This window comes from Lepisma saccharinum, chromosome 7, assembly GCF_977018435.1.
Source record: "Lepisma saccharinum chromosome 7, izLepSacc3.1, whole genome shotgun sequence".
NCBI classification, from domain to species: domain Eukaryota; kingdom Metazoa; phylum Arthropoda; class Insecta; order Zygentoma; family Lepismatidae; genus Lepisma; species Lepisma saccharinum.
The window spans coordinates 29,636,825-29,708,913 of record NC_139235.1 but is presented as its reverse complement, the minus strand read 5'-3'; the positions used below and the strand labels follow the sequence as shown (position 1 = coordinate 29,708,913).

The 72,089-nt window shown below is 37.3% G+C and overlaps 1 protein-coding gene across 2 annotated transcripts; it reads right to left on the bottom strand.

The window, feature by feature from the left end:
• Positions 1-25,299: 25,299 nt before the first annotated feature.
• LOC145989793 (kelch domain-containing protein 3-like) lies at positions 25,300-71,861 on the bottom strand. Of its 2 annotated transcripts, none has more exons than XM_083125133.1 (10): positions 71,458-71,861; positions 69,175-69,339; positions 60,555-60,725; positions 55,240-55,427; positions 53,040-53,253; positions 40,932-41,018; positions 39,925-40,033; positions 32,335-32,441; positions 29,290-29,368; positions 25,300-26,482 (listed from the first exon to the last, which is right to left on the bottom strand). In XM_083125133.1, exons 2-10 carry the CDS (start codon positions 69,323-69,325, stop codon positions 26,419-26,421), a joined length of 1,170 nt encoding a protein of 389 aa, XP_082981259.1. In that variant the 5' UTR covers positions 69,326-69,339; positions 71,458-71,861; the 3' UTR covers positions 25,300-26,418. The 2 variants fall into 2 exon arrangements, with proteins under 2 accessions (XP_082981259.1, XP_082981260.1); XM_083125134.1 differs by lacking the exon at positions 71,458-71,861 and adding an exon at positions 71,100-71,389.
• Between the last annotated feature and the right edge of the window lie 228 nt (positions 71,862-72,089).

Genomic DNA, 72,089 nt, shown 5'->3' with positions numbered 1-72,089 from the left:
TGTTGGCGTTCATTAATATACGAGCGGAACCAAGCTACGGTTGGGTCAGAGAAGTTGTACAGGAAGGATAGCTTGGATAGCAGGATGTCGTGGTCAATAGTCTGAAAAGCTTTACTAAAGTCCAGAAGTACAAGAATAGTTACTTCTTTAATGTCCATGGCGTGTCTTATGTCGTCCGTCACGTTGGTGAGCGCCGTGCAGGTGCTATGGTTGCGCCGGAATCCCGATTGGAGGGGATTCATTAGATTGTTTCGTGATAAGAAATTACGCGTTTGGTTACCGACAACGTGTTCGAGAGCTTTGGACAGAGCCGGAAGAATACTTATCGGCCGGTGGTCGCCGAGGCTGAGAACTTTGTTTGTTTTCGGCAGAGGGCGAACCTTAGCCAGTTTCCAAATCGACGGGAATATGCCGAAGGACAGGGAGAAATTAAAAATGCCTGTTATAGGAACGAGAACGTACGGGAGAATTTTTTTAATCATTAGAACAGAGATTTCGTCTATTCCCACAGCAGTGGATTTTATTTTATTGAGAGCTGACTGAACGTGTTCTGGCCGAATGGGCGAGAAGAAAAATTTTTGTGCGGTGCCGTGAACGGTGGTCGAAATCGTTCGTATTGTTTCTTCCCTTACATTATTGTCCAGTGTTTGAACTTCGCTGAAATATTCGTTCAACATTTCTATGGAGAAGTTTAATTGATCGTTCCTTTTTTGTTTACCAACCCCTAAAGTTTTCAGTTTTTTCCAAATAACATCCGACTTTTTCTCATAATTCAGAAGATCGTTCGCGAATCGACGCTTTGCTTTCCTGACCTCTTGGTTACAAGGATTTCGTAATATTCTGAAACTTTCGAAACTGCCACTTGGCGACTGACCGCGCTTTACGTCCCTCCGATGTTTGCCGTAGGCGCGATCCCTGGCTGCCATGAGCTGCCGCAGGTCGTCCGTCAACCACGGACAAGGGGGGCGAGAGACGCGTTTCTTTTTCACCGGGGCGTGCTTGTCGTACAGCTGGAGAATGAAAGTGTTAAGGAGATTCACCTGTTGGTCGAGAGTGGGCAACGTGCTGATTACGTGCCATGGGAGAAGGGCGGCGTCGGCAGATAATTGCGCATCGTTTATGTTTTTAATGTCTCTGTAACATACAAGTTTGGCTTTGTACTTGGGAACGCGCAGCTCATAACATAAAAATATCATGTCATGGTAAGAGATTCCGGGTACTGGGGTTTGTCCGTGACTTACTACGCGTGATGGGCTGGAAACAAGAATTAAGTCGATCCACGATTCAGAGGTTGGAGTGTAGTGAGTTGGGTCGAGAGGACAGATGGAAAGGTTCAGAGCAGACACCGTGTCCCGGAACGACGTGACTTCTTTCTTTGTGCTGCAGAGATCGATATTAAAGTCCCCCAAAATTATCGAATGTTCATAGTTGGGCAAGAAATTCCCGATTTCATTTTCGAAGTTGACGAGGGAAGTTCAAGGAGGTCGGTACACTACGGACAAAAGAACCTTTTGTTGTCTTACGGTGACTTCGAGTATGAGGAATTCGGAAGAATAGTTATATTCTCCGCGAGATTCTCCTATTACTTTTGCGTTAATGTCTTCCCTTAGATATATTGCTACTCCCCCGCCTCTTTTTCCGATCCTGTCTCTCCTAAAGAGTTTAAATCCCGCCACATGCACCAGATCGCTCGAGAGGGACTCTTGCAGCCACGTTTCGGAGATTAAAAGAGCATCGATATGTTTGAGCGTGGAAAATATATTTTGAATCTCGAGGAAATGTTTGAGGGCGCTCTGGGCATTTATGTGCGCTACATTGAGGTTGCCGGCGGCGAAAGTTGACCTGGGTTTGGGAAAAAAGTTTACAATCGTCTGCCTTGAAGGGGGTGGGGAGGGGTCGGTCACACTTCCTGGGGAGAGGGACAAGTCTCCGAGTTCCGCAAATGGGCTGGATGGGGGCGTTGCCAAATTTACAGTGACCAAATTTCCGGTTCCAGCCATCGCAGAGAGTTGAATTTCAATTTATTGGATGATCCGGAAAGGCATGCTATGTAAGGAATTATAAGTCTACTTACCAAGGCGGCAGAAGAGATGATGTTTGCAGAACACTGAAAACCCTTTGCAACACACTTAAGCACACACACACGCAGATAAACATATACACTAACACGGAAACACAAAAAACAATAACAAATATATGTAGAAAAGAAACTTGCACAATGTATGTACAACACAGTTTTAAAATGGACGCTGAGCTTTTTTATGTCCATGTCTCAGGGTGTCCTTTCCCCTCCACGTTCACTCGATGATAATGATGTAGATAAATTATGTATAAGAAAACTGTATATATTCAAAATTTGTAATTTGTGTAACAGTGTCATGCATGACATATTTTTAGGACACTTGGTGTAGAGCTGGTATAACAGCTAAAACCAATAAAGTATGAATGAATGAAGACAGATCTTAACTATATATAGTGCGTTCATTTTGGCTTTGGGCTGAGATAGAGCGTGACTGCAGAAGGTGCGGTACCTTGTAAATTGAATTAACGCATGTATGTTCACAGAAAACAATAAGTTAACGAATTTATAAATCATATTATTGTAGAAAAAAATATTGATTTGTGTAAATGTTTAATCGCAAAAGGATTGAAGATGTATATGTGGAAAGAATCCTCCACATTAAGTTACAAAAGGTACTCTCATGTCTCTACCAAGAAGATGTAAAGCAGATTCCCTACAATAGAGTGGTCAGTATAAAATATATACTGTATCTTCGAGTAGCCTTTCCTTGTTCAGATGTCTTCAGTGTACAGAGTGATCACAAAGTCCCATTACTCCCTATCGCGTGTCCACATCGTCATAGATGGTTGCATTGTATCAATGTGATATCATGGCAGAGGACAACTCGGAGGTAGTGTGACTATTCGTTATGATTTAGTCCAGAGTGTGTGTGTGTGTACACCATCGTTTTCATAACAGAGTATGATTCTCCGCCATGTACGATGGGGAATTCTCCTCAACATTGCTGGCGTGATGGCAGTAAATGCACGTTGAACAGCATCCTTAAGTTCGTCAACTGTCTCGTAACGTGTGGCAGCAACCTTCTGTTTAAAGAACCCCCATAATGCATTGTCGCAAGATGACAGACAGATCAGGACTTCGGGGTGGCCACCCCAAAGGCGCAGGCAAATGGACAGAACCACGTCCAATCCATGTATCAGGAAATACCTCATTGAGATATTCCCTCACGGCAATAGCATAATGGGCTGGCGCTCCATCTTGCTGGAACCATACACGACCCAGCAGTCCCTGTTCTTGCAGATGTGGAATAAACCAATCACGTAACATGGTGAGATAGGCTACGAAATTTGTTTCACAGCACCGTCAAAGAAATATGGACCCACCAAGTGGGTTGCAGACATTGCAGCCCAGATCATGACATGTGGTGGGTTGTGTTCAAGTTCTTCATAAAAATGTAGGTTTTCTTTACTCCAGAAATAAATGTTTCTCATTTTTGCACTGCGATATATCGCACACTCGTCCGAGAAAAACACTTTACCCCTTGAAGGAAGAGTTGTAAAGACATCGAGAATTCGCCCACAAGCCTGATGACGTTTTTGCATGTCATTATCACTCAATTTGTTTACAAACGAAGGTTTAAATGCCTTTAACTTCAAATCCTTCTTCATATGTTTTTGTAATGTCGAGTATGGAACTCCCAATTCCTGTGACCGCTTACGAATGGACTTTTTTTGGCGAACGTTCGACAGACGCTACAGCCTCCACACACGTTTCCAGTCGTGTTGATGGTCGTCCTGGGCGGGGCTTATCTTTTATGCAACCAGTTGCAAAGAGCTTTTTCTCCCACCGTAAAATTGTTGGTTTTGGTGGGGAAGGTTTCTGAAACCTAACAGTTATATCATGCTGAATATCTCTCTTTGATTTTTCTTTATGGGGTCGTTCGTGAGCCCACGTGCTCATGACGATCCTTTCCTCCATGGTGTAAGTGGACTCATCAGCCATGATTTAGATGTAAATCCTGCAACAATAAGAAACAACAATTCATTAACTTCTATGTAATACATAGGGGGTAATGGGACTTTGTGCTCACTAACATCTATGTAATACATAGGTGGTAATGGGACTTTGTGATCAAACCTACTTTTCTGTTATACCATAAAAGAGCATTTATTTCTCGCATATATTGAAGAGTATTTGTCATCAGGAACTTCCGAAGGGGGGGGGGGCGACTTAATCCCCCACTTATCATCGATGGGGGCAAGATAGTATTTTTGCCCCTCCGGTCGCGTGCTAAAAATGAGACTGTCTTTTCCAACTTATGTTTCGTTTTGAGAAAATGGAAAAATATTTTTACACATGTTAAATAACCACGGACTCAAGTTTTAGCTACCAGCAAGAAATATGTGACAGAAAAATCTACGTGCCGTGCAGATAAGAATCACAGCCACCTCTCCGCAAATCAAGCATAAGGTAGAATTATCCCCCTAGGCGAATTTGCATCTTCGGTTTCCAGTTTTCCTTTGTATCTGTACAGGTGCGGTCGGTGTGAAACAATAAACCCAGCGTACCCCGATGGGAAGGAAGGGGTGGGGCAGAGAACAGCTTAATTTTAAATCTATTCTCTTCCATCTACAACTACATTGCATGGATGCAAGAACTCCGAACGGGGGCAGATGAAGCTTGAGCCTTCTAGCTTAAAAGTTCAAGGTGGGGAAAAAAATCGAGACGAATGCGAGAGGACGTGGAGGACTATAAGGTAGGGCGTCTGACTGTCACGCGGAGAGCCGGGTTCAATTCCCGGGGTGGGTGACCGAAGGTCGGAATTTTTCCAGACTTTTCCCAGCATAAAGCGGCTCCGGGGCTCATCCAGCCTCAAATGAATAGGTACCTGGGAGCAACCTTGGGGAGTAAAGGCAGCTGGAGCGTGGTGCTGATCAAATCACCTCCAAAATGTCAGAGATCGAGAATGTGTGGGCCTTACCCCTACTTCGTAAATGTGTCTTAATGGCACAGTGCTATATGCACAGGTAAAGAAAAACTCACACGTGAACATAAGAATGAACGATGTTACCTCTCTCTGAGGTCTAAAACTAAGCCATCAGCCCTGAACATGACGTTTAAAACAAACAGTAAACTTTTAATAAATCTAAATGGCCAAGAAACAAACGTTCCTTCCTTGGTTGTTCCTAGTGTTGCCCACGAGACGAGACTTTGGCCTGTCTCGTCTCGTGGAAATGCTGTGAAATGCTGTCTCGTCTCGAAAATATTCGTTTGTCTCGGGACACATGATGAATCTCGTCTCGTCTCGAATTTTTAAAAGCCTGTCTCGTCTCGTCCCGTGGGCAACACTATAGTGCGCGTCAAATCTCCTGCATATGGCGATAGCCAATAGCAGCGCACTGCAGCGGTGCCATGTCGAAATCTCACACGGAAAAGAGACAGCGTGGTTGAGCGAAACGCCTTGTCACGGAGAGCACGGAACATTAGATAATATAACATATAATAAACTTAATGGGAGAAAAGAACATACCTGATTATGCCAGAGAGACTGCATAATTGTTTCAATATTCTCAAGGTGGAAGTTGTACAGCCTTTGTAAGATATTTTGTCCCGTAAAGAGTACGTTATCTTTTTGGCAGTAGAAAATTCGCCACAATCGTAAATTTCAAAGACGGTTCTACGAACTACGTCTTTTTCAAAGTTATCTGAGTTTGTCGTTCTTTTTTGGTACCTTAATGTGCTTTCTAGGTGATTGAAACATTGGAGCAGGCTCCGATCCACATTGTTTTGCCCCCGAACATATCCGAGAAACGGTAGCTTGATTCACACCACACGCTTGAGCTGTTAGGGCCTGGCAGTTCTTAAAGTCAATTTTACTGCTCTCTTCTTCACTCGAACATTTTTTTTAAAAAAATTGTACACCTCAAAAATCACCTGTCGTGCCTGGCTTCGTACAACACTGTATTGTTCTCTCTTCTCTCGCTATCACTACCAGTTGGTTTACTCAACGACATGCTGCACACACACACACACACACACACACACTAAAAACGTGGAAAAAACGAACAGTGACGGTATCCTCTTCGTCAATTTCTCCTTCTACCATCACTGGGAACGAACCTGCCCTGTTCCCTTCGCTAATCGGAAAGTTTCGGAATGCAACAGGAACGAAGGGAGAAGAAAAACGATACAATGCAAATACGTTTATAATAACATTGCTTCTACAGAGGGAACGGTATAAGCTACAATCACGCTTGTTTTTCGTACATACTCGCAAATTAATTATCTTTCCATCTGTTGAACTACTGACACTTGAAATAATATATTTATATCCGAGCGCCAGGTACACGATTTAGTAGCGAGGTGAAACAGGTTCTGAACTAGGCAACGCCGCACGTCTGTGATTCGCTGGTGCTGTTCAGCAGTTCAAGGCCATATGCAGGAGATTTGACGCGCACTCTAGTCCCCCTCTACCCACAAATGCTTTTGTTATTGCATGATGTGAAGAAACCACAGAGGAGGGGCAAGATTGTATTTTTGCTCCCCTTCCCACCACACCCGCCACCCCTGTCACTCCCTAAAAATGAGACTACATTTATTTCAACTTACTTGGTTTTGAAGAATATTTGGGAAAAAAAAAAATTAGTACTAGATTTGTGAACGTGCTCTCAGGTTTCCGTTAACAGCAAGAAGCACGTGACATCGCAGTCAGGTCTCTGCAAAGAAGATCACTGCCAGTGGCGTGTCCAAGAGGTTATTGATGAGGGTTATCGCGCTCTGCCATCATATTTCGGGCAAAGCGATCAGCAGATCCTGCATTAAAAAAAATGCCACGTAAGCACTACGTTTGTGATCTTTCCTGAAGTGATTCAAGGGATGATTACCATGATCAAATAAGGAATGTGTACGTTTAAAATATTGCAAATTTCTTGCTGTAAGAAGGCTTTTCATACGCTTTCCTTAACATATATGAATCTGTTTCTTCCCAAAGAGCACTGCGTGATGATGTCAAGTTGAATATCATCCATTAAGATGAGATGGTGTAATTGTATTCCCAGAAGAATGTTTAAAGTGTGATCCAAGTTAATGGCTTGAATAAACTACAAGATATAACCGAACTATTACTATTTACTAATCTTTAATATCAAGGGTACATGCTTGTACTCATTTACAAGAAAAATTATTGAGATTGTGGCATCGGTAAGGTAAGGTAAGGTTCCCCGTGACATATCCGTGACAAAAATATTGAGCCCTATGTTTATGTGCTTGTAAAATTGTATTCCGTAGGTGGAAAAAAGTCAAATATACCTCATTGGAAAGCTTCAAGTGTCTATTTTTTAATAAGCGTCATCTGAAAATTATTCTTCATTGCATTTTCTTATTATTATGAAAAATTTACTAAAAAGTGGTTTTTTCTTCCATTTTGCAAGAACGGGGAACTTAACATCATACAGTTCATAATCAATTATTGATATAAAATTGAGATTTTTTGTACTTAAAGACTGATTATTTTTGCACCTCTGTCAAATGTCAAATGAAGATCTTCACTAGATTCTTCAAAAATGGAAATTTTAGGCAAACGTGCAATCTTGAAATGCATAATTGCAAATTCAATGAAATTGTAAAAAGCCGTTCATATGACATATTTGATCCAAATCCAGAAGTTTAATGTATGTATCTCAAGTATGACCACAGATATAAATTATTATTGACTACTCCTAATACTATGGGAGTAGATAGTAAATGTACCTTTGAGATCAACCCTGATTTTTTGACCCCTAAGAAACCCGCACCAAAACCTCAAAAACTCACTTTCTCTCCACGTTCCGCGTCTCATTTATTGCGCTGACGATGTTTCACAGCGAAGAAAAGCAGGTACGAGAGAATACACTTCTCGTACTTCAAGTACGAATGCACCTTATCGTAATTTTCTAAGTCCGGCCATGTTTATATATCGTGATCTTTGTAAACCTCAAAATGCTCGGAACGATGTGATCTCTGCCACACACACGCGCGCCTCTCATTATTTCTGTATTGTGACGTGTTTTATTTCAAGCAAACAAAACAAATAATAATAATAATAATTGTTTTTTTTTTTTAGGATTCCTGGCCCCTAACCCCGCCAGGGTGCGTGGTGCCCAACCAAAAAAGGTTCTAACGGCTGCGGTTAGATAACCACACCTCTGTAGTGTTTCACGTGTTTTTTTTTCTCAAACTTCCATGAAACTCTACAGAGGACCTCCGTAATGCATGCAAAGTGTACTAACGACTCTAGTGTTATTTGATGTTGTATTTTTTATTTTGATATAGAGTTTATTGTGAGATAGATAAAAATTATGTTTATTATAATATTTTCTTGATGAAGATGGAGAATGTGTGTTACAAATAAAGTTGCATGCTTTTTTTCTAGTGTGTGTGTGTGTGCTCGTTTTCCAAAAAAACTTCTTATCTAAAACTTGTTAAAACTGCTCCGTGACCCTCTCGTTCTTCACGTCATGGATGAAGGACTTCTCGGCGACCAGGATGACGCTGCACACGGTGTCCTCGGGCAGCGCGTCGTGGAACTCGCAAACGATCTTGATGTTGGTTCGATCGTTGACCACGACCTGCTTCCGCTTCGTCGTGTTGATGACGAACATGGATCTGTGAATTTTGAATTCGCTGGGCGTGTAGTACATGTCGACGTTTCCCTCGGTCACGCGCTTGTAAGCGGAGTACGCTTCGTAAAGTTTTAGATAATCATCTTTGGTCATGTCGACCTCTGTTTGTCAAAAATTCGAGATATTTGCAATTTAACGCAGGACTTGGAAAAAAATTTCGGAAAATTTTTGGTTCCATGACGACCTATGTTCATTTTGGTATGGGAGGAAAGAGGACACCGAGACTCGACCAACGCACTAAACCCGACCTTTCTACGACTATTCGTTCAAAAGTTACGAGTGATCAAAATTTTGGGGGGTGGGTTAACTTCTTACCCCTTGACCCGAGGACCACCAAAACTTGGTATACGTATTCTACACCTCCAAAATCAACCGGGGGTAAAGATACCGGATGAGGGGTGTTTTTCGATATATTTTTTCGATAACTCTTACCATTTTCGAGATATTTGCAATTTAAGATTTTTTTAACGCTGGACTTAGAAAATTTTCGATTGATGAAAAATTGGTTCCATGACGACCTATGTTTATTTTGGTATGGGAGGACAGAGGACACCGAGACTCGACCGACACACTAAACCCGACCTTTCTACGCGTACTCTACGTCACCAAAAAAAAAATCGACAAGGGGAGATTTTTCGATAACTCTCACTGTTTCCAAGGTACTTAGGTTTTTGATAGACGACAACGACGGCACAGACGACGGAGTCATCAATGAGTAAACATCTGAACTCGGTGATAGAACCATGTAACTATCTACCATCTGTTAGATGTTTTGTGAACTATGTGGTGCTTTGTTTGTGTGTAAAAAAAATGCAATGCTTTTTGCACTTGGTTATCATCACCTAACATGTTATTAATTGTTTTTTTAAAATTAATTACAACTGAAAACTAATAATTAATATTATCTAAAGTTACTGATTAATAGTATACATGTAATTGATATAATTTTTTTGTTCTTGTTGCTAGTGTTGGGTAATTATAGTTGTTGCAAAATATAGCTCTCGCGTATGACAGTTTCTGAGTTTTGTTGGGTATATATAGACGAATCGAAATTTTACTTGTTATGTTAAATTGTATGTTAGGGTACATGGTAGGAGAAATCATTGTATATTAGAGCGCTCTTTTAATGATTTGCCTATAACTGCATACAGGCAGCCGTAATTTAGCATAAAATATCCTGATCCTGTTTCTTCTAGCATGTGCGACGTTTGTTGTGGTGGGATCATTGGGGGAAATGTGATTCTCCCAGTATGTCATCTGACTTACTAGCATATGCGATACGAAGAACAGGTGTGTATTTGCCTTACTAGGATTAGGCTCATGGTAATGAGGTCCTAGTAGCTGAAACGTTGTCGGGGTATTTTGCATTTTTTTTTATTACGTGCTAAACTACACGAGAGCCTCTACGTGCTTTGACCTACTTTAGAGTAGAAGGGTAATTGGAGCGTTTCTAAACAGAAAAGTATGAGCCCTTAGTGAGCGTGTGTGTATATGTGACGTCGACCTGTTAAGAATGTCACGTTAATAATACTAGCTTGGATATGTCATGACCTTTTTTTTCTCTATAAAAAAAGAGAGAGAGAGGGTTATGTAACTGGTGATTTGCTTGGCTAAGGGGAATTTTCTGAGAATTTTTTCCATTCCAAATATTCCTGTATATGTGTGTATGTGGTTGTGTAGAGATTGATGTGCTTATGTATGTGTGTAAACATTAAGGCATTGACCTGTTAAGAATGTTACATCGATAATACTGTCTTGGGAATGTTATGCCCTTCCCTTTTTTCTATAAAAAAGAGAGATTTGTGTTGATTGCTTGGTTAAAAAGAATTTCCCAATTACTTGTTTTGTCCCAAGAATTGTTTGCATTCCAAACATTCCTAAGTGTTTGCGTAAAGATTGATGCATTAACCTGTTAAGAATGTCACATCAATAATACCGGCTCGGAAATGTCATGTCCTCTTCCTCTATAGAAGGTCATATAAATGTGCTAATTGGTTGGCTAAGAGGGATTTCCTCATTAGTAAATTGACGTTATAAATACGTACGTATAAAGGTTTTGCTAATATGGAATGCTAAAGCTCAGTACTTGGCTCTCTCAGGGATTCGAATTCTATTAGGTTAAACAGCATAGAAATTTCACAGCAAGAATTCTCATATTTACTGACGATATTCTTAACAACCTAATAATAAGTTATAATCTGTGTTGTGATTCCACTATAAACTGTATACAAAATATGCAGTCCCTGGAATGAGATGGACGAGGCTTATGAACCTCGACCTATACAAGTGTACAATCTGGCAATGAATGGATGTTTTTTTTTTTTATTAAGCATAGCAGTGTGTTTTCGCTTATTTTAATATCAGGCAACAATGTTAGAAACAGCGGCGTATACTCTGGGTCACCTAGGTAATCGGAGATGACCCGGCTATAATTTTTTAAAAAGTTGTTTTTTATTTCTTCGCAATATTCTTCCGAACCAATCTTTGAATCACATATTTCTTTGCTTCCAGCGCGCGAATGTTTTCAACCGTTTGCCGCGGAATGTCTGTGAGGCTTTTTCTCCAGCTGGTGGAATCTGGTGACGTCAGGGTGAGATTCCACCGGCTCCCTTTAAAACCCTTGACGGGAGGGGAAGGAAACACTGCTTCTCAGGCGCGGTTATTCCGTGGCAAGGGTAAGCTCCTTCTGGAAAGAGTCCATCGGTCGCACTCTCCACCCCAGAGCCTTTGCCGTTCCCTCTTCTGCCATTCTTCCCCGATGGCCTTTGTGTCGTAGGAGCTGTGTTGTTTACGACAGGGAAATTTATCAGGAAACAGGTTTTGGGTTCACAAATTACGTACTGAAAAGGAAAGAAGAGAAAATACATCTGAAAATGCGCGAGAAACAGAGAAATCTGAACAACATTTGCGAACCAATTCTATGAAAATTCTCATTTTACGTTTGCTTCTGTCTTCCTGATCTCTGCTATTTCAACAGATATTCTCAAAGGAAAAAAAAAAAACTATTACACCGACCTCCATTGCGGAGTGTTAGCACAGCTCCCTACGACACCAGAGCTCCAGGGTTCGAATACCGGTCTAGGCATGGGTGTTCTTTGTAAATGTCCCTTCATCAATGTCATATCATCACTCGTAGTGATTAGCCAAAAGTGGCAGAAAAGCGACGTCAAATAACAGTTTAATCAATCGATTAATGAAGTAATTAAACTATTTATATGCTTACTTTTTTCATTTTTGTATTTTAAAATGCGTGATTACTTTCTTTGTAGCCTTCAAAACCAGTGAGAGTACTTCTTTCACAGAAATGAATAATTTTTAAAAGGGAAAGCTAAAAAAAAAAGGTAAAGTGTTCCCCTGTGCTTAGCACCACGCCATGAAGGCGTATAGGGGGTGTGGGGGTAACGCCCCACACTTTCTTGATCCGGTCATGAGTGGGAGTGATGTGATCAGCATCACGCCCCTGACCGCCTTTACCCCCCAGGGTTTCCCCCAGGTACCCATGTTATTCGACGCTGGGTGGCTATCAGAAATAAATTATATATATATGTACACATATATTAGGTAATTTAAGTTGCTTTTCCCCCCCTCTTTAGATTAACAATGATCATAATGATAAAAGATGTTTGAATGTAAAATATATAAACAAAAAACGCAATGATTCCAACTTATAGAACCTCGCGCATCGCAGGGAATATAAAGCTGGGAAAGGGAATTTTTCAACATCCATAGGGAATTTAATTCTGTGTCAAGCAGGAAGGAACCACAATAGAAGATTGGCGCAGGGAATTGAATGCGTGTTGTAGCGATTCGAGAATTTAATATTTGTTTAGCTGTTAGTGGTTTAGTATTTGTGCTAGTGCTGTGTTCACTGAAGTTAAAGGCAATGAATGGATATAATACAATATTTGCGTGCGAAAATATTTGGAACGGGATCTTTTCCGGAGAAATTTCAAATAGTTAATGTAGGTAGGTCAGTAGCATCTCTTGTACCATAGATCTTGAACTTAAACTTCCGTGTATAAAAACAAAAATCGGGAATGCACGAGTGACTGGGTACTGGGGTAACTTGAATTTTACACTTAAATTAATATTGAGGGTTTTTATTTCACTACCGCATTCCTTTCATATTCTTTGTTACAGGTTTTTTCTTATAGATTTATTATATTCTCTTGTTTTATCATTTGAAATTCTAAACGTAGATTAACTGCAAGTGCAATCACAACATTTATTCGACAGTGGTCGCAACAATAAGGTAAAATTTTTCACACATATATTCATAAATCCTGTATGGATGTTAAGGTAAATTTGCAGGGAGACTTCAGGAGTGGGTGGATGACTCAAGTGTCGGAGATTACCCACTAGTTAAAACCAGCATACGCCACTGGTTAGAAAGTGGCCCCCAAGAATACAATTTAAAATCACTAATGTGATATGAACCTTTTTACTTGAGTGTATTTGAATATGAAAGTGAGGTACTTTGAATAATTGAGGAGAACAATCACAAATAAGCTTGCAACGGTATTGGGAGGGGTCACGAGTTCAAACTTCAGACGATTTCTGTTAATCTGCTAAGGCGATATCAGTACGAAAATTTGTAAAAAGGAAGAGGCAATTTTGGCTAATAGCAACAATGAGGATGAATAATGATAATTATGATGAAATTGATGTGTGGCACTTAGAAAACAAAACTTCAAAGTGTATTGCACCAACAGCAGTGACGTGCACTGAGGAGTAGCTAGTCTAGCAGAGATAGATCAATCAATCTCACATCTCGAATTATATTCAAATCACAATATTTATTGTCTTGTTAAAGCCACCACAGCTCATATGCAACACCTTTTTTCCCACGCTCTTCTCGTCCATCGGTGTTCTCCGCGGGCAAAGCAGGCTGGATACCCTATCTCGCTCTTCTTCAGCCAGGCCAGTTTCCAGGTAGAAACGGCCGGCCCAAGGAAAAGGAAGATTTCTACCTCTAGTTCCCTTGCCCCCACGCCCCCCGCTGCAATGGTTGAAAGCCCAGGCTTTCAGGTCCCCCAGTCTATCTCCTATAGGACAGATAGGGGATTGGTTTCTCATAATTTTTTTGTAAATCCTCTAAAGAACACAGGGTAAAATTTTCTGCAGTACTTATGTTCTCTGTATTTACACAACCTTTTACACGTTGTACAATATGTGTGTATGTATAATATGGGATGTAGTTTTATTATTTATAAAATAGGAACGTGTTATGTGCAGACAATAATGTTATGCTTTCTTTCTTTTTTTCTTTTTCAAATATGGAATATATAATGATTAAATTACAAATATGTGCTCAGGCTCTCTCTGACTCTCGTTTTAGTAGTGTTTTATTTAAATATACTAATATATTGGCCTGTAACAGTCATAAATACGGATGTATTTATTTGGGCAAGAGAACGCGTGTTCATATTGTTGTTGGTTTGGTTTATTTTACTTCGCTTTTCTGCCACATTTGGTTATCGCGAAAATGAGGATTGAGTGATGATATGATGAAATTGGTGAAGGGACCTCATATGAACAATCCAGGCCAGGATTCGAACCCGTGATGAGTGCGCATTCTTGTCCTATGTGTTGCAGTGAATAATGAAATAATTTGGAATGAAAAATGTATCTCAGAACTCAAAAAGTCAAATGAATATCATTGAAGAAACTACAAAAAAGTGTGTTGTGTTTTGTTTCCTGTCACCAAATCAACCAAGCGCGGGGGAGTGGTTATCACAGCGCGCTAAGACACCAGGCGTTCCGGGTTCGAACCCCGACCCTGGCATGGGTGTTCCCTGTGCTCGTCCCTTAATCAGTTTCATCGTATCATCTTCACAATTAACCAAATGTGACAAAAAAGCGACGCTAAGTAACAAAAATGAAATCAAATCATTGATTGATTGCTCAAATTGGTTTATTTTACTTCGCTTTTCCGCCACCTTTGGTACAACAAAATAGATGAAGGAACACACACAAAGAACACAAATGGCCAATCCGAGATTCGAACCCAGGATCTCTGGCTTAGAGTCAAATCAAATAGTTTTTTTATTTTCGAATGTGGGTGGGGGTTACGTGTACTTTTTTCTAGTAATCATTCATAATTTTGCAATCTTTTCCTGTTATTGTCATTCTTCTTTTTTGAAGGAATACTGGCCCTAAAGGGAGGAGGGGTGTGACTCACACGAACCCCCCCTTGAGCACGCCACTGACTGCTACCCCAAGTGTCGACGTCACCGCACGTCACTGACCAACAGCTACCCCCTACCCCCATACAAGGCAGTTAACAGAGGTGTATTTTTGTTGGTTTACGACTCTGAGGGCTTAAGTTAAAGTTACTATGTTTACCTATAGCTGTACATATTAAAAAAAGAAATGACCTGAGCAATAAAATATAACAATAGCGATTCTGGCTTTTTGTCGGATGACATAGTGGTAACGTTGTTGCAATCCCAGACCCTGATGGCGTATAGACTTAAATGTTTCCATAACATGAAATACTGTTAATGGGAATGTGTTGTTTCTAATGTTCAATATAGAAAGCAGATAACAAGAAAAAGAAGAAAAGAAATGTTGCAGGTAGATACGGAGCCTCAACCCAAACACATATATGATCAGACAGGATGTCAACAATGCATTCATAACTAACATGTGATTATTCAAAAATTGAAATAGTACAGTGGGAAACAATCAACTAACTAACTCTCTAGGCTTTTTAAACCCGAAGAGAGCAAATACAAGCACAAGCGTAAATAATTAAATAAGTTACAAGGGGGTGAGACATGGTTCGAATTTTTTGATCTAGGTATGGATGCAGACAGGTACTAAGTTTTGTTTGTGGACACAATTGATAACGGAAAAATCCTCTTCAACACAATAACATAGTGGTAATGTTGGTTTTGCCTTGTTCCCATCGATAACATAGTGGTTACAAGAAAGAAAGAAAGAAAAAAAATTAAAACACACACACTGTCCCCTATTTGGAAATACTTCTCGAAATTATTCAACCACTTTTTTGCTCTTCCTATCTTCGTAACTAAAAAAATGTTTTGTCAAACGTTTGGATGCGTATGAAAATATTGAAACATATGACGTAATAATAAAATGTTGTTGCATTGTAATCAAATGAATTCGTTGAATATGATAGGATATATTTTAAAATGTTAGAAGCTATTTGTTATGGTATTCTTTCTCTTTCTCTCTACTCTTTCTTAAATTTTCATCATCATAGTTAAAATTAATCCAAGAGAAAATATATATTTTGTGTTGACATGGGAAACATGCAATAAAAATGCATGATCAATAGTTAAGGTCAAGAGCTGAATAAACAGTGAGGGTGATACACGCAAGTTTCCAGCTGTGTGATTAGTACAAAATTGAGAGATGGAAGACTTTTGTTGCTAAACCTTCGGGTTTAAGAAGGCAAAAGAATTAGTTGGTTAATACGGAGCTAATTAGGAACTGACATCATCGAAGCTTCATGCTGCAAGCCTCGTTCTTTACAAGTTTATTTCCGACATGATCCTCATGTTGTTTTTTTTACAGATAACATCAAAAGCCGTGACATGGCTATTCTATTCACAACACAAATACTTATGTTTTTGTTTTTTTTATATATTGCAAAGATGAAGATAATTAGTACTATATGGGGGTTCGGTGAATCTCAGACTTCCAAGAAAAATAAAACTCCTGTAGGATTTTCCGTGTAGCAGTGAGACACACTAACTAACTATCTAACTAACTCCCTAGCCTTCTTAAACCCGAAGGTTCATGGCTGCAATACGTATACCAAGTTTTGGTGGTCCTCGGGTCAAGGGGTAAGAAGTTAACCCACCCCCCAAAATTTTGATCACTCGTAACTTTTGAACGAATAGTCGTAGAAAGGTCGGGTTTAGTGCGTTGGTCGATTCTCGGTGTCCTCTGTCCTCCCATACCAAAATGAACATAGGTCGTCATGGAACCAAAAATTTTCCGAAAATTTTTTCCAAGTCCTGCGTTAAATTGCAAATATCTCGAATTTTTGACAAACAGAGGTCGACATGACCAAAGATGATTATCTAAAACTTTACGAAGCGTACTCCGTGAGAAACGCAAAATTCCACCATTATGACCGGGTTCTCAATGAAAAAGTTAAAAACGCTGGAGCATTTTGGCAGACATTAAAACGAGAGGGAGTTGTTACTAATAAGTTTAACCAAAAATTACCCTCAAGTGTACTCAATGCGGATGCAATAAATGACTTTTTTGTAAATTCTGCTTGTCAGCAAACAAACACGACCGAGGTTGAGAAATTAATCGAGTCATATAAAACACGGCAGACAAGCGGAACCTTCAAACTGAAGAAGGTTAATGAGGCTACCGTGTTGAAGGAGGTCAAAAAACTACACTCCAATGCCAAGGGTCATGATGGCATCACTCTAAAAATGTTGAGACTCTGCATCCCGCATTGCCTAAAGAGCCTAACTCACATCATAAACTGCTCTCTTTCTCAAGGGGTATTTCCCGAAGATTGGAAAAAGGCTGTAGTGACGCCCGTACCGAAAACCACTGTTTCCCTTGATGTTAAAGATCTAAGACCAATAAGCATACTGCCAATTATGTCTAAAGTTATAGAACGCATAGTAAAAGAACGATTAGTAGACCATCTGATGTTGCATGACCACTATTCTCCACATCAATCAGGCTTCAGGAAACAGCACAGCACGGTAACTACTTTAGTTAGCGTTGTTGATGACATAGCCAAGGGGATGGATAATGGTAAAATTTCGTTTCTGGTACTCCTTGATTACACCAAGGCATTTGACTCCATAAACCACAACCTTTTGGCAGAGAAATTGAAATCTATCGGCATAAGAAATAAGGAATTGTTATGGTTTCGGTCTTATCTAACGAACAGGCAACAATGTGTAAAATTAGTACATGAGAATAAATCGTGCATGTCTAAATGGCTTGATATCAAACAAGGAGTACCACAAGGAAGTATTCTAGGACCTATCCTATTTTCGCTATACATCAAAGATTTTAATGATTCATTAAAACACTGCAAATACCACCAGTATGCGGATGACACACAAATATATATACAAACACCATTAAGAAACAGTGCAATGGCCCTAGAAGCATTGCAACAGGACCTAAATTCAATATCTAAATGGTCTGAATGTAATGCACTCAAATTGAATTCATCCAAGTCTTACATTTTAACTTTAGGCACAACGAGTAACCTCAAAAAGTTAGAACAATTACAACTCCCCCTCCCTACACTGAATAATTCTAAAATAAAGAAAGTAGAAACAGCACGCAACCTTGGCATAATATTGGACGGAATCTACAATGGGGTTCTCATGTCACACATATAATTAAAAACTCAATAGCCAAACTGAAATCACTTTTTCCATTAAAACATATGCTAAGCAAAGAAACGAAAACTCACCTAGTCAACACACTTGTAATGCCAAAAATTGATTATGCTTCCCCAGTTTTTATAAACATCCACAGTGCTCTAAATTACAAGATACAAAAACTTCAAAACAGTTGCATAAGATTTATACTGAATGTCAAAAGAAGAGAACACATATCCCCGTACTTACAGGAACTTAATTGGTTAAACGTTAAGAATAGGAGAACATTTTTGGCATTGTCTTTATTGTACAGGATCCTGAACAATAAGGAACCAAGATATTTAATTGATCAAATTGCTCCGTACAGGAAGAAAGGAAAACAAATTAACCTTCGTCAAAAAACACACTTCACGATTCCTGTACACAGAACAACATTGTATGGGAATTCTTTCATAGCCACCGCAATAAAAGAATGGAATGACCTCCCCCCACCACTGACCTCAGGGGAGCTTAACCCTGCAACATACAAAATAAATCTAAAGAAACATCTGCTGTCCAAACAATAGTGCCTGGCTTTGTCTTTTCTGCAATGAATGGGAATGGGGTATTGGTTGTAGTTTTAGCTGTAATAATTGTATTTTAATTGTGGTATTTAACTCTGTACCTTCAGTACATTAATTGTTTACATTATAAGTAGGAACGTTTTTTTTTAATTTCTCTTTTTTTTGTATTTTTATTCTTTTATTCTTTCTACTGCAACAAAGATTTTCAAGTGGAAAGTGTCAATTGTAATATGTTTTTTTTAAAGGGTTTGTTGTAAGGCCGAAACACGCCCTCTCAATAAAGACGATATTATTATTATTATTATTATTATTATTATTATTATTATTACAAGCGCGTGACCGAGGGAAACGTCGACATGTACTACACGCCCAGCGAATTCAAAATCCACAGATCCATGTTCGTCATCAACACGACGAAGCGGAAGCAGGTCGTGGTCAACGATCGAACCAACATCAAGATCGTTTGCGAGTTCCACGACGCGCTGCCCGAGGACACCGTGTGCAGCGTCTTCCTGGTCGCCGAGAAGTCCTTCATCCATGACGTGAAGAACGAGAGGGTCACGGAGCAGTTTTAACAAGTTTTAGATAAGAAGTTTTTTTGGAAAACGAGCACACACACACACACTAGAAAAAAAGCATGCAACTTTATTTGTAACACACATTCTCCATCTTCATCAAGAAAATATTATAATAAACATAATTTTTATCTATCTCACAATAAACTCTATATCAAAATAAAAAATACAACATCAAATAACACTAGAGTCGTTAGTACACTTTGCATGCATTACGGAGGTCCTCTGTAGAGTTTCATGGAAGTTTGAGAAAAAAAAAACACGTGAAACACTACAGAGGTGTGGTTATCTAACCGCAGCCGTTAGAACCTTTTTTGGTTGGGCACCACGCACCCTGGCGGGGTTAGGGGCCAGGAATCCTAAAAAAAAAAAAACAATTATTATTATTATTATTTGTTTTGTTTGCTTGAAATAAAACACGTCACAATACAGAAATAATGAGAGGCGCGCGTGTGTGTGGCAGAGATCACATCGTTCCGAGCATTTTGAGGTTTACAAAGATCACGATATATAAACATGGCCGGACTTAGAAAATTACGATAAGGTGCATTCGTACTTGAAGTACGAGAAGTGTATTCTCTCGTACCGGCTTTTCTTCGCTGTGAAACATCGTCAGGGCAATAAATGAGACGCGGAACGTGGAGAGAAAGAGAGTTTTTGAGGTTTTGGTGCGGTTTTGTTAGGGGTCAAAAAATCAGGGTTGATCTCAAAGGTACATTTACTATCTACTTATGGGAAAAGCGCAGATGACGTATGGCGAGATGCGGCCAATCTCAGATTCCGCGGGCTGCAGGTGATTTGCACAGCGTTGCCGCGTCGCTACACGGCCTGCGGGAATATTGGAAGTGCGCTCCGTTGGTCCGATCCAAAGCATTGTAGCAGTGTTAAATAATGAATAAACAATTTGTCATTTCGTGTCATCTCCACCCAGCATCTCCACCACGTGTCATTCTATAGAATGAAGGGATCTGAACCAGTTAATTGATGGGGTGATGTAAACTACTCATCATTCATCCTCTTGATGAGACCACTCGTCATTGACATGACGAGTTATCGCTTGGCATGCGAAAGGTACAAATTACACAAAGGAATTAAACTACTGAAAAGACAATGGACACTCGTTGTGTTTTGTGAACAGTTGAACCTGTATCATGGCTGGGTGTAGGATAATTATACCTGTCTAACTGAAGTCTCTTAGCTGAATGAAAATAGCAAAGTCCTCTGTAAGCTTGTCTCCTATTTGTTGACCAGAGCGTTGTAGTACTCCTCACCTACTGACTTGCTGACCACCTTCACTCTCTCCACTCAATCTCCAAAGTCAGTCACCTCCCAGCTTGTCTCACCTCTATATCCCCTGGCCATCGAGCTCTTCCTCGATGCCGAATCGTGTTTTTAATATAATTGCTACCATGCAAACCGCTGACACCATAACCAGAAGTATTACCTGTTCCTGAATGCTCAGGAGGTTTGCATGGCACAACACAATGCATTGTAAACATGCCTAAGAGGCTTGAGACAGCTGAGAAAAACAAGTGAATGCCCTGGTCAACATGAAGCGTTCAGAGAGACTTAATAAAATAAACATACAATCCTATGGATTGATACGATTTCATTGTCATTGTCAAGACATTTTCATTGTATACTTTAGTTTTTGTTACATTTTCTAGCTTTTTTCCAATCTTTCAGTGGCGTGCATACAAGGTAAGCTACCAAAGCATTGCTTCAGAATACAATATGCAATAACGTGACAATATATTATGTCATTATAATCACACGATTATTCAATAATATCTAGATAAAACCGTCACATTTCTTCGCTACAAATAGAACAAATACCAGTCCCTGCAGGGCTGCACTAAGGTTGAGCCGAAGCAATCTCCTCTCGCATTGGTTAAGCAGTGGCAGACAGTTGCGCACGCACCTCAAGGTCAAGGGCCGTGTGCGTGAATTTCTTCTGCAACCGAAGCTAGCATCGGACAGGGAGTTTGAGAGTGTATCGGAGTGTTTCAACTCGTATTGTTTTCGGTTTTCTTCAGTTTACGGGTTTAGTTTGCCGAATGTATATGAAAATATGTGAAGGTACCAGTTAGTATCTAGTAATATAGAACAATGTGTAGCCTACTATAGAAGAGCTTTTGTCCAAGCTGTTTTCTGCCCGTTCTTTCTCAGAGAAAAATGAGATAATTAAAAATGGACGGCCAACACCAGAACTACCGAACTTGGTTCAAAAGACCAGTAAATTCACTAAAGTGCGCGTCAAATATCCTGCATATGGCCTTGAACGGCTGAACAAAGCGTTTCACTGAACCACGCTGTCTCTTTTCCGTGTGAGATTTCGACATGGCACCGCTGCAGTGCGCTGCTATTGGCTATCGCCATATGCAGGAGATTTGACGCGCACTCTAGACATTTTCAGTGTAATATGTATACCAAATGTGACTGGTTAGGTGATAGCGCTGAGCTAAATGCGGTGTTTTGCTGGTATTGTCTGTTGTTTGGAAAGGATAGAAATACTTCTTGGACCAAAACTGGGTACATGCATTTGGGAAATTTAGTGAAGTCAATAGCCGAGCACTTACTGTCTGTTAACCATCTACGATCGTCTGTAGCTATAGCTGCTTTTGGGCAAAACAATTGAAACTGCGCTTGATGACCAGCTTAAAAATGAAATGAATTATTACCAGCTGTGATTTTTATCAAGGCAAGCTTGCCCCTTGATTTGTTATTGTTTACTTAAAAATTATATATTCAGTGCTTCGGCTATCTAAATGGTCACCGCACGCCACTGCAATATTTATACGAACGTCATTTTCTCCGTATCTGTATCTTACGTCGCTCATTTCAACAGAGTAAGTGCAACAAAGAGCACGATTTGATGAAGGCGGTAAAAGATCTTAAATATTCGAACCCATGACTTCTGTCTTCGCATTCTCCTCTGTATAAAAAAAAAACAACGTGCCTGCGATGTATAGTAACTTCATAACAAAGGAAAACAGGAAAGGAAAAGTGCATGTAATGGATCTTATGTATGTGTGCGAGTTCAGGCAATAATTCATGGTAGGAACACAAGAGTAATAAAAGAAAATGTGCATTCGTCAATTACAGTATCTGAACAATGCTTCCCTGTGCACAACAATTCGCTTTGTAAACGCAGAGTTTAGAGGGCTGCCGACGGCGTGTGGCAACAAAGCGCACTTCGTCGTAGCAACGAGAAGGAAAACGCGCGAGCCGGTTGCAAAGAAAAACAATTCTGTCTGTCGTTTTCAATTCGCAGAATATGAAAAGATAAGCCATGGAAATTTGATTTTTATTCCATGCTCATCATTTGAATATCCTTTGCATCGCAATTGGATTAACTGTTATCGAGATTGTAATACTGTTATTAAACATTAATTGTGGCTGTTCCACAAATGATAGCAACATTATATATGACTGAGATATTTCCACATAAACAAGCTTCAATCACAAGAAATGTCACATTTCTACGACTGGTTTACAAGAAGCTGCACACAATTCTCATAAAAATACCAGTCACATCATAAAAAGTCGGTTACTACCGCAACATTGCTTTTGTCTAAAAGCAGACACTTCTGGCTTTCCAATGAGATATATTTGACTTCTTTCCTCTCACGGAGTACAATTTTACAAACACGTAAACAGAGGGCGCGATATTTATGTCACGGATAGACCACTGTGGTTTCTCGTGGGATAGATTTTAAAAAATACCAGGCCGTGGTCTGTGGGAATCACTGATGTAGATATCTATCTTATAAAGTCGTTGCATTAGATTCATTAATTTCGTACTCAGCAGCGATTCCTCCATCTAGGAAGTGAAGAACTTCCTACAGTTCATTTGTACTTATTTCCAGTTCTCAACTTCCTAGGAGTTTAACGCGTGTTATACAATTATGAGCAAAATGTATGTACAATTGCCTAGGTTAGTCACTGTCAAGAGTTGACTGCTTTCGCTCGCACCACCAGCAGCCAAAGACGATGGTCACAGGCTTTGCTGCGGCTCGCTGAGGAACATCGGCGGTCATCCTGCAGACCAGGTGCGTATATTCTAGGCTAGCTAGGCTATTAGGCGATTAGCGTGCCTTGAACACAAAGCTGACTTAAATCAAACTTTAAAAAATATTACCTACCCTGTTAAAATTGGCGATGAAATACAGAATATTTGAGTCTTCAAAAATATTAGGCATAATATATCCAAAACCCTGGCAGTTGGGAGGGGTGATCGCCCCTATCGCCTCCCCCGTGGATCCGCTCCTGCATCACTTCAAAATCCAAGAAATTGAGTGAGAAAGAGGCTCGCATTCGAACATTACGGATATAGCGCAGGTTTTGATCCCAGCATACGCCACTGCTACAGACACGTGGGCGAAGCCTGGTTTGCATTGGTCGAGTAGAAGGGAGAGTAACTGGAGCGAGTAGGGTAAAGCGAGCTACTCTCCCCATGTAAACAACTGGGGAGAGTACTGGAGCCAGAACTCGCTCCAGTAGTCAGGACAGTCGAGTGGGTGTCCACGGAGGACAGCGACTCGACCGAGTAAACGCTTTCTGACGACAGTATACAGTCTGTGTTGTGTTGTGTCTGTGAGTGTTCATTGAATTTGCGTTGATTATAGGTAGGAACAAATAAAATAAAGTACTGGCGTTTCAACCGTTTTTGTTTTTAAGTCGATTACTTACTTTCTAATTTTACTAATGCTTTGAGTGTTTTCACCTGATTCGGCTTGCGAGCTCTGGGTTTATGGCACCAGACTGAACAGTAAATAAGATTAACACAAAAGGAAATAAACTACTAATAATATCTAGTTTTTACCTTGTATTTGAAAATAAACCTACAAATCCAATATTCACTACATTTTACACTATAAACCGTGGTACTTCCAATAATCAATATCAACTTTCTTCTTATGCTGTTCTTCTTATGCCAGAGAATGTGGTGTGGGATTATAATAGTAACAATTTGTTTCAACAACAACTCTTCACGAGCTTAACTATACTAACGATTAAAACTACCGTCTAATGCGTTTAAAACTATTTTCTCGATGCCCGGATAAAGTTTGGGGATGAAGTTTGGTCAATCGCGGGGAACTCGCAACGCGACGTCTGAAGGCACTACTGCCAACCGAGGAAGCAGTTCTCAATCTTTCCGCGTCTCGAACAGAACCGTTTTCGTCCTTTGATCAACATCGGGGTACTCGCAGCGTGAAGTCTGATGGCACTACTGCCAAACGAGGAAATCTTTGCTCACCGAGAAAGTTGATGTTACGCCTTTTCTGTTCCCAACTGCACTGTTCTCGTACTTTTTGCATCACTCATCCCATTGCAACTCTAAGGCTGTGATTGGTCTTAGCATAATCACACCATGTAATGTTAAGCAATAGCATTCAAGCTCTTACCCACAGGAAAATGCTGTATAGTTTTTTGTGTCATTCAGTATGGAGAAAAAGTTACTAAAGGTGTAAAAAAAAAAAAAAAAAAAGTTTTGTTCGAAGTAAAGAAATCATGCATGAATGAGCCGTGGAAGAAAATGGATCTGTCGGTCATCTGGGACCTGTGAACGAAATATCGCACGTGCATCGTTCGCTGCGCACCGTTTGGCTTATGCATGTGATAAGGACAGAGGGGATTCAGTAGTGCGGGAAACATAGCTTCTTAGTTTACCTGCTTTCTTTGCTGTTGGTTAGGCTAATTATGAATAACTCTTATTATGCTGCATTAAATGCTCAAAGAGATGTTAAACCACGACGAACAAACGTGTGTGAGGTATATAAAAAAACAAACCACTTCATGACCCTTTCACCTGGCATGGATAATCTGATATTACATAAACTTTGTCTAGCGTAAGCCTCATAATTTATTTTATTTAATTTTTTTTTATTTTTAGAATTGAATCTACATTGTTTCTTATTTTAAGAGCCTTTCCATTTGCAACAATATTTTATGTTTCTACCCTAGCTGTGATTTTTCTCCCACATGCTGATTGTGTATATAAATAACTGCGATGCTCATTATTTTTGTATCAAATATCTCATATATACATACAAATTATACAAAATGTACAAAACAAAGGATTCAAATTTTGCTGCAGTTTTTGAAAAAATACTTTATTTCAAAACATAATCTGCCCACACATAGCGCAATATTCATCAAGAACCTAAGTATGAAAATGTGTAGACTTCTAACAAAAAAAAACACAATCAACAATTCTTATATGATCATATTTTTATATCATCTGATACATCAGGTATTAATTCATTTACTTAATTTTAGACACCTTGGAGGGAAGGCAATCAACCTCTATAGCCTTGTACTTAAACCATGCATTACAACCCTTCCTGGTTTTACTGTTCAGATAAAGTGGCACATTCTACAACTGTCCAACCTTATAAAATGTGCCACTTTATGCGAACAGGAGTGTACATAGAATTACTAAGGGGAGAGGAAAAGAAGGTATTTAAAATTTATTTATTTATTTATTATACACAAGACAAAAGGAGCATAAATAGATTACAGCTATCATATGTTCAGATATCGACAAAAATATGTGTAGGTCTATATGAATGTCATGTATTTATCAATATCATATACTCCCATTCAATGTGTGTGTGTGTGACCTCTCTGATGGCAAAGTGGTAACGTTATCATCTTGTAATTAAAGAGTCCTGAGTTCAATACCCAGTGGAGGTACATAGTGGTTTGGATCTCATTTTAAACTGTGGTCCAGTTCCAATTAGCCTTTCTGTGCATAAAGTGAACTTAAAAACAAAACTGCTCCGACTGTTGCCTCAATGAAAAGAAATTTGTTGCCATACACACACACATTGATTTGATTTTTGTTTCAGAGTTCACTTTATGCACGGAAAGGCTAATCAGGACTGGACCTACAGTTTAAAGTGAGTTCCAAACAACTGTGTGTCTTTACCGTGGGACTGAACCAGGACACTTTGAGTATAAGGCTACAGCATTAACTCTATGCCATCCAGGGGACTAAAGCTGCATACATATTCAGTCCATTAATTTAACATTTACTCCAATTCATTATGAAGTCACATCTTCCAAGATAAAAAAGAAACTAAAATTCCACACCTTGAAAGTCACATAAATATTTCATAAATAATATCACTTGCATGCAAGCACAGAAACCTAAGTTCCTTGCAAAAGATTATCCTCCTCCAGTAACACTGGTAAATTCATTCACGATCGATGCAAACTTTTTTCTTGTGTCGAAGAAATTCTCCATCTCAATTCTTATCCTGTGTTGTTCAGAGGACGACTGATGCTGTTTGGTAAGGTCATGGCATGAATGTCAAATCTAAAAATTTAATACAATTATAATTAAGGTTAATCTTAATAATAACACTCTGATCAAATTGTGCTTATTCCAATGTATTTGTTTTTCTTTAAAGTTAGCAATATTAGAAAGTAAAAATCCACTAATAAATGATGAGTGAAAGAAAACTTATATGCCTCAATTCTGTCACTATAACTAAGGACTAAATAAATAATGTACTGGAACATTGTAATAATTTAAAAGTGTTCAGAATATTTATAAATTTTACCCCTAGCTTACCTTAAGGGGGAGCCTGCCAAGCCCACAACCACTTGTTTTAAGATTTTTAAACTGGACAATTTTTATAAAAAAAATAATTGAAAATATGTACATGACACTCATGTAAGTGTTGATGGTATTTTTGTAATTATTATAATTACTATAAAACTGCACCTACGTAAACAAACAAGCATTAGTTGTAGTGAATGATATAAAATGTGTGTTACACTCATTCAAGTAACAGTAAATAATTGGTTCTTGATTTTTATTAATGATGTCAATTTTTGTAATTAGTGCATATACACAGCATTCCCTGACATTTGCTACAAGACTCGGCGGCAAGCAGCCCGGCATCAGCACTTGTCTTTCCCGGTGAACGGGTCCGTGACAGTCGCTTATATTCAACCTCGTAAAAAAGTTTAGAGTAACAGGGTCAGTTCTGAATAAAGGTGGAAAGAAAATGGGCAAATAAAGTATCAAGGACAATCCGCACACCATCCGTGAGTTAAAAGAGAGTATTGTACGAAAAATCGGGAGAATTACAGTAGACGAACTTGCATGTGTAAATGCCAATTTCCTTCGGAGATGCCAGGAACGTGTTGCAGCAGAGGGACATCATTTTGAACACCTTCTGTAAATGTTAGTACACAATATGAAAACTGTAATTTCAATAGCCGACTCTAACGACTGTCGCTGACCCGTTCACTGGGAAAGACGAGCGCTGATGCCGGGCAGCTTGCTGTCGAGTCTCGTAGCGAATGTCAGGGAATGCTCTGTATAACTGCACCTATATAAACAACAAAGAAAGCAGTGATTCAATAAAACAATGATTTCTTGAATTGTAGTGATAACCCCCCCCCCCAAACGTAAGCTAGGGTTAATATGTAAGTATTCAATTGCAACTAAACTCTATCTATCAATATAACAGCCAATACTGAGATGGATGAATTGATATGATTTTTTTTCTAAAATACTGTTAAAGTACTGATATAAAATTTATAAATGCCAAAAAGTGATATTCTATTGATCCAATGTAAACTTACAAATGTTCCTCGGAACATGAATGGTAAAATTCACCTCCTCAATCAATGTATGTAGCCAGGTGACTGCCTTTAATTTTGCCTTACGAATACAAACTGGGTACTTAGACTTTCATTTTACAAAATCTTTAAATTTATAAAAATACATTACAGACAAAATTTTGCACTATTACGGTGATTCAGAAGTTTTTGGACACTTATAAACCAAACTTTTATTAACAAAAACATACAAACAAATCTTCAATGTCCGAAATAAATGCTATCACCTGACTGCTTTGGATGCCAAAAATTGATAGGCTTTCTCAACCTCATCAAATTGAATTGGAAATGGAAATTTGATATCATTAGGTCAAGACTGTAGGCTTTTATGTAGCAAAACTTTGATGCCCTCTTAACTAAGCCTGGATCACTGTGAAAATTGTGCTGGAGAGATGTCATGATCCAATATTTCAATTAATTGATTCATTTATTTTACTTGGCTTTTCTGCCACTTTTGTCTTATCATCAAGATGAGGTGATATGATGAAGGGATATTCACAAAGAACATCCATGTCCAGGCCGAGATTCAAAGACAGGAGGACCACTGGCATCTTAGAATGGAGGTTGGCCCCATTTTCGATCTGAATAATGATCCGCCTTTTTGGTACCAGAACCGGTTGTTGGGGAGGGATGCTTGGCATCCTCCTTTAGTTTGCAACCTGACTGGGTTTATTTTACTTCGCTTTTGTGCTTCTTTTGGCTAATCGCGCAGATAAAGATGCATAAATTGATGAAGGAACACTCATGCCCAGGCTGGGATTTGAAAAAACCCAAGAAAAAAAAATATATAACTAAAATACAAAATTTCTACCCGCACCTTCTCGCCAGAGTCCTCCATGACCGGATCACTTATACTCCAGAGAAGAGTGCAAACTACACACGAAACACATACAAAAAAAATAATATGTATATTATTATTGAAAAAGAAATACTAAAGTGGTGGTTGCCTCACAATTTCATCTACAGCAATGCTCAAAGATGGGGGACAAAATGTGGGGGAATGGGATCCCCACAGTTAAGAAAATTTGCACACAGCTAGGATAATTTGTGTAACCATCCCCCACCTACTTCAAGGCCTCCATCTTGAATCATAGAAGCATCCACCCACCTAACCACAAAATACATTAAAATAAACACTTCCCCATAAAAGGTAAAGTGTTCCCCTGTGCTTAGCACCACACCATGAAGGCGTATAGGGGGTGTGGGGGTAACGCCCCACACTTTCTTGATCCGGTCATGAGTGGGGGTGATGTGATCAGCATCACGCCCCTGACCACCTTTACCCCCCAGGGTTTCCCCCAGGTACCCATGTTATTCGATGCTGGGTGGGCACCGGGGCCACTTCCAACGTTAGAAAAGTTCCCGGATTTGAACTGGCCGGGGATCGAACCCGGGACCTTGAGCATGGTAGTCAGACGCGTTACCGACTAAGCCACCGTGGCCACTATAAGCTAGAAATTTCTACTTTGAGCATAGATTTAAAGTACTTACTGTAGATCACGAGGAAGAGATCGCATATCCAAGTCATTGTCGATTACTACTTTCAAGCATAATGTCCTCAGCATTGGAGCTGCAACATAAAAAAAAATCATTTTAATATGTATAATAATAATATTTATCTTTTATATCAAAGTTGATATTCTTACTGATTCCTACCCACACTTGAAAGTTAAAAACTAGCTCTGAATAATTATATCAATGCTTCTCAAATCTTTACAAGTTCATAGAATTAACACATAAATTTCTACCATGTAACTCACAACCGGATAGAAATGTTCACAAGGTTAATAAATCTAAATAACGAAATTGTTCTTGGTTGTATTTACCTGAAAAAAGGAACACACAAAATTTGTAACTATGCAGGGTGGGTGAGAAGTAACTAGACATTGAAAATTTACTGTAATTTTTGTAATATTTAAGCAATCTCAATGAAATTTTCTGTACATATACATTATGGAATAGGATTACATACAGTGCCAGCTCAGAATTTAATGTAGGCACTGGCAGCATCCACCAGCTTCCTCAAACAAACGGGAATGTAATCCATGGTCTTCTGTAGGAATTCCTTTGGGATGTTTGTGGTAACATCCCGAATCCATGCCTCCAATTGTTCCACAGTATGGAGTTTTGTCATCACTTCCTCCTCTGCCCAGCCCCACAGTAAAAAGTCACAGGGTGTGAGGTCTGGACTCCTGGTAAGCCATTTATGAGGTCCTTGTAGTCCCACCCAACATTCTGGAAAATTGTGGTCCAACCAGGCCCGTACAGTAAGCGCAAAGTGTGCTAGCCCACCGTCTTGCATGAAAACAAACTCACCAATGTTTCCCCGGTGAGATACGATAAGTCAAATATACCCTTGCAAGACTGCAGGTAACATTCATGGTGCCATGCAGAAAATATGGACCCACGACCCTATTGGCTATAGAAAATATGGACCCACGACCCTATTCGCTATCATACTGTGAAATTCGTTATGCACATCTATAATCCTATGCCATAATGTATATGTACAGAAAGTTTCACGGGAATTGTTTAAATATTACAAAAACTTAAGCAATTTTTTAATACCTAGTTTCTTATCACCCACCCTGTAGTAAAAAAACACATTAAAAATGTAATGTATTTGCATTTAAAAAGATACTGACAAAGTGGCAGGATGATTTAGTTCTGCCAATCGACAAAAATGTCAAATATGGGCCAATGCTGTTAAAAAGTGTGCCCACATTGATGTGCAACAAGGAGTAACGAGTTCAGTAGTGATAGATCACTCGATCATCAATGTCTTTTTCAGCAACAGTTTGTATGTGGCCCAATTTTCCATGTGCTTCTCAACCTCTAGGTATGACCAGGTAGGTTGGAAGGATCTCTTAATTTCATCCTACATTAAAAGTATAGAATGAGTGTTATTGCTACCCTCTTTCCCTCCACAAAACATGTGTTGCTTGCATTGACAACAGTACTACATTTTTGTAAGATGACCTATAAATCATAGCTGAGGCAATACCACTTTGAACCAATATCAATTCCCATCAATACTTGAAAATTGTAATAATTCCAAGTAGTCTAGAATGTTTATGAATTTTATATAACATTTCCAATAAAACTGTACCAGTTTTGCTTAATTACGCATGAGATAATTATTTAGTCACAAAATCCATATCTCCCAATTATTTAGTCACAAAATCCATATCTCCCAACAATGTTGTTGCAAAAATAGGGAAAGTAATGCATTTTTGCGTAATTTACAAGATATTTACTCTGCAAAAGTGCCATGTAACATTTTTGTGGACTTCCTGAGACATCCAGGTTTTGGGAAAGCTATCGAGCCACAATCTGTGTTTAAATAACCAATTCTTTCCGATACTAATGCATCGGTATTGATACCGGCTAAACCCTTGTATAAATCATAACAATGGATATCTTATTCCTACCGCTCATTCATTCAGTTTTCCTGTAATGTTAGTTCAATTCTTTCAGATAAAGTAGTTTTTCTTGGGAGGGGGCAAAAAATGAAGAGAGATAAGGTCACATAGCACACTACATTTTAAACCCAGACTGACGTTAGCACCCTTCTTGGCAAACTGATTAGGTGACTGGCACTGAAAGGACAGCAGAAGGTTTCTATTTTCCACTCCCCATCCCTCTCATCACCTATGATGAAAAGTTTCCAAGATGTATTTAAAGGGGGTCTGCACAAGTATTGCTCAGCAATTTGTCCACAACTATTTTCATTAATCTTTTCCTTGCATCCTACGTGTTTTTAAGCAATTTACTCTTATGTACTCTGGTACAAAGGTTGTCAGATGCTTGTCTGGCATCAAATTCTTCAAGCTCTCACTGGCTAAACCAAAGGCAAAAAAGATGGACAATTTTCTTGATATTATTTATGCATCTCACTGTACAAAAGGACAAGTGGGGGTGAAGAAAGAAGTGCAAGATGAAAGGACAGAGACTGGAAATGGTCAATGATGGTGATGGCTAGAGCCACACATTTCTGGTGATAAAACAAATATTTGTTACAAAAACTGGGCACATTTCGGGATCAAAAGCGGTATATAAAATGGCATTTCAGTGTTAAAATGGTGAATATAACCCTAAATCTGATTTTACAAACTACACTCATTACACAAAATAAATATTTCTCTTCTAATAGCACATTTATGTAGTTATCAGAGTATTAATTTTTATTCCTGTGTAAAGGAGTCCATTTTTGCTTCTCAAGTATTTACAGCGGAATTAATCAATTTTCCATGATTTGCATAACTCACAGGATTATTCAGACTTCAGAAAGTGACATGTTGGTAAATAAACTCGACATTTCGAGTTTATTTTGTATTTTGAAGTTCATTTTGCATCATTTCATGACAAAACATGGTAGGAAAATGCACTTCACCTTTCAATAACATGAAAAATGATTATAGCATTTCATGTTTCCATCAAAAACTAAATATGCATGCCTCTAGTGATGATATTGGTTCAACCATAGTACTAATTCCTGAATATTATATGCATAGATAATAATTTTGTGTTACTCACAAAAGTCAAGAACATGAAGATCATTGTGGTCCATGAGTTTTGAATCATAACCTTCGTGTGCATCTTCTCCATCTGGGGGCTGTGCTGGTTGGGCACCAAGGTGTGGGCTTCAAAGAATATGATATTCAAATTACTGCTTATTATTACATACAGTGTGTCTGTAAACCCAAGTGGAGAGTCTCAGACTGCTACAGTATCCGTATAAAATAAAGTAAAAATCATGAGAATTCCATTGCACTGCACTGAAGGGCATCTTAAAGACTTTCAGGAGTGTAGAGAAGACTGAAGATGTGTGCGCAAGTTGATGACGCACACCCTGCTAAGCAATAAGTGAGGGTGTGAACGGTTCAAAGGAATGTTCAATGCATCCTATAACTTGCAAAATTTCAATCAGTGGTGCACGTTCGTCGTCCTGCCGTGAATTGGATATAACAGCATCATCTTTCAACATGATGGTGCTCCTCCACACTATGGCAATATTATTTGTGAGTTTCTGGATGTGACATGTCCACAAAGGTGGATTGGTAGAGGTGGACGAAAGGCATAAACACCGTGATTGCCAGACCTCATGCCTTTAGAGTTTTGCGTCTGAAGATACATCTGCCAAAAACTGTATATTGAGCACTTGAAAATGAGAATGAAAGATGCTGTTTTCAATCTGTCACACCTGAAAGGCTTATTTTCCTGTAGTTTACGGTTATTACAAGCATAAGAAAACAGTTTTTCTTTGTGACGTTTCAGGAGAACACACGCTCTCTTCATCTCCTGAAACGTCACAAAGAAAAACTGTTTTCTTATGCTTGTAATAACCGTAAACTACAGGAAAATAATTCTACAATGCAAGCAATGCGCACATACGAAAAACTGAAAGGCTTAGTCATGAGAGGTAAGAACTGGTGTACTGATTAAATGGTGAAGGGCAACAAATATAAGCCACATAAAATTGCATAAGAAAGAAAGAAAAAAAAACTTTTAAAGTTGGTCACTGATTTCATATGTATTTGAAATGTTTGATATTTATAGGATATTTCAATAAATCGTTTTCAAACTCTGCCATGACTTTACAGACACACTACATACATACATATTGAACTTAAAAAGTCAGAATAATAAGTTATCACATGTAACTAGCAAGAGCAAGTATTATAGGCTAGCCAGGCTATCTGTGAAGCCTGAAACCATGAGATTATATCCAGAAAAAAAAAACAATTAGAAAATATGCATACAATTGTTCATTTCAAAAAGATGATGGTGCTCAGGAGTTGGCAACCTGATGTCTTATGAGTTTGCAACCTGGCTGCTGTTGGAATCGCAACATGGCTTCCCTGAAGATGGCAAGAAGGAGCAAGAAAAAAGAAAGGGGAGGCTAGACACTTATACATGGCATTTAACCAGGCCTAGTCTTCTCTGTTCTGTAATAGTCTAGGACCCCTTGTCGAACAGAGCAAATACAAAGAATTTACATGGGAGATAGAAAAAGTTATAAATACATAATAAAATAATTTACACTAATTACTCAGATTTTGTATGACCGCACCCACAACCACATTCACATACATCTTCAAAAGTACCTAAATATTTAGCATATTAATAATAACATTGTAAGAAAAAAACACTGTTGACCTGGCCTGTGGGACAGAGTGCCAATTTCTGTACAATTCTTCTCTAAATGACATAATTTAGTCTAAAAAATGTATGTTATATTTGTTAAATAAATACTTTTCACAGCATCCTTATCAAAGAAAGAATCACATCTAAGTCTCATTTTTAGTTAGAAGAAACATTCTTGCTAGTAGTATTGTACCAAATATGAAATAATTTCAGGAATCCCTTATTCCTTTTCTCAATATCCAGCAATCTTCACACTTTCTTATTTTTGGCCATGTTTGTACTCTTGCTTATTCTGTAGTAGGAGAAAGTGAGATCAGAATTGTGTTATGGATTTGCAGTGTCCAGGAAGTTATTTTCTATCATTTCCAGCCCAACAACAATTACCAATGATACACATCCCATATGATGAGAGGTACATGAACAAATTCATCTAGAATGGCAGTGTCGCTAAATATTCCGTTACGAAGTGAAAAATCATGGGAAATGGCCATTTCACTTTTAATGTTTTTTTAAATTATTATTACTAAAGAAATCCAACCTGGTAATTTGTATTTGCACCTGTTGATGTACACGTGTTATACACAGTGACATAGTGAAAATATGCATAGTTTTAATGTTGGCTGTCTGAATTATTCCGTGCATAATACGCACCACAGCTTTTGGGGGCAAATATTTTGGAAAAAAGTGCATAGTATACATGAGTAAATACAGTATATACTTTTACTACTAGAGTAACCTGTTCTTAAATTTAAACACTTCAACTATAGCCTTCAAATCTCTAACAAAGACAGTTCATGTATGACACCCTGGACTGCATTTTGCAGACTAACACGGCTCGGGCATCTCAAACTCCTTTGTGGGGCTTGTGTTGTGTTCTGTCCATGTATGTTTGTGATTCTTAGAGGTACATATTTTTGGTAAATAGAAAAGCAAAATGTCGGTACAAAAAGAGAGTCAATTTCGGGTTCAAAAGCAGTAAATAAAATAAAATTTCGCTGTTATAGCGGTGAAAAAGCTGTATATAAAATGACATTTTGGTTTTGAAATTGTGAATAGAACCCTAAATTTGATTCAAAAACTGCTCTTACTACACAAAATAAACAAATCCCTTCTAACATCACATTTATGTCGTTACCAGAATATTAAGTTTATTTGTGCATGAAGGAGTCCATTTTTGCTTCTCAAATATTTACAGCAGAATTAATAAATTTCCTGTGAATTGCATAACTCTCAGGATAATTCTGACTTCAGAAAGTGTTGTGGCGGTAAATAAACTCAAAATTTCGTGTTTTAGAGTGTAGTTCGCATTTTGCAGTTCATTTCGCATTATTTCGTGACAACACAGGATAGGAAAATGCACCTCACCTTTCAGAAACATGAAAAATTAACATTACAAGGTGTGATTTCACATTTCATGTTTTCGTCAAAAACGAAATATGCATGCCTCTAGTGATTCTCCTTTCACCAATTTCATCCTCATCACAATTAACAAAAATTGGCAGAAAACCAAAGTAAAATAAAACAAAACAAATTACATTCATGTCTTGGATCAAGGTTCGAACCTGTGAGCTCATGCTTCACAGCACATTACACTGACCACTCTGCTAATGAGGCTGACTGTAGTAAATATTGGGCCTCCCCAATGGTGTAGTGGTATCATCATCACTTAGTAATCAAGGGATCCCAGGTCTAACCCCAGCGTGGAAGTACAGTGGTTAGATTACAGTTTTTCCACTTTAAACTGTAGCTCCAGTCCCAATTAACCAATTTGTGCATAAAGCCTAGGCCTGTTTCCTCAACACATCAGGAAGTTTTGCTTAACGCTTAACTGTGCAATATTGAAATACCACAGAGGGTAGACGACTGGTGTAAACAAGTGAATGCCCTGGTCAATATGAAGCTTCCAGAGAAGGTTTAAATAAAATACAATCTTATGGATTAATACGAAAGTGAACTTAACACAAAAACTCAAGTCAATACTCACATTAAGTGTTATTAGCAATAATAAAGTTATCAAGTGGATTGAATATTATACATATTTGAAACCTATAAATATTAAAAAAATAATTAGATTACTAATTTCTGAGTGAGGCCCTATCCTTAATATGTGGTGGAATGTCACAATTCAAGCAGAGGTGCAACATCAAATTTTCAGTGGAGAAACATATTCTGCTGATGCCACAGCCACCTTGTGTGCCTGATCCAGCTATTGTCTACTTTCAGGAAAAAGCTCTGCGGTCAATTTTTCCCAACAATTGAAAACATTAAAGCAAATACAACAGTCCATGCCAAATATGGTGTTTTAGTACTCAGGGTGGCTACAAACAAGCAGAAATGAAATTCCCTGACATTTCCAGGTTATCCAGGACAAAATTTACATTTTTCCCTGACAAACTAAACTAAATCGATGTTTTTGCAAATGGAAATAATAAACTCATACAGATCCAGGTATGGATTTGTTAAGTACCAATATTATCTTCTATGAAATTGACTAAATTTCTCTATTCTCTATGATTTGAATTCAAACAGCAAAATAGTGAATTTGGAAAATTATTACAATTCACAAACTAGGGAAGGATTACGGAATTTTATCATACGCAGTAAGTTTTATTTTTAAAGTTACAACTAAATGAGAGAAGAGTGATTGATTAAGAAATACAATTTGTAATTTATCAGTCTCCTTATACATTACCGGTATTATATGTTGATATTTCCACTGAGGTTTGAAACCCTCTGCTTGCAAGAACCATGAGTGCGGACTTATTTTTCGATGCATAAAGTTGCTTCTCTCTTCTCTGTAAAGCAAACAACTTAACTCTCACATATAAGTGAAACAATTGAATTGTACAAAAGAAAGTGTCACATTTCCTTACATTATCAATGGGATTTCTGCTTCAATACAGTATACCCAAGTGAAGTACTGTGAAACTGACAACATGCAGTTAGTTATACCATTATTGCTGACGAAAAGGGTATAAAGAGTGCTGCAATGAGCAATTTTTCCTCGACCGGCAAATAGTTTGCACAGACGACACTAGATAGCGTTAGGAACTGACAGCTCTTCGAACACCATGATGTCATGAGCGAATTTCGCTCGAACAGGCAAAACGATCAGTATACGCTTGAAACCCAGTAGTTCATGTATAACCGTAATTTTTCTGTACTATTGGCCCATTTATTCCCTTGTGCAACGTTTTTGAAACTTTGTCAAAGTTCTTTTTCTGTCAAATTCAATAGATGGCCATCCAAATTGTTCGTTGGTATTGTGAAATGTTGCAATAATTTACCTCAGTGAGTTCTGTGTATCAATACACACGATTTGAAAAAAAAAAAAAAAAAAAAAAAAAAAAAAAATTCCACCTTTGACAACACTTTGCTTATTTGTTATTAAAACATGCATGTTCTTACATATGTTTGTCTCTCTAAATTTTCCCAATATACAGGGCATTCTCTTGGCAGAAAGCGTATCTTCTCATTCAGTTTCGCTATTCCGTTATACGGTTGTAAACACTGGGTTGCGTGACTTTTCACACACACTGTATTATGGCAACCAAAAATTGGCATTATCATTTTTTTTTTACTTGTTAGTGTTACGTTTCCCAAAAATCGCGTTTTTGTTTTAGAACATTTTTTGGCCAAATATACCGAAACTTAATACTCCATTGTGCTTTTAAACTATTATTTTAAATTGTAGGTCACATGGTCTACGTATTTTCGTGACAGTTTGATATGTTGGAACAGATTTATGAGGAAGTAAAAGTAAAGTGCTCCCCTGCACTTTGCCATGAAGGTGTATAGGGGTGTGGAGTTAGGGCCCCACACTTTCTTGATCACGGCTGAAGGTTGGAGTGATGTGATCAGCACCATGCTCTGGCTACCTTTATCCCTCAAAGTTTCCTCCAGGTACTCGCTTGATATGATGCTGGGTGGGCACCGGAGCAGTTTGAATAGGTGAAAAAGATCCCGATTTTCCCCCGCATGGTCGACGCCCTAACGCTGAGCTCCATTATTTCTCGCTTGACAAATGCCGATGGTGCGCACTTAGCTTGGTAATTCAAAACACATCTCGCACAACAAATACTGAAGATGTGGCTCCCGTGTGACGGTAGATACGAACTCCTGTTAGAACCCTGCCACTTTGCTCTGTGATGCAAATAGTTTTGATAGAAGTTGAAGAAATCGTGGGAAATACATGATTTAATGTGGCTGTCGAAATTATTCCATGTATAACAAGCATTAAACTTTACTCATGAATAAACTGTTGGAAAACTTGCACATTCTATGTACACACACATGGCCTAAAAAAAAGACAACAATGTTGGATTTCATGGAATTTTTTGTTGTTTTAGGACTTTTTTAAAAAAAATACTAAAAACATCAACAATTTGCATTTTATGCCAAATTCGCATTATTTCAATATTTCGAACGAGCTAAAAATGTGTGCAGACATCACTGCACATTCATAAACACAACCTCGCAGCAATTACCATTTTTCTCGGTGTTCGAGTTTGTGAAAAACCAATGTTCCTACTAATTGGAAATTACTTTCTGGCCACCCCTCGTATAAATCAGTAGATGGAAAGTGAAAATTTAGCAGGGCTGTCAGAGAAAAGTCATTTCTTGAAGAAAGTAATTTGCTTTTATGATTGAATGCTTCAAGTAAATATATTAAAATATTTACGTATTTATTATTAGTATTTTATTTCATAATGTTGGACATTAACTTCACTCAGAGATTAATGACCATCTATCACGTGTTTAGACAGACAGGACAGAGACTATGTTAATTTCATAGCAATACTAGTGTTGCAGTAAATTTGAGGTTGCCAATTTTTATAACGTTCACCAATGCAGATTTATCTTTCACTTTTCGTTATAGTAGTATTCAACATATATCCCGTTTTGTTGGAATGTTCTTGATATCTAAGAATAGTGCAATGTCATTGTAAACGTATGTTAACTTGTGCAAAACCAGTAATACGTCAGGATGATGAAAGAAAACCTTCGTAAGCACTGCTTCATTAAATAAGGTGAAGTGAGTTAGAAGAGTAATAAAATTCCAGCAGCATATTTCCAGTCTTTGAATTTTGAATTTGAATTTAAAATTTTGGGAGCGTCAGCACTTAGGCTAATTTGCTCCCGTCACATTATACGGGGTCCAGCCCCTTACCATTACAAATTACAACTCAAACGTTGCATAACTAAAAACTTTAAAACCTTAAAATGTTCTGACTTGTTAAAAGCTGAGGCTATACACGCGCACTCAGCACACACATGGACATAAAACAGGACAACACACACAAAATTATACTGGCCATAGCGCCAGTCGCCAGAGCCTCGTTAGTCTCTTGTCCAGGGTGCACTACGTGGAAGTGAGGTTGACTTTTGGGTGCACTACGTGGAAGCAGCACCCCTTACACCCCATATTTCCAGTCTAAAGCTCTTCTTGTTAATGCATGCAATTTTTGTTGGATGTTGTAGTTTGAAGACATTCATCAAAAATCAACTATCGGACAGCACCATCGGCTCCCATCCCCTCCATCTGTTGACAGTTCTGTCCCCTTACTACTCCCATATGGACAAGAAAAAATGATAATTCAATGTATTTTCCACGTAATATTTAGAGGCTTAACACGTTTTTCTGCCCCTCCGGAAATTAATTAATTAATCTCTCTCTCTCCCCCTCCCTCCCCCTCCTCTTGCCATCATTGATTTCTGGCGCTGTGGTTGTGTAGTGCCTAAAAGGGGCCTCCAAGTTGAGGACAAAACTTAGCAACAACATTTCCTGTTCCCGTCCACAGTTCCATAACGATATTTAAATAAATAAATAAAAAAAATTTAAAAGTCCTTCAAGACAAAATTCCCTGACATTTCCCTGACTTTTTTTCACACCTCAAATTCCATGACTTTTCCCGGTTTTCCAGGTCTGTCGCCACCCTGGTACTATAATGGTTATAGTTAAGATTAGAGATTTCGTACCTGGTTCCACCGAAGAGGTACACCTTGTCGCCAACAACACAACATGACTGTCTCCTCCTTTTGCACGGCCCTTTACCATTGACTCTGATGAGAAACCACTTATTTGTGTCTACAAAGGAAAACACAAATATTAGCCACTCCAGTACGAAATAACAAAATGAAAATTTACTCGGCAACATCTATCTATGGACTGTGATTGACTAGGTAAGCTATTGACTAAATAAGCTGTTTGCTAGTGCTGAAACTATGATATTCCTCTAGATTGCCATGAAAGTGAAAGTGCAATTATTTCAGGGCACAATCTTTCAAAATACAGTTTGTGTTAGACTGTGAAAAATAAGTTATTGGAACACTATATATAACAATAACGTCTTCAAAGTGCAAATTACAATCACAAATTATTATGAAAAGGTTACGAAAGTCACAGACTGACCTCATAGGAATAGGCAAGAATAGCAAAGAGTAGATTGATCTTGCCTGTGATACGGACAGATGGAAGAAAGATGCTGTAGTTCTGCCACTTTTGATGAATGGACAGTCAGAAACAACACCCATGCACATGCCGGGACTAGAGTCCAGGAACTTCGGTGGCAAGAGGGAAAGATTTATGCTGCTTTGGCAGGAAACCTTCTGGTTTAGAAATGCCCAAGACTGAGCAAGTTAGTTTAGCAAAATTCAAAATGCTTCCATAGTATTTTCTTCCGAGCTTGTTTAATGTTTTCGCAATAAACATGAAACCTGAAACGTTTAGAAAAGCCAGAAGAAAATACCGTACATAGAAAGCTTGTTACAAGGTGGTGCAAGTGTATTCAGCTCCAGGAGGAGTTATATCAAGATGGAGGGCTTATGTACCCACCTGTAAGTGCTCTCTATCTGAAGGAAAGAATAAGTGTAAATCAATGTAATACGTCTCTTTTATTTAGTTGAGTATAATTTTTTTTTCTAAGCAGTTCAAAGTAGGAGACATGCATTAACAAAATAAGGATGTAAGAGACAAAAATACCAACCTACTGTAAACCTGTACAGATCATTAAAGTGCTCGTCACAAAGACCATTGTAACCTCCGAAGATATAGAGATGACCTCCATGAACAACTGAAAAATAAAAGAAATCATTCAGTAACAAAAATAGTGCTTTTTCAATGTTTGGAAAGTTACTTTATAGAAGTAACTAAGTTACAGTTAGGGCAATTTTATACTGAACCGACAGGTGACACATGTCAATTGAGGATTTCACCTATCAAATGGATGCTTGTGCAGAATGTCACGCCGCTACTGTGTGAAATATTGCTGTTGATTGACTCGTTCCCAAGCCATATGGATTTTGTGTTGCATCGGTCTAAAATCTCCCTTAGAGTTACTTGGTTCAAAAAGTAAGGGAGTTATAGTTACTCATTTATACTGCAAGTTACTTTTACATTTACTGTAGGTCCAGTCCCGATTAGTCTACTTGCATAAAAAAGTGGGACTTAAAATCAAATTCAAACTCATTAATTTGAATTATTACTCCACACAGACCATGTGTATTGGTATTTGGAGAATTCAGTATGGTTTTACTATTTCTTTTTCCACTACAAGACAATAAACAAATAATAAAATACTGTAGTAAGATAAATATATGAAGAATTACATGTGCTTTATTTATATTTCTGGTACATATATAAATCTTCATATATTTATATTATTACAACAAATAAATGACGGAACAAGTCAGCTGTGCTTGAAAGATCATTAATTTTAATTTCTCTCTATATATTCACTTTCCAAATTCAACAAGATCCACTCCTCGACAATGACTTCTCTCAAGCTTGAATGCCACATTCCAAATGAATACAACAGTCCACCTAGAACAATGGAGTCTTCGTATGAAATTAGAAATGACGAATTGCAGTAAAGTGTGGATGTTCTAAACATATCGTATAATGAAGATTAGCTTGCTTGGCTTAAGTGATTCCATGAAAAGCCTTTCACCTTACCATCCAGAGAAGATACATAGTTGCAAAAAGAGTTGCCCACATTCCAAATTTTCAATTTAAAATTGAAGTGTTGTAAAGTAACCGTTTCTTGAAAATGCATTACAAGTAACTACTTACTTTCAAATACTGCTAACAATATAGTATGCATGTAATATGTTGCAAAATAGTTCATATTCTTTAAACAAAATTAAGTGTGGTAGAAATATTGATCTGCACCTGCTTGTGCACTGTACGTATTCTTACAAACGCATACAACCATCAAACTACAAAGAAATTCAGAATTATCCTGTTTTATTTCAAAAACTGTTATGTCTCAATATTTCTACCACACTTAATTTTGTTTAAAGAATATGAACTATTTTGCAACATATTACATGCATACTATATTGTTAGCAGTATTTGAAAGTAAGTAGTTACTTGTAATGCATTTTCAAGAAACGGTTACTTTACAACACTTCAATTTTAAATTGAAAATTTGGAATGTGGGCAACTCTTTTTGCAACTATGTATCTTCTCTGGATGGTAAGGTGAAAGGCTTTTCATGGAATCACTTAAGCCAAGGAAGCAAATCTTCATTATACGATATGTTTAGAACATCCACACTTTACTGCAATTCGTCATTTCTAATTTCATACGAAGACTCCATTGTTCTAGGTGGACTGTTGTATTCATTTGGAATGTGGCATTCAAGCTTGAGAGAAGTCATTGTCGAGGAGTGGATCTTGTTGAATTTGGAATGTAATGTATAGAGAGAGAAATTAAAATTAATGATCACAATCTTATCTTTAACAGCCTTAAATTCCGATACACATTGATTAGACCACAACCATTTTTCGCCTTTCCTCAGAAGTCGGTATAGGTGTGGTATTGTAGATGACAAGTGGTGTAGAAAACGGCTTTGAAATGCAACCATCCCTAAAAAACTTTGTAGTTGAACCTTATCCTTTGGCTCTGGACTTTCTAAAATAGCACGCACATGCTTTTCAGTTGGTGTGATTCCATTTGCCGTGAAACGTCTTCCTAAGTAAATCACTTCTTGCACTAGGAATTCAGATTTACTTAAATTGACTTTAACATTATAATCTTTAAAGCGTTCCAGAACTTGTTTTGTTCTTAGGAAACATTCTTGTAGACTATCTCCAGAAATGATAACATCATCAATAAATGCTGCAACTCTTTCCAATCCTGTTAAAATTGAATCAATTACCTGTTGGAAAAGCTGAGACGAAACATTTGTACCAAATGGTAAACGTTGCATTCTGTACAAGTGAGAATCATAATTTAAACATAATATGTTTTGCGAGTCTGGATGCAAACTAACTTGTAAAAATGCTGAACGTAAATCAAGCCTGGTATAATACTTTCCTATTTTAACTTTTTGTAAAATATCAGGAAAATCTGGTAGAGGATACACCAAACCATCGGTTTGAAAATTGACCGTTTTCGAGTAATCTACACTGATACGTATAGAATTATTTGATTTCTTAACTAGCACAATAGGACTTGCCCATTCTGAATGTTCTATAGGAGCTATAATATTCTGCTTACACATATTATCTATTTCTTCCTTTATTTGATCTCGTAATGAATATGCTATTCTGTACGCTTTCCTGAACACAGGCCTAGCATTCTTCTGTAAAGGTATTGATACCTTGAAATCTTTAATGGGTGTACTAATATCCTCATTAAACAATTCTGCAAAAGATGTCAGTAATTGTGAACGACAGTCTTCAATGTTCATTTGTTTTACATTACTTGAATTATGTACGTCGGCTTTATGTTTGTTCAGAATCATGACTTTGCTAGTTTGCCCTTGCACATTTGATGTTCGTAAACATTCAACCACGTCATCAATCTTCTGTACATGTACGTTTGGAGTATCCATTATGCCTGAACGCTGAATTTTCGAACAAGAATCTGGTAGCGAATCTTTTGATTCCAGACCTAAACAAGAATGTGTAGAATCTTCATTTTGAATGTAATCAGTTTCAGGAAACTCATTTAGAAGTTTGCTGCGCCAATCACCAAATAATATGTTCATTCCAGCTCTACCAATTAATATATTTGTATTAATCTTATCGCCAACAACAAAAGGTATCATGTACATTTTGCCAAGATAGTAAAGTTTTAAGTATAATTGGCCTAATAAACACAATCTTTCACTTGATATCGACGTATATGAATTTAATAACGGACTCAGTGTGAAGTTGCCAATAAGATTAGTTAACAAATCTCTTGAAATGAAATTAGCAAAACTACCAGAATCGACAATAGCTTCTAACGATTGGTCTTGTATTATAATATCAATGTACAAAGGTAAATGTTCATTTCTCAATGAAATCTGATCAGATGCGTGTTGCAAATTAGAAATAGATTCGTTTGCTTTTTTATTGTACATTTGTTGCGTGTTTGTAGTTAAAAAAGTATATGCACTATCTTCTTGCACAGAGAATAAGCTAAGTTGAGAATTGCGTTCTCCATAACCATTACCTTTGGTATCCAAATTACTGTTTCTCATTTCACAATTTCCTTTATACGTACATACTAGATAAATTGACTGCAGGTTCCTTCCATTGTTTATTTCTTTCGAAACATGCAGCCAAGAAATGTCCTTTCTTCTTACAGAAACTGCAAGAAGCATTGAATGCAGGACAGTTATCTTTGAATGTACACCCTAACCTTGCACAGCACTTACATTTTACATCATTTGCCTGATTTTGCCGTGATACAAATTTTTGGCTAAATGAAACCAATAAGTCGCTGACCAAGGCAGTTTATTAAGGTAAAAACACTTAACACGTAACGTTTCGACCCTGTATCAGGGTCTTCCTCAGACGAAGAACTCTAATTATAAGAACTTAATTATATTACAATTGGCTAAATGCAGTATAGGGTTTAGATTGAGGCATGCCTTTGTATGCATTATTTGTTCCGAATCTTGATTCTCTTGTAGCTTGTTGATTCTTTGAAAAATGAGTTTTAGCAAACAAATTGTTTGTACCGAATCTACGTGAGCCTTGTATTTGTTTATTTTCACCTACCAAAAGTGCATTTTGATTGACTTTATTTTTATTTGTGCGTATTATCTCATGTTGGAGTACTACATCACAAACCTTTTCGAATGTGTTGGGCATGTCTGACAGTAATCTATCTTTTAGTATACTATCGGGTAGTCCAAACACAAGTTTTTCTCTAAGACGAGTGTCTAATTCATCTGTTGTAAACTCACAAGTTATTGCAGCAACTTTTAAACGATTTATGTACGATGTAGCTATCTCACCTTGCGCTTGCTTTATTTGCAGAAAAGCGAATCGTTGAATCCATTTATTAACCTGTGGTGCATATATTTTTTGCAATGTATCAAAGAGTTCATCCAAGGTGCAATCTTGTGGATCCTTTGGACTTAATCTGTGTTCCAGCTCTTGATATGGTAAACTACCGATTACAGAAATAAGAGTAAACACTCGTTTCCTTTCTTGTATATCGTTAGCCTCAATAAAAGCCTTGAATCTTTTAATATACGAATTTATATCCTGGCTTGAGTCATAAGCCTCAAATGCAGGTATAAAACTTATGTGTTTTTCCATACTGGCTCACTTGGACTTAATTACTATAATTCTACTTACAGTAGTAATTATTTATCTTCTTTAATCCTCGTCGCCATTTTGTTATGTCCTAATATTAATGACATAAACAGAAATAAACATCTCAAGATTGGAACTTGATAATTAAATATATTCAAACTTGTAACAAGGTGGATTACATGATTAAAACTTAAACATCCCTAAGACACATCAACAAGATGCATAATCATTGCTATGCACAGACTATGTACATTGGCCATAACTGCTAGTTCACCATACACAATAATATATTTTATAATATATATCAAAAACTGAATCAATTTTCATTCTAATAAATTACATCTATGTACACTTCAAAAGTTAGCTGACTGCCCTGAAATACAGTTAACTTCAGAAATCTTGTGGCAATATGACAGAACACAGGTCATTTTATCAGATAAGAAAACATTTACAAGTGTTGTTTAAGTCCAGCCAGCACTTGCGATCTTTTAGATTAACAGAACACATCCAGATGTACATAAAATATATTGCTTATAAGAGAAGTGTCAGTGTCTATTACCACATGCAGTGCTAATGCTGCAGACAAACAAAAGTCACTTGTTAAACAAGATGGCAGACAAGCCTGTGAGTGCAAACATGGTACAGTGACTTGTGATGTAATTCTTTGTGAATGACTGTGTAAAACTGAGTGATATTCACATAAGATTTCAAGCACAGCACGGTGAAGGGACTCTAAGCCAGGCCCGTAGCCAGAATTGATCTCCAGGGGAGACTCACGGGTTCTCAGGGGGGGGCTTTGTAAATCAAGTCCATTTTTCAAAAGTTTAACAATGTTAAATGAAGGTAAATTAGTTGTGTGGGGGGAGGGGGTCATTAAGTTACATAAAGTTTAGAAATATCACACAAATACTACATTTTTCTATATCATTTAAAATATCACTTAAAGTGTTAATTGGCTGCTACTGAAATCATCCCTTACTACACATTCCATACTACGTTTGATGATACAGATATTTATATTACACAGAAAAAGATGGACAATATTCAATCATATGGTCTACTGTACATTCCACTCCCTGGCCAAAACAATAGAACTCCCCCTCGTTCCCAAAACTTGGGAGCTGTTAACCTTTGATGCAGATGCAGATGGAATTTGCATAATGACATCAAAGTCACAGATTTCTTTATAAATGGGAGGTTGCAACAGGGGCAATGAAGGTATAGAAAAAGAAGCTCCCCTGTGAAGAAACTTTCTGAAGTCTAGAGAAGAGAAATCTCCTAAATACTTGCCGCTACTTAAGACTTCTTATAAATAAGATGAGCAAATGTAATAGTTGCTGTTCATGCTCCCTGAATTTATCCTTCATCTAAGTTGTGAGGAAAATAATATTTGCTGTCTACATTTTCACTTTTGACTGCAAACAAATTACATGAAATAGTTTTACCTAATGTCAAGGGGGCTGCCCTCAGTGCCAGGGGGGCTGACGGTAGTTCCAGGGGGAGCTCAGCCCCACCCCCCCTGGCCCCTGCCTGGCTAAGGGCCTGCTCTAAGCCACAGTAACATTCAAATGAGTACATGAGTGCAAGATGGTCCCAGGAATGACTTGAGTCCACTGCAGTCATTCCCATGAACATTCAATGAGTGATTTGCCTGTTCCTTGAAAATCGATAGATAACACGTCACCAACTTGTGGACATATGCATCTTTCTTTGAAGTTTGAACAAAATCACAAAAAAAAAGCATGGTTTGATTTCTAAAGGCATTCTGTTGCAGCAAGACAATCCACATACTGTTCACATGATTTGCATACTACAGGAACTAGGTTAGGAGTTACTGCCACACACCCCCTTACAGTGATGACCTCAATCTAAGCGATTTTCATCTGTTCACCCCAAGGTGGATTGATTTAAAGCGCTATTTAAATCAGGCGATTTCTTTTTAAAAATCACTGATTTAATTGATTGATTGATCGAGTTGGTGTCTTAAGTCCACTTTATGCACAGTAAGGCTAATCGGGACTGGACCTACAGTTTAAAGTGGGATCCAAACCACTATGTGCCTCCACCTAGTATCAAACCCGAGACCCCTTGATTACAAGGCAACGACGCTACCACTGCACCATCGGGGAGGTTAGTCACCAATTTAAATTGCTTTCAATAAATAATTTATAGAATAATGCACATAAGGATTTTGTAGATATCAGAATCACTTTTGGTGAAAGTACATTAATCTCGTAATCATTAATGGTGTTTATTAGGCTCTCAGAAAGGAAACAAAATGTAATAAACTGATGGGGTGAAGCTCATACGAAAGGAAATGTAAACACAGGATGTCTCTTGATTTAAAATTCAATCATTTTTATAGGCAAAAATAGCAAACATTTCTTGTAGAAAACTATACAAACTACTAATCATGTTTAACAATAAATAGTGTCATTATCACTAAACTGTAAATAAGCATGGCAGCTGATATTTTTTAAAACTATCATTAAAAAAATTCCAAAATTCAGCTACAAACACTATAAAAATATTTAAGTTAATATTTTAAGTTACAATTACAGAGTACATCCAGAATGTTGTATTTTCACTGGAAGAAAAGTTACTGAAATTATTATTAGTTTCATTAGCACACTCAACAAACATTTCCATAGTAGGTACAGTATCAGAAACAGAAAAATGTATATTTCCATATAAATTTTATTTGGTTTAATCAAACTGTTCAATACAGGGCCGTTTACTAGAAAAAGCCTTTCTATAAAAAACATATATCTATAAGTATGGTGCCAAAAATCAAACAAGCAATTTTTCGTTTTTTTTTTAAAAAAAAAGAATCGATTTAGCTAAATCAAAAAAATCAGATTTAACCCTCCGTAACCCACCCTTTCTAAAATTTTCAATTATTTTTCCTTACCAGCGCAATAATGGCCGGGAAAGAACTAGGTAACTTATCTACACTATTCCCACGAAAACATAGTGGTGTTCGCATCTTTTTTTTCTGGCATCCTTTCAGTTGTTTACACACTTCTGAAGTGACCAGTACCGCCTTAGGCAGCACTCAGTACTGCGCACGGGAACGTTTCCTACTTTAAATCATAGCATGCCAGCCATGAATTTGGCAGAAAAAAATAATATATCGACGGTATGTTGTTCGGAATTCAAATTAATTGTACGCAGAAACCATTGCAGTACCCATACAAAATGACACTTCTAAAAATTACGATATTGAAAAGTGACAACATTCGGTCTCTTTTATTTCAGTCAGCATGTCTTTTCTTACATATATCTTATAAAAGTAGGAAAAACATTGAGATTTGAACATTTTCATATTTTGTAAGTTTTTTGAGTTGTTTTACTTATTTGATTGCTTTTTCTGCGATTCAGTATGATTTTGACAGAGAATATTGAAGAAATAGTTCTTTTCTAAGCCTATATACATGTACGTTGTACGATTTCAATTCGTTTTGAAGAATACGTTGAACATTTTTGAAAAATACGTTGAAAATATTGTGAATGGTGAGTTAATTTTTAGTACCTTTATTATACAGCAAAATTTTAATTACTCTCTTGGAATAATATTTTGGTGCATTTGCTTCAAGGATATAAGACTGTAATTCTATGGGATATTTTCTCTATTCTTATAGTTTATATAGTTTCAGTTTTAGTTTAGTTAATAAAAAATGTCTAAAATGGACTGTTCGCATTCACTCACTCACTCACTCACACACACACACACACACACTCACACTCACACACACACACACACACACACACACACACACACACATCGCCTGATTTCCAGTAAGGACTACGGGAATTCTACATCAATTTGCACCAATAATTCCTCTAAATAAAGAAGGTTTTGATGCATGTGGGACATTTGTGCTACTACAAGGGACAAGGGCACGGATGATGGAGGGTTAAATAAAAAAATCAACAAAAACCCTGGTTTACCCTTATAAGCCAAGGCTGATATATCCAGATATGACCCCAACGCTGAGCGTCTTTTCAAGCTAAGTTCAAAATTATGTAAGGTTTTAAATAAAATTGTATCTCTCCGTAACTACGGATGCTAGAGTAATAAATTTTACCTTGTTTTGTTCAGAAGAGATTAGGCTACAAGCCTGGGGTACTCCATTCTCGTAAATTGCATGCTTGCTCCTGATACTTTAGGAGCAAAGATGATTTCTGAAGTTTTTGGCAGGAAATCCATCCCACATACAAATACAGCCAGAATCAAATTAAACTTTACTAATTACTAATTGGATGATGCCTCAGGCCTACGTAGCACTCAAAAGTCATCTCTGAACCTTACCTGAGTCGCAGTATGTTCCGAAAGACTAAAATGCCAAATGTGACATATGTGTCACACCACAGCATTGCATTAAATGGTCATTAAGGGTTAAAGCAGTTCCTTGGAGGCCAACATTTTTAGCAGTGACGAAGAGGTGAACCATTGCTCTGGTGAACTGAGAAACCGTTCTATCATGCTGATACCCAAGCATTAGCAAACTGCTGGAATAAGTGTATTAGTGAAGACGGGGGATTACATTGAGAAATAAAAGTATTTTCTACACATTCATGTGTGTTCCACTATTTTGAAAAATCAAAAGTTCCAGTTTGACTTGAGTGCCCCTCATCATAATCGCATAAAGCATGAAGCAGACAGAAGTATAATTATTACGGAATGGATTTTAAGGTGCATCACTTTTCCAAAAATATAGCTGTTTGCATACCGATTGTTTGATGTATGTATTTTAGGACATGAAATCAAGTAAAATTAACACACTTTGTTGAACCTTTTCGTGAGATTAGCACATTGATCAGCTTTTTATGCCTTTTTGATGCTTCAGCATATTTTTCCTTCCTTTTCTTTTATGTTTTGTTAAAACATTGGACAGAAAAATAATGATTTACACTCTTCTTGAGCAGTTACATAATATCCTAGTCTCATTTTGTAGAGCAGAACGAGAGCTATAAAATGGTATAATATAATCTTTCCAGCCCCAATAGTTCGCAAGATAATGTAAGTCGCTGAGCTCAAAGCGTCAGCAACTTACATTCAAATACATGGAAAATTTGAGTGTAATTCAGTATAACAAGTTGATTGAAACCCAGTATGTGCCACGTTTACTTCCTAAATGCAGGTTACTTTGTGTAGCTTTATGTAACTAAATATGTTATTTGCTACAGTGTTGAATAAAGAATGTTAATGTAACTGGTTTAGGCCTAAATAAAGGCATTTTATCAGCATTTTTTTGAAACCATTTTCAGAACTTCTTTTGCCCTTTCCCAACAATAATTTTGCCCCTTAAAATCCAGTCCCTAATAATTATAATGCTAAGAGCACCATGGGGGAACGAATATGTAGGGCACACGGGGAGAAACATGCGCACTAGATGGGACAAAGATGATAAAGATATTAAGGAAGGGGTACCTAAAACAGGCCTATTCGAACATATCATAACGAGCAGACATAGGATTAGTAATTAGGAAAGAGGAGAATAAATTAAACAGGAACGTTTATGAAGCAGCATTTATATGCACAGGAAAAAGGAATAAGCTTAACAGAGATGATGGTAATCTGGAGGAAGGATGGATCGCTTTTCTTAAAAAGTGGAATAAAGCGGTAAATACCGACACTAAAATGGGTTTTCATGTCACTCCCGAGGTTGTGAAGGCCGTCAAAGAAGAAGAAAAGAGGAAGTTCATCTCGGAATGGTGACATATACGATCGTAAGAGGGAAACGCTGGAGGGGAAATTTCACCTTCCACGCAGGACAGGAGCACTCACAGTCCATGTGTTCTACCCAACACTGACGGAAGTCACTAGGGGACTGTAATAGGTCTTCGATATTTAATTGTTTTAGTTGTTGTTTTTAACATAGGGAATTTTTAACCAGCAAAGACTTCCATTGGAGTTTTTATGCTGTCACTGTAAGTTTTTTACCTTTTCTATCCTCAACTTATGATTTGACAAATCGGTACCATGTTTGGCACCTAAAGTTTTTTATTTTATTACCTGATGAAGGAAGTAGTACAGACTTCCGAAACGTAGTTCTGAAACATTCATACTCACTCACGTAAGTTATTTATATATTTTTATAAGAGCACCAAACGATGACCACCATAACATACTCACATAAGCATGCAGTAATTAGAGAGCCTGTTCATATGTAATTATTAGAGCCCGGAAGTTTGGCAAAATGCCTCTTTTTATCTACTGCATATATTGATAAAAATTTTCCGGATATACGTTTATTATGTTGTTTCGAATATTTTAGAAGCCTTTTCATTTTGCCTATTTTGCCTATTTGGACCCCACTGCCTATTTTTAATTATAATGCCTTTTTTTGCCTTTTTCAATGAAATTTGACCATTTTTTTAAAAAAGTATGTTGGCATTTATTTTTCTTCCGTTTATTAAGTGAATAATTTTCGCCTTATTAAAGTAATATTGAACTCATGCATGTTTCAACATTGCTGAAGGAGAAAAGTGTGAGAAAAAAGTATTTCATGCTGAGTTAGGATATTGCCTTTCGGTTAACATTTCCTAGTGCATGATTGACTGCTCAAGTGGACAGGTTGATTTCGAACACAAAGAAGATATTTCTGAAATCTCCCTCTCGAACCCGAAAATTTCATGAAGTTGCGCCTGAGCTTAGTTTACCTCCGCAACCAGTCTTCACGAGATGGGGAACCTGGATATCAGCAGCTATATATTATGCTAACAACCTTGAAAAAAATCAGTGAGGTGATCGATGCTCTTCCAGAAAATGAAGCGGCTTCAATTCGTGAACTGAAAAACTCCTGTGCTATTCAGAACTGAAGAATGAACTGTCATTTATTTTTGCACATTATTGTGCATTGCCAGAGACAATTACAAAGCTAGAAAAAAGAGGGGAGACTCTTGTAGCATCCATGAAAATCTTCGAGGAATCTATGCAGCAGATGATGGAAGTGCCAGGAAAAAAGGGGTCAGCTGTTGCGGAAAAGTGCAAACGTGTAGTGAGTGAAAATAAGGACTTGAAACAATTGAAGATATTGTAAAAGGTGAAAATGCTGTTATCAAAATAAGTCCAGCTACATTAGCTTGTTTTGTGTATGCTCCAATAACTTCTGTCAAAGAAGAAAGATCATTTTCTATTATGAAAAACATTGTCTCTGACAGACGACTATCAATGAATGTTGAGAACTTAAAAAAACAGCTTGTAGTTATGTGTAATCAAGACGGAGAAAATTGAAATGCTCTTCCCAATGTAGATTTTAACATTTTGCCAGAGATTATAGATAAAAGTAAGTGACTTCCAAATGTGCCTTTCTTCGAATTATTTTGCCTTTTTTCCATTTTTAGTGCCTATTTTCCACATTATAAATGCCTTTTTGCCTGCCTATTTTAATGAAAATAAATGCCTGAACTTCCGGGCTCTAGTAATTATAAACATGTACTGCTACATGTAACAGCAACTTGCTAAAGAAGAGTTAAATTGAGTCAAGTAATTAGCATTAGTTACTCTACTACTATGTAACCAAGGATTATGTCATTCCTGGCAAACTTACATGCAGAATGACTTCTTCTTCCAACAGGTGTAAATCCCGTAGTTACTGGGCGATGCCACCTGTTCGTAACAGTATCCAAATACATTATTTCATTACAATAGACTTCCTCTTGTGAATGATAAGGTCCATGAACGTCACCACGACCTCCAAACACATACATTTTTGATCCGATAGGAGTTGCAGAATGAAAATCCCGATACGATGGAGGTTCACCCTATTGAGAAGATTAAAAACGTGTTAGAGAATTGCATGATGACTATGATAATGTTACATGTACATATCTTTCATTTGATATATTGCTGAAAATGTGATATTTTATGCCACTTGTTGTTGATGTCATAAATATGCCAGAGAAAAATTAAACATCATACTAATACATTATTGTAAAAGTGTTTATTGTAATGCTTGACCTTTCCAAGACAGCTGGTTTCAAACGAAAACATTACCACTTGGAAACAATTAATATGTAATTAATTGAAAACTACAGATGATAATTCAGTTCTGTCTATTATTGTTCATTTATATAAATATGAATGTAATGACAAAACATAAACACTGGAACCCCGATTTTACATTCCCGGATTTTACATTTCCCCGCATTATACATTTAATCTTCATTGTCCCAACGTAGCAAAATGTTATAAAATTTTCCCCAATTTTACATTTTCCCGCATTTTAAGTTCTTTCAGTTTGGTCCCCTGAAAAACATAAAATCGAGGTTCCACTGTATTTATCGTTACTGTTTTTAACAAACACATTTTGAAAATGTCAGTTTCAATGTTAGGATACTACTATAATCTTTTTTTCAATATCTCTAATTAAATGAGTAAAAATTTTAAAAATTCTGGAACAACAGAATCATAAATATTGCATTCTTAAAATTGGAATTGTGTCATTTTTTTAAAAAAAAGGTTACAGTTTTAAAAAGATATTAAAAATTAATTACAAAAGTTGTATTACATGAAAGAAAATTTATTAATTTCGAATGAATAGTACCTGGATGATTTTGAATGTAGAAACAAATATGATTTGACCCTAAAGAATAATCAATGCATTCAGTATTGCCTGAAATCAAGCTGAACAGTCATGTCATAACGTAACATAACTGTGTACATTAAATGTTTTATTATTTTGACAAAATATAGAATATATACATAATACAAGTTGTAAAATAATTACAATCAATGTGTTATATGTGCACGTAAAACAACACTAAATAATAGGTTAACATTTAATGGACAGGAGCTTCTCCGGCACGATACCCTCTCTGGAAGCGAACTTTTCACACGCGAGCTTTTCAAACTTGCCACAATGTACAAAATAAAAAAGGCAACCAGGAAGAGAACTAATTATTCGTAGAGAGTTGAAATCAGTTTTGTTTCTATTTCAGAATGACTAACTCTTAGTCTAGACAACATTTATCCAAATTATAGAAGTTGAAAAAAAGAGGAAAAAAAATAGAATTGTTAAACAAAAATTCATCTTCGGCACCCTCTTATGGCCACCACAATAGACCAAAGTGAACAAAAAAATGTAGTATGTAGCAGTGGTATATTACAACAACCGTACAGTCCTGTTGAAAGTAAGCAGATACTACTTGAGGGAAAAATAACAATGTAAGGAAGAACAGTGTAGCCGTTGTACAGAAAACAAAAATTCTGGAAAATTGCTTCTTGCGTCATTTACAGAGAAGTATGAAAATGGACAAATGCAACAAATTTTAGAAAATCATAAATTTCAGATAATTTTGAAAATTGACATCTCCTGCTTGACCCCTAATTGCCACACATTATGAGCAAGGTTTTTCTTTTTTTATAAATTTTAGTAGTTAGTAGACATATCTGGCTAATTGCGAAAATGAGGATGAGTGATGACACGATGAAATTGATGAAGACACACTCACAAAGAACACCCATGTCCAGATCGAGATTCTAACCTGGAACCTGTGGTGCTGTAGCAGGGTGTCTACCAAAATAACAAATCCCAAATTCTTGACTTTTCTTGGCCTTTTTTTCCCTTTTTCTTAAGATTTATTTAATTGCCCCCTACTTAGGTATAGTTGGAAATTAAGAAAATAGATTTATTAATGCAAGTAAAAATTAATGCTTCAGACTTCATATAACCTGAAACGGTTTAATAGCACTGCAGTGCAGTACACAGTAATAAGGAGACAAAGGGGTATCATACAAGACTAGTTTACCTGTGTGACAACATAACGCCATGTCATTGTCCGTAGATCTAACATGTGCACATCTTGTGAAAACCTGTCTATCTCCTCTTCGAAACCTCCAAATATATACATACAATTGTTGATAATACATGCTGAATGGCCGTCGCGTGCTCCTGGAATCATCCCATGAACTTCTGGACGGCTCCAATGCAATGTTACTGTGGAAAAGGAAAATATTAAAACAACAATTCTTGAAATTTCTCATTTCAAATTCATTTGGATTTATATTCAATTGGAACCAGAGGCGGATCTCCAGAAGTTACAGTTGGGAGGAGTAAATTTCGGTAGAGTTCCTCACCTCACCGAGAACCATTTCTAACCTACTCTTGCACTGTTTTATATAAACAATATACGAGGCACATGTCAAAAAAAAAAGGGCTGATATTTTTTTACTTTGGACTGGCAACACTGACGAAGCTGCACGTGCACGGGAGCATGCTTTAGAATTCTGTGCCTCCAACAGAGGTATATGTCTCAGTGTGGAGGTGCATACGTGAGAGTAGCAGGAAGTTGAAATGGCTGCTGTAATAGAAAATCCCGCCAAATGCGAGGTGAGGTCGGTGATTAGATTTCTCAACGCAAAAGGACTGAGTGCAGCTGACATTCATCGGGAATTGTGTGCCATTTACGGACCAACAGTAATGAGTAAAGAAAAGATAAGAAAATGGTGCCATGCCTTTTGGGAAGGACGTTCAAATGTTCATGACGACGAGCAGAGCGGCAGGCCTAGTGTTCAGACGGACGACCTTGAGCAACATGTAGAAAGTGTGATCCAATCGCCGTTTCAACATTACTGATCTAGGCAAGGAGTTTCCTGAAGTGTGTGATAAAACATTGCACCAAATTGTAATGGACAATCTGCGTTATCGAAAACTGTGTGCGAGGTGGATGCCAAAAATGTTGACAAACACTCATAAAGATGAAAGAATGAAATCAGCACGTGATTTTTTGGCCCGCTGCGAGAAGAATGGGGATGACTTGTTTTCTCAAATAGTGACTGGAGACAAAACCTGGATATCGTATGTTACTGGTGAGTTGAATCAGCAATCTATGCAATCGTATCACTCCGGTTCACAGAAACTGAAGAAATTCAAGCAAACACCATCACATCGCAAAATCATGGCAACAGTGTTTTGGGACCAAAAAGGTGTAATCCTCGTGGAATTCGTGGAACCGGGACGAACCATCACAGCAGATGTGCATTGCCAAACACTATCTAATCTGCGACGTGCCATCCAAAACCGGCAAAGAGGAATGTTAACGGTCTGGAATTTTGCTTATGACAACATCCACCCACACACAGGTGACCACACTGTTGCGATAATTCAAAAATTCCGATGGGAACGTTTTAATCACCCACCATACAGTCCCGATCTTGCACCAAGTGATTACTTCCCGTTCCTTTACCTCAAAAAGTGGCTTGCTTCGCAACGTTTCGATGATAGTGAAGTTCTCAAGACATCGGTTCTCGACTGGCTGAGATCCCAGGTGGCAGATTTGTCGCAGAGGGTCTACGTAAACTTGTTCCATGGTACCAAAAATGCTTGGAGCGTCATGGTGACTGTAGAAAAATAGCCAGGGTATGCACTTGTATAGCATCAAAATAAGAATTTTCTCGCTTGATTTTATTCTCTGTAATAACCAATCAGCTTTTTTTCTTTTACATGCCCCTCTTATAATACTGTAAACAGGACTTTCAGGTTTTAGAGATTAGAGTATTGTTTTGCAAAAATAGGGATGAAAGGCTATAATAAATGGTTATTATTGCATGTTGTTATCATAATTCATTTCATTGGCACAGTAAGCTGGATGATCAGATATGAGGAGTTAAGTGAATAAACAAAGAAAACAAAAACCTATTCTCTCAAGAGGTCTCGGGTTTGATCCATTTTAGAGGTGCATTGCATAGTGTTTCGGATCTAAATTTAAGCTGCAGGTCCAGTTCGGACTAGCCTATCCGAGTATAAGGTGAGCATAAGTAGAACATTAAAAATCATTCTCGAATCTATTAACCTCGGTGATTAAAGACACAAACGTCTTTAAAAATATAAGGCATAATATTATATCCAAAAACCTGTCAGTTGGGAGGGACAACTGACCCTATCGCCCTCCCCATGGATCCATGCCTGAATGGAACTGTACCATATTAACCTACAAATACCAGAGCTCTATTAACCCTATTTTCAGAATGATATATAAACTCATGCCTCCAGGTCATAATGAAGACAGATTTCATCACTGGTAATGACCCTATCAAACATTTCTCAATGTGTAAAGGATCAGATGAAATGTTAAGCCAACTATTCTGTCAAGATTAGAGGCATCATATTTGTGGAATTTCTTTTCTGCCACAGTGGTATACCATGGACAATTTACTATTTTCTCTGCCGCTCATGAACAAATGACTCATTTGGTCTCAGTTGGAACGTGTTCAAATGTGCTTGGCTGCATGAGTCTGCGCAACCCAACACGACCAGCAAAACTTTGCAGCCATTCCAGGAATTAAATTGTCACACCTTATATGATCTTTATGAAATGTCTCATCACTGAAATTATTCTTGACTAAGAACCAGAATTTTGTGTAGCCAAAACATGTGAAATATATACATGAATATTTTGAAAAAAAAACCCACATAACTATAAAAATATTATGTAAATATATGAAAATGTATAATGTAAAAAGATTTCTAGTTATTTGCTTCATTTTTGGGTTAAAATACTCAAATAAGTTCATGCATGGCATAAGGAAAATATTAAAATAGCTGTCACATTTAATCACAAAATTAATTTTTCCACTTAAAGACTGTGCAAAATTAATGGTAAGTGTGCACTGTGAATAATTTCCAGAATATTTTCACTCGCCCAGAAGCATCATGTGGAATTTCTGCAGACCCACAAATATACACAAACTATGGGAAAATATCGACCTTTATGACTGATTAAATTCAAACCAATACTTTCTCATACCACTGATACCAAATCATACTTTGTTATAAATGTTGACTCAGCCCTATAACTTTCTTACTGTGATGATCGTATTAATTAACTGAACATTTTAAGAGCAAAACTGCTGTAGATGTAATATTAATATCCATGTTTTAACATTAAAATTCACTAACAAGTGTAAATATGGGATTGGTTCATAACTACAAGGGAGAAGATTTTTAGGTTTATGTTTTGTTAATTCAGAAGTTGGTCATACTCGGTAGGAGTGCCAACCACACAGGTGCAATGTAATCTGCGAAGTCTTAAAAATACATAACTTTACCTTTAGCACATAAAACACATATTTCTACGAAAGAACATAAAATGTACATATTTTATACATTCCAGAGAAAAAAAAAATTCCAAATTATTTTTGGAAATACACATTTTGGGGTTCATGAATCAAATAGATACAATATGTGGTAAACTAATAAATTATTATCCCATTCGGGACTCCCTAACACACTGGTCACTACTGTCCTCTACCGGAGTTCTACTGTGAGCAAACATTGTTCGGTTGCTGGCTTACATATTTTGGAGTTCATGCATAACTGATCACTACTGCTGGTGTTGTTTTGTCAACCATGTGCCATGGCAATTCACGCAGAACAGCGTTCTCAAGTCAGTCAGCATTTGCCAGGAAACAAACATTGTGTTCACAACAAGTGCTGAGAGGAACCCCAGTATGTTCAAATGAAGGACATTCCAAGTGTTCACAATATTATTTACATTTCAGTATAACATTTGCTGAAGGGGACATCCTACTGAAGAAAATAAACAATCCAGTTCTGAAAAACTACCTGTCACAATACATACAATTTGCATCACCCAATGAATCCACGTTACATAAACACTGCCTCCACAGTGTTGCAAAGAGTTGTTGAGTTGGTGTTTTAAGTCCACTTTATGCACAGTAAGGCTAATCGGGACTGGACCTACAGTCTAAAGTGGGATCCGAACCACTTGTGCCTCCACCGGGTATCGAACCCGGGACCCCTTGATTACAAGGCAACGACGCTACCACTGCGCCATGGAGGAGGCCACAGTGTTGCAAAGAACCTATGCGAAAAAGCGGATGTGTGCAAACATGAAAAAGTGTGGGTCAGTTGGTCATTTTGAATGAAAATATTTTTTTACTTTTAGCCACATATTAATGCTGCTTTTAGAACATAAAAATTAAATATTTTTCAGTTATAGCACCTAAAAATCCACTCCCAAATAACAACATACAAAACATCATTTAGAATTCAACATAGGGTGGACAAAAATGAAATTAGCAGGAGTCAAAGAGATGTACAAAGGTATAGAATTACAAAGAAAGTTTTATTTTTTCGGTGTAACTGCACCAAAATGTTGACAAGACAGAAACAGATGCACAAAGGTATAAAATTACATAGGTTTGTTTTCAGTTTAACTGCAAACCTTGTGGGATGACATAACTCTATCAAAAACGTTGTCTCAGCCCTACATTTTTAATATTGCAATTACTACTTAATCAATCATTTTAGAGTAAAACTGTGGTAGATTGTAATTTAATATACGGTACATGTTTAAACATTAAAATTCAATAACGAGATCAAATATGCTGAGATAGATATTAATTGATATTGGTTCATAATGTGGATATGACAGATTAATCGATACTATATTGCCAGCCCCCGTGGTGGAGTGGTTTGCACATCAAGCTACAACGTCAGGGGTCCCGTGTTCGAATCCTGGCCTGGGCATGGATGTTTGTGAGTGTCCATACATCATATAATCACTCATCCCCATCTTCGCAAATTAGCCAAAACTGGCACAAAAAGCGAAGTAAAATAAATAAAATCAAATCTAAAATCGATACTTATTGGTATCGGTCAATATCGGTAAAATTGCTGATAATTTTAGATTTGCTGTATCTATAAATCTTATAATTTAGTACAATATTCTGCCATTTTGTTAATATTTTTATGGATATAAACCTACAATCTGTATGCATTACTTTTCTTGAAAGAAAATCTATAAACATGCAGCTTCATTTGCATTCCTGTCATCTGCTAACACATATTTATTAAGGAGGTGAATGAAGAAATTGAAATTTTCAATCTTATAGCGGATCAGTAGAATATTGATTATTAGTTAATTTTATATCAGTAGTTTATTGGTATCTGCCTAGTTCATAATAATATACAAAACATAATTTAGAATTCAATACAAGGTGTACAAAAGTAAGGTCTGGAAGGAATAGAGTGATGCACGAAGTAATGAAATTACAGACATTTGGTTTTCATTTTAACTGCCAACTGTGTGCGACAACATACCTGTGTCAAAACAGAAGAGAATGTTGCATGCTGCCTCATCATTTCTGCCTCCCCAAACGTAGATTTTGTCTCCATAAGCAACAGCAGTGTGGCCATATCTCTGGTATGGTACACAGTAGATTTGTTTTTCATCAGATCTTGGTATTGGAAGTGCTATCCAACGGTAATTAACTGAAATTGTAAATGCACACATTAATTTCATGTTCACAAAAGCTAAAAATTTTGTCATAGGTAAATATTCTTCATCATGAAAAGAATACAAGTTTTACCCTTTTCCTACATCACACATAGGAACGTTTGGCTCTTGTTTCATTGTGTGTATTTGTTTCAGGGGAGTGCTTCCACAGTTGGAAATATAATCACAAAAATTGGAACATAGAATCTGCCTCTCTCTTCCAACTAACTCCTATGAAAGAAATGGTTACCACAAAAAATATCAAAGAAAACCACAACAAGACAGACAAGAAAATGCATGTGTTCAATAATGACATTGGCAGTGGTAGTGGTGTAGCAGCACTACTGTAGTTAGCTACAAGATTTGTACTTGTAGCTGTAGTGGCACTACATTTTGAAAATTGTAGCTGTAGCTACATTTCTTCTCAGAATTTTGATTTTTCAATGTGGCAACAGCGAAAAAAAATTCTAGAATAACGCTTATTTTTGTAGGAGGTTCATAAAGACAAAGTCTATTACATGACAATACAGATAATTTTGATTATAATTATCTCAATATCGCTCATTATAGATATTTGCGTAATTTATTTAATTAATATCTTAATATTTCTAATATCCAGATAACTAACAGGCACATACAGGGTGTTTCCAGGCTGATGATACAAACTTTCTTGGATGATGGAGAAGGGCACATGTATCAATTTCAGATAAGGAACCCTGGTCTGGAAACGACTTAATCGAAAGTTATAAGCGAGAATCGGTGTATGAAGATGTAATACTTTTATTACCTGCACAAGTTTCACAAGCTGCTACATTCACAACAGTTGTTCAAAGTGGCGTCCCCCAGCTTCGCTGCAGGCATGACATCGTTGCACAAAGTTCTGGCGTACCCGTTGTAACAACCCCGGGGTCATTCGAACAATATCGCAGGCAGCGACAATTCTTGCCAGGAGATCCTCTTCAGTCTCAACAGGTGTCTCGTTCACAATCATGAGGGGTGGGGAGGAAACTCCACTACTGCACTGCAGATGGCGTGATGTGTACGCCTCAAACATGGTCAGTCCCGATGTGAAGGTCGGTCGACTGCAGTCTGTGTTTACAAGTTGAAAGGAACAGATAGCAAGAGGGGGTCCTGTTCCGTGGCCAGCTCGGTCACCTAATCTGACCCCACTTGATTTCTTCTTGTGGGGTCTTGTGAAAAGTCTTGTGTACGAGACACCTGTCGAGACTGAAGAGGATCTCCTGGCAAGAATTCTCGCTGCCTGTGACATTGTTTGAACGACGCCGGGGTTGTTCCAACAGGTATGCCAGAACTTTGTGCAACAATGTCATGCCTGCAGCGAAGCTGGGGGATGACACTTTGAACAACTGTTGTGAATGTAGCAGCTTGTGAAACTTGTACAGATAATAATAAAAGTATTACATCCTCATACACCAATTTTTGCTTATAACTTTAGACTAAGTCGTTTCCGGACCAGGATTCCTTATCCTCCTGACGCCCTGTGTAGAGAGGTCTCTACATAACGGTTTTCTGCATATGCGAAGAATGGGCGTGTGTCTGTGTTGGAAACCGCTGTAGAGTATTCTTGACATTCTAAATTCTGGTCCCAACGACAGATGGAGCAAGAATTGTGAACTTTTCGATGCTTGTTTTTTATTCCAAGATGGCGTCCACTACTAAGGAGGTAAAGCTCACATTGTCTGCAGGTATGTATGTGTTTTTGAATAGTAAAAGTTTAGAGATTATCATCAATCCTCTTTAGGGGAAAAAGTAATAACTACCGATTTACTTAGATGTATTTTTTCATCAGTGCTTTCAGATTCTTCGTTTGCAGGGGCAGTTTCTTGCCGATGTAGAAGCTTCTATACATTCGGCCGTAATGTGTAAATTTCATGATGCTGAAAAAAAATCACTTTCTAAATTTTTAGATGGAATCATGAGAAGAATTGGATTTAACTCTTCCAGAAAAGAACCATAATTTTTTGGTGTAGATTTATGTATGAAAATAGTGTTAATATTCTACATGACTTGTATAGGTTCTATAGCAGTGTTGCCATTTTTCTCACAGATCATAGCAGTGTTGCCATTTTCCTTACAGATTGCAGTGTACAAGAACCTGTTACATACTTTCTGAAGTTTATTGATGATAATGTTTTTCACAATATGTGAGAGAAATTTGAGCAGACTTATTTCAGTACAACAGGACAAACATTAAATACTTCCCACTCAGAGATGAGTAATTTTTTTTGGAGTTTCAATGTACATGTCCTGTCTAAAGGTAGGTGTTTGTTCCGATATTCTTTTTGTTTATGTTATAAATTCAACCGTATGCTTTACATTGGAACATTGATCACCATTACTTCCTTCAGGAATGAATAATTTCACATTCCTTTAATTTTTTTAAAAATATTTTGAAGTAAGTTTCAATACTTTTGAGCATCAAATGTGTACTTATTCTACTGAACAGTACCCAGTTCACAGAAATTTACGAATTTACAAGTTTAAAGAATTTGCATGTAACATATTTTCAACTTTAAATTTTTTTGTGATTTTTTTTAATATTAGTATTTTAACTGATTCCGAATTGTGTTTTTATACTTTCAGTATCCTGCCATGAGAATGTACTGGGCTCAAAGGACAAAGGTTCCAGTCATTGCCTGAACTTTCTCCAGGAATTGTTACCTTAGCCTCAGAACAAAACTTAAAGTAGTCTTTGATGATGATGTGAGTGACCAGGCAAAAGAGGTGGATAAGTTCTGGAAGGTGAGACCGACCACTCATTGAATGGGTACGTTCAGGTTGTTTGCAGCTTCCAAGTCCTTCAAGTGTTTGCATTGATAAACATGGGAGGCGTGGATTTGTGTGATCGCATGATGTCTTTCTACAGGATGCAAGGTCGTACGAGAAAATGTACTGTCAGAGTAATATTTCATGTTATGGACTTAGCAGTAGCCAATGCATGGTTCTGTTACAGAAGAGAGTGTTTGTTGAATGGCATTCCAACCAAGAACATTCTCAAGTTCCTTTGATTTCAAAATATCAATTGCAGAGAATCTACTATATGAAGGAACTGAAATGCAGGAAGCTAATGAAGAGAGAAACAATGCCAATGAAGAATCAAATGTCAAAAGGAGAAAACACAAGTACCCATTCCATGTTCACAAGCAAGACTTGTAGAAGCAGTGCATCTTCCAGAAGTCATAGATATGAAACACTATGCACGATGTAGGAGACCAGGATGTAAGGGCTTTTTTCGAACAAGATGTGTAAAATGCAAGATTTTCTTGTGTTTGCAGGTTGATCGAAACTGTTTCCTCATGTTTCACTAAAAGAATTAAAAGCATTCAATTTGTGACATTCAGTCTAAAGGTTTAATATTTGATAAAAATTTAATTTAATTAAATTAATAAAAAAATATTAACATTTTGTAAATAATTCAAATGTACAGGGTGGGCCAAAAGTCACGAAGGGGTTATAACTGTAAATAACATTTTTATTGATCATTAGTATCCAATGAGATTTCACAGACTTGAAGACCAAGGATGGGAGATTGTTTACACTTATGTATGGAATATAATCTCAGGTAGGTGTCCGCCAGTATGGGCCTCACAGATACGGGCCCTGTGTAGCACATGATTTAAGTGTACAATTCGTGATAATGTGTTTGGTGATTAATTATTCTTTTTCTCCTTACGTGCCTCAATTAGGCTTCTAAGGACCATTTTCGGCCATTGCATCATCTCGAGAAACACTGACATCAACTGGCCCTCCCGTTCGCCTGACCTCACTCCGCTTGATTATTTTCTTTGGGGCATTCTGAAGGACAAAGTGTATGTGAACAAACCACAAATTACAACAGCTCAAGGACAATATTCATGCAGAAATACGAGCACTCGGACCATAATTGTTGACCCCTGTCATCATCAAATGCTACACAGGGCCCGTATCTGTGAGGCCCATAATGGCAGGCACCTACCTGAGATTATATTCCACACGTAAGTGTAAACAATCTCCCATCCTTGGTCTTCAAGTCTGTGAAATCTCATTGGAAACTAATGATCAATAAAAATGTTATTCACAGTTATAACCCCTTCGTGACTTTTGGTCCACCCTGTATATGAATAATTAATGAAAAAATATTTTCCACCACAATCACTATATTGGACTTCAATATTTTATTGCATACAGCAATTGTGTAGAACAAAATATTATGTCAGATTCTTAAGAAAAGTAAAAATGTGTCTTGAGTTTAATATATTAAAGTGTTTCATTTGTTACACCTTGAAGCCCAATGTAGAGAATACTCTACACCTCATTCTGCGCACGCGCAACAAAAATTTCACACAAGGTTGATATTTTCCTTCAAGTTGGTGCTCAATTCATGTGCATAACACAAATTTACTGAAAAAAGTAACCCCACAAACTCATGGGTCTCAGGAGGTTATCTCAAATTTATACATGTGCCCTTCTCCAACATCCCTGAAAGTTTGTATCATCAGCCCGGAAACACCCTGTACGAATATATTCAGGCTAACAGCTACTTTTTTTTTAGCTGCATCGCTTAACATCCCTTGTTTGTGACACCTCTAGAACAAATCCTGTGGATATCCATGGTGTAAGACACAGCAAAATGTCATTAATTATTATGTAAAAAAAAACAACTTGCAGTGCAAAAGCGAGCGATCCATTCTCCACTACAATGACAAAGAAATAGTGCCAGCAATCAATGTGCTCAGTACGGCACTCTTCTGTAACTTTTGCTAATCATGAAAATGAACAAGAAGAATGTAACTTAGAAAAGAAAGGAACCAGACCTTGCAGTTCGGGTGGTGAGCTAAATGCCCCCCCCCCCACCCCTATATGGTTGGTTATGGTCATTGAGGAATCTTTGTTCCATAATGTAAAGAGTATACACAATTCCCATTTATGCAAATTAATGTTAAACATTAGTGACACTGTTCAATAATCAATGGATTTCTATTTGTAGAGTATAAAACAACTGTTTTTGATGCACAAAAATTCGGACAACTTTCAAAATGTACACAGTAGTCTGCACAATGTCCTACATAAACAGTACAATATCTGTAGTGGCCCAAGAGTCTTCCTTTACAGCAAGTAGTGTCAGAGCCAAGATGGAAAAAAAGTCGGGACATGAAGCAATGGACTGTCTAATAGCCTTGCATCAATTGTTATAAAATTAGAATTGTCAAATATTGCAGACTGCATACTTCTGGAACCTGTTTCTTCCCAGAAACAAGCCATTCATTTGGGTATGAATGTAGAATATAGAGAATGTCTCTAATTTCGTTAATATTTGGTAAACTAACTAAATTTGGCCTTCTAATCACGAATCTGTTAAAATGCTGCGGTCACGTGTGAAAATTGTACACTTATGTCTATATATGTTGCACGGGTAGCCCCACAAACCATTGACGGATAGCCCCACGAACCATTTCCGGCAAGGTTAGGTTAGGTTAGGCAAGCATAGTTAAAATTTTGTTCATAAAACAATGCGATACAGCTTTTAAAAAAAATTCAACTTACATCTGCTTTTTTCACGATTTCCAGACGTGATCGCAGCATTTTAACAAGAGATTCGTGATTAGAAGGTCAAATTTAGTTAGTATACCAATTATTAACGAAATTAGAGACATTCTCTATATTCTACATTCGCGCCTTCACTTGTGCATGCATAAAATCGAAATTCTTGCAAAATTTGAAAAATCATCAACATTATTTTCGTACGTTTTTATAGGTTCAAATTAAAATGTGTCATAGCTCGAGGAAGGCGGAGAACATGGCCCCTCCCTTGGATATGGGCCTGCCACATGGTTATTTCAAGTTGTTTATGCAGAAATGCAGTAGCAGAAAAGTAGCGACTAGCAAACAGGAGCAGCATAGCGAGCTACTTTTTGGTAAATGTAGCTGTAGCAAAGCTACATTTTGGAAGAGTAGCTGTGTAGCGAAGCTACTTTTAAAAAATGTAGCATTCTGATCACTGGATATTGGAATACCACAATATGTAATCCACAGGGTCCCAAGGGGATCCATTTTCAAATGGAATTTCTCAACTGACACACATGAAAATAAATTACACATAAGAATCAATCATCTTGGACATCCTGATAAAAGCATAGTTAACTTATGCTACAATTCTTATGAGGCATCCCTTTATGAGGTGGCAACATTGTTGGCCATACGGCCATATTAAAGTAGTTACACTATTACCAAAACAGGATATAATAATATTGCTTTGCTTTCAGATTATACCAACTCAACACTTATTGTAAAAGGAACTGGACAAAATACCAAGAGATTATAGAGTTACAAATTTCAAAGCTTCTAAAATCTTCGAGTTTTGCTTTAATAACTTCAAATTCTAATTTTGTGTACAAAAAGAATTGGTGTTGCATATATAAAAATATAAAAATAGCACTGTTAAATTCAGATGATTATTTAACATTTTACAGTAAAAATTATGCTGAATATGACTATATAGAATTTAATAAAGTCCTATCATATGAAATTGATTGATTTAGTTTGTTTTACTTCGCGTTTTGTGCCTCTTGGCTAATTTGTGAAGATGGGGATGAGTTATAAAATGATGAAATTGATGAATGGACATTCACAAACAACCAAGCCCGAGCAGGATTCGAACCCGGGACCCTTGGCATCCTATAATATGAAAGCTGTAGATTATTTGGAATAAGTAAAAAATTGTCTTTGATGGTCACAAGGTCAGGTGGTGGACAGCCCAATATGCAAATGAACACACACACAAACAGCATATACACAATTGCACATATGTATTATGTTCACACTTAGTAAATAAAATGTGTTTTAAATAATAATCCCAGACATTTTATCAATTAAGAAATAGGCATATTCTATATTATGTTAACAAATAAACCTTACCATGCACAATTATACAGGCATCATAAAATTTTCATAATTATTTTGTGTTATAAAAGTACGGTAAAGGTAAAAAAAAAGTAAAAGTAAAGTGATCCCCTGTGCATAGCACCACGCCATGAAGGCGTATAGGGGGGTGTGGGGGTAACGCAAAAAGTACGTATAAAAGTACGGCAAGAATAAAATCATTCTGTGACATCTCACAAAAGTGTCAGGTGAGAAAGGGATAAGTATATGTTTTGGTCCAATATCAAATCACCAGATATACCAATCATACATCTATGTAAGGCGTATTCTCCATGTTATCATGCGCATCGCCAATAAAACAACTTTTATCATATTTTTTGGTACTTTAGTATTATACGGACCAGCTTATTTGTCTACGTTAAATTATATTCCCCTCCCAAACATGACTCATTTACCGTACCGCGCAAACCCCCTGCTTCTGCTCAAAGTCAGGCATTCAATTGAATGCCTTTTTCGTTTGTTTGCATCAGAAATATATTAGAACATTCACTTCAACGATATTTATGCTAAGAAAACCAAACCTACAAGGCCTAACCTAACAACATAGCCATTCCTCATGCGTGACGTCATAAATCACACCTCATAAAATTGCTAATTATTCATTTATAACACATCTCCACATGCTAAAAGCAACGAGAAATCGTCATCATCTGGAATCGTATTTGGCGGAATACATGTGGCGATCGGCGGTGGCTGTGTCCCGTGTCGACGCTTTCAATGAGCTTCTCGGTCGATATAGCTGACTTTTGGAAATCACAATTAACAAAAGGCTAATTGTATGATTTATATATTGTAAACTTTCAAATACAATGTTCCTATTACGTCCATTTGTTTTGCTTTCCCAGAAAACAGACGGTCTGAAATGAAGTAGTCCGTATAATACTAAAGTACCTTTTTTTATATACATGTGAAATCACTAATGTGCAAACTATTAAAACAAACTTTGACCCAAATTTAAGTCAATTATATAAAGAATTTAAAGACTGTATAATGTATGCCACTGATCCACTGATCGTTCTCCATCACACCCTTCTGATGACTGGGTTTCTTCTCTGACTGCTCATGGGGAGGGTGAGAAAATAGGCTGGTGGCTATTTAAAAGCATGCAACTTGTGTGGTTAGTATCACCCATGGAAACGGTGTTGGAGGAAAAAAGCTGCATGTTTCTATCTGTCTCTGTGCTGTGCTTGACAGAGGCAGTGTTGCTACATGAAGGTTTTTTTCCTTGGGTGAAGAGAAATCCAGGTCCAATTATTGAAAAAAGGGAATATTTGTGAAAATATAAAAATTACCAGAAATTTTGAAGTTGTCGGACTCCTGTTTTTGTTTTACTTACATGACTGCATATTTATTTCTATTATATCTAATTAATATTTAATAAATATATACAATAAATAAGAATTGTTGTGGTAAACATAGAATTTTCAGGATGCACCACAGCATTTATATGATGTAATGATAAACGAGAGTTAACTGTAGGGTCTCCTTATACCTCTCACTACTCACTTGTGCTGAGAATATGGACATCCATTGGCCTCTTCTTCCGATAATTCTCCCCCGTGCAATAACCTCCGAAGGAGTATATGTTATCACCCACTGCAACAGCTGCATGATTCACCCTCCGTGGTCCTCCTTCCAAATGTACAGTCCAATACATTATTCACTTTCGAGCTGAAAGATTGTAACGAAGTGACTGAAAACATATCAATGTCTGTAACTAGATACTAACATTAGCATGACATTTGGCTAGGCAAGAACCAATTATAAGAAATTGCTGGTTGTTTTCATGAGTAGGTTAACTTGCCTTAATTTATTCTGTTCTTTCTTTCCTTGATAACCTAGTGGCTATAATGTCCCTTTGTAATTAAGGGGTTGGGGGTTTGTTTTCCCACATGTGGTGGTGGTCACTTTGAAATGTAGGGTAAAAAAAAAACAACATACTTACATTTTGCTTGATTTCACACCGTTTTATTTTTCTAATTGAGTTCATTTCTCTTAAAATAAGTACTTTCCACATTCTTGTAAAATAATACTTACGAGGGTCGTTCAAGGAAAAAGTTTCCCTATCTTGCAAAAAATGTATTTCTTAAGTTACAAACAAAAATTAAGTTGCACCAAGTAGCATGGTCCTTTCTCACTTTTCAACATAATTTCCAAGGTGGCACAAGCATTCGTCCCATCCTTGAACAAGTTTTTGATAGCCATCTGCAAAAAATCCGGGGTCCAAGGAACGAAGAACACTTTTCACGGCTGTTTCCATGCCATCGACGTCCGGTGTAGTGATGAACGAAGCTCTCATCCTGAGTCACAATACGTCAGAAAAAGTTGTTCCCTTCATTGTGGTACCGGGTCAGAGAATCCAGGCAACATGTCATACGCATCGTGAGATGTTCTGCAGTGAGTTGTCGAGGGACCCAGCGCGATGAAACCTGACTGACACTGACATTACAGAGTCTCCATAAACAACAACCAGATTCCTGTGGATGTCGATAGAAGCAAGACCATTTGCCCACTCATACCGGATCACAGAACAAATCTCTTCTTTACTCCACACCGCCAAAACATGTTGTTCCGCCATGATTCGCTACTCCTTATGGCCAGGGCAAGTTTCTCACTGCACGACTCATGCTAATCATGTGCCGTGCATGCGCTGTAGCCCGCACAAACATTGTGTGTAAATGTAGAAGAAAGACAAAAGAACACATTGCTAGTTTAATTTCATGTATCGGGCTCGTACTTTCACCAAAAAAAAAAAGGGAAACTTTTTTTCCTTGAACGACCCTCGTACTTTTCCATTGTAAGTGTTGCCTTATATTTAATGTTGCACACTAATATTTGTAACTTCTTTAATAAACAATATTTAAGAGACATTACAGGAAAGCTGTAGGCTTTGTTCCAAAAATGTATTATCAAGTTAATGGTGCTACAAAGCAGCCTGAATCATGCTGGCTGTTATGACACTCCTTGCATGTTGTGTGCTTGCAATCAAAGGAAATCTATAACATTACACATGGGCGAAAATAAATGTACAAACCCAAGAGTCCTGAATATGCAGTTAAGCAATGACAAGCTGATAACTTGATTCAATAGCAACAAGCCAAATGTTTAAACTAAGACCAATAAAGAAAACATATTGTATTTTTTTAAAAAAATATTCGTTTACTTTGGCCTCTTGAAATATAAAACCACATTTCAACATAATACTCCAAAACTTACAGATGGAACACCGGACAAAAAAATGTATATATTGGTGCTGCAAAATCACTAAACATGAATTAGTCTGAAAGAAAACAAACGATATGCAGAGTAAATATTTTCCTACATTCATTGGTGGTAATAAAAAAGTTCGCATAGGCCTAGCTAAATAAAGATCTCAAGGTTAACCTGAGCAATCATTATGTGTTTATTTTTGTTTTTACCATTTTACTTACTTCATTTAAAAATTAACCACATTCCAAGTGTGTATAGATATGGGGCTATAATATCATTGTATTATTTGCATAAAAATCGCCCACTGTGTAACATTCTCGACGAACTCCAGCCAAAGCCTAGTCTATTTAACGTGAGAAGGCACGGGGTGATCCAACGTTTTCTGTGTAGAGGAATGTAAAACGTTGAACAGATTTATTTTGTTCCTTTATGATATCCTTATTCATAGACCTATGAGCTGTTATAACTCAGCAGGTATATTTAATCAAAGTCTTGAACCTATGAATAGATAATGACAAAATAAAGTTGCTATTCGTGAGGTATCAATGTATAACTTGACATAAACGTCTGGTTACTTACGCGAGTGTTTTGAATAAATTTTTGAGCTCTTTTGACAACACTTTATCTTTAAGTAGTTTTCTGCAATCTTTCAAAACTGTAGTTTATCGACATGTTTCCCGGAAAACAATTTATAGTGCACAATTCTCTTCGGATGAGTTTTCTTCTTCCATGTTTATTTACGAGTTCCCTCTTGCTGGAACAGTTTGTGGCGCATAATACAAATGTATGTATTGCAATAGTAGGCGTAACATGGGGGCACTACACAGAACAATCTAATACATCTGTACAGACTTCATCCATAATTTATTTGAAACACTATTCGACCAAATATTTTTGGAAACTTTTTCCATTACATTGTTTTCACACAGCACCTAGTAGAGGGAGAGATCCACTGTCGATCACACACAATTTTTGATACCTACGGGTGCACAGAATCCCGAAATTTTAGTAGAAATTTTTGCAGCAATTTGATGGAGAGAGGGGTGCTCAGATTTCGATTCGAGACTGTCGAGCATTTTGGTCGGGTGTATTGATGGCAGAGGGGTCATGCCCCCCTGAAAAGTTAATGCCATGTTAACATTACTAGATTTAATTTTATTTCGATGCTAATATATTGCTACTAGACAAGTATTAGAACATCTATAATTGTA

Coding starts and splice junctions, on each gene's coding strand:
- LOC145989793 (XM_083125133.1), bottom strand. CDS start 69,325: ATGTATTGGACTGTACATTTGGAAGGAGGACCACGGAGGGTGAATCAT. Junction 60,726..69,174: donor TGTCCATATTCTCAGCACAA/GTGAGTAGTGAG, acceptor TTACAATTTCAG/TTAATTACCGTTGGATAGCA. Junction 53,254..55,239: donor GGCGTTATGTTGTCACACAG/GTAAACTAGTCT, acceptor TCTTCTCAATAG/GGTGAACCTCCATCGTATCG.